Here is a 60,398-nt window from a genome sequence, read left to right as displayed (position 1 = left end):
GGATCTGCAAAGGAGAAACATTAGAAAAAGCCAGCTTGGGCACAACTAAGCCCAAAACCATCCTGTTGAATGCCTGCATGGCACAGAAGTTGCAGTAGTGATCAATACTGAAAAGGGTTAATACAGATTTTTCCCCATTTGTGATCAACGCCAAATGTATTTTCCTTTGGAAAATAATAACGGTGCTAAAGGCATTTTTATAAAACACTTTCCCCTCATGGGGGGTTGGGTTCTCACTTGCAACTTTGCTACTCCCAGGTAATCACAAACCTTGTTCTTAAAGGCTGGAATTTTTGGAGGAACCTAAGAGAATTAGGCACCCACATTCTACTAAAATTCAATAGAAATTTGGTGTGTAACTCCTTCAGACCCAGTAGGAAATCCCAACTGAATGTTTTAAATAAATGGTTTGACTGAAGACTATTAAATGTACACATGCAATTTCTATACAGAAGAGGAAGTGGACTATAGCAGCTGTTCTGGGGTTGAATGAGAAGGTTGCCATATCTAGAAATTAGTTTTCATTACTTTGTGAAAGCCTTTTGGATCGTACTTTTTAGCTGTGAAGTTTCCAACCATAATACCTTGATCCAGCTTGCTGGAGGATGGCTTAGGTGAGTATGAGATGACTTAATCCCTTTAATCATAGATGTGAAATAAATACACTTGTCTGTTGTCATGTTTACCTACAGGCTTCAGTCCTGCAACAAGAGCTGCAGACAGGCCTTGAAATCCACATGGAATTCTTCTGTTTAGAAGAGGGCTCTGCACAGACATTAGGATCTCTCCATCAGAAAAGTGCTGCAAGATAGGTTCACAAAGGAGTCACTTAATGACATGCACAGACACTGAGAGGCAACCTTTCCAGCAAGTTCAGGTCAGACTTGTTTGGTTTTGTTTTTTTTGCTTTCTCTGGCCATATATAATTTGCACTCCTCCATGTCAAATCTCAGCATTGGCACATGTTGGTACAAAGTGGGTTCTTATACCTGTACTGCTGGGATACTGCTGTCTTTTTAGAGATATGGTCTAGCTAATCATAGAATTATAGAATATCAGGGTTCGAAGGGACCTCAGGAGGTCATCTAGTCCAACCCCCTGCTCAAAGCAGGATCAATCCCCTGCTTTATCCCTGATAATAATCACTTTCCCTTTAGCATAGGGTCTCAGTAAGATACTAAGTGAAGGAAATTTTTCCTCAGGCATTGAAAAGCCCATTAGAAACACGACTCATGATCAGGTTCTGTGTCTCCTTTTGTGCAGCAGGGGTGAGAAGTGAGTCCTAGCGAAGGACATGTGACCAGTACCACTTCTGCTTTTTCTGTGTGCTTCTCACAAACATATCCAGTTGTACACAAATGGGTGTGAGTTCATAGAGCAGTGGTTATCAGAGATGAGTTCAACTGTTTCCAGCACTAGGGCTATGTCTGCACTGCAGAAAAAGAAAGTGTTTTTCACACAGGTAGCTGATGATGTAATATCCTAGTGAAGATAAGGCACAGAGAGGTTTTAGCTTGGTGCAGCTCGTCAAGAACAATACTTCATCCACCCCGGGGTTTACTTCTGCAACCTACATTGAAGAAAAAAATTCCTGCATCTTGTCTCCATGAAAGCTTTACATTGAGATAGTTACCTCTGTAGAAATGCACCTCTTTTGCAGTGAAAAGATAGTCTAAGGTCAGGTCTGTACTACCACTTACTTCTGTATAACTTGCATTGCTCAAGGATGTGAATAAGCCAACCCCCTGAGTGACATAAGTTACACCGACCTAAGTGCTAGTGTGGACAGCGCTGTGTCGGAGACGGAGTTTGTCCCTCTGACGTCGCTACCGCCTCTCGCGGAGGTGGATTTATTCTGCCAGTGGGAGAGCTCTCTCCTGCCAGCATATCACGTCTTCACCAGATTCATTACAGTGGCACAGCTGTATTGGTGCAGCTGCGCCAATGTAGCGTTTCCACTATAGACTAGCCCTAAAACATTCTACACTGGGGGGTCAAAACCCTTCAGCTTACAACGTTGCCCGAGTTCCTGATCCTGAAATCCTCAGGAAAGACTATTACCCCTGAATTCAAAGCTCCACTTGTTTGAGGGTATCCACTGGTCATTGCCTCCCACACCATCTCTTGCAACTCGAGTGGTGTTGGCAGTAGCTTTCATGCCGCCTGAGGCTTAGAATAGCAACAGCAACCGTTGAGCAGTTCCACAGTCTTCCACCCAAAATTATTTTCCCCAAGCTCAGCAGAGAACCAGTGAGAGCAGCTGATTTACAGGATTTTTGCCCTGAGTAAATATAATAGAATGTATGTACCTTCCTTCTGTGGTGTTATGTGATTATTATTCTGTCACACATACTGTCATAAATATAAAGGGAAGGGTAAACCACCTTTCTCTATACAGTGCTATAAAATCCCTCCTGGCCAGAGGAAAATCCTTTCACCTCGTAAAGGGTTAAGAAGCTAAGGTAACCTCGCTGGCACCTGACCCAAAATGACCAACGAGGGGACAAGATACTTTCAAATCTGGAGGGGGGACAGGGGAACAAATGGTCTGTCTGTGTGATGCTTTTGCCGGGAACAGATCAAGAACGCAGCCTTACAACTCCTGTAAAGTTAGTAAGTAATCTAGCTAGAACATGCGTTAGATTTCCTTTTGTTTAATGGCTGGTAAAATAAGCTGTGTCTTTTTGTAACTTAAGGTTTTGCCTAGAGGGATTCTCTGTTTTGAATCTGATTACCCTGTAAGGTATTTACCATCCTGATTTTACAGAGGTGACTCTTTTACCTTTTCTTTAATTAAAATTCTTCTTTTAAGAACCTGATTGATTTTTATTGTTCTTAAGAGCCAAGGGTTTGGGTCTGTGTTCACCTGTACCAATTGGTGAGGATTCTTATCAAGCCTTCCCCAGGAAAGGCGGTGTAGGGCGGGGGGGGAGGATATTTTGGGGGAAGACGCCTCCAAGTGGCGTTTAAAATGTTGGTGTTTAAAATGGTTTAAAATGTTGGTGGTGGCAGCATACGGTTCAAGGACAAGGCAAAGTTTGTACCGTGGGGAAGTTTTTAACCTAAGCTGGTAAGAATAAGCTTAGGGGGTCTTTCATGCAGGTTCCCACATCTCTACCCTAGAGTTTGGAGTGGGGAAGGAACCTTGACACATACATACTAAAAATCCCCTTGTAAGTGTGTGTTTGGGCGTTCATTTCAACAGCTGGCAGTGGTGTAATGTTGTAACTAGGCCCTTCGTGTGATTTCCCCACTATAAAGAGGGGAGAAAAGGCCCACAAGCTGTATCTCTAGTACTAAGTCCTCTAGTCCGTTCAGACTTTAAGCACCTTTAACTGATATTCTGCACCAACAGTCAGATTATCTCTCCCTACAGTCTCGGATTAATTTTTTTAATTTTCACATTGCTCCTTTCTCAGTTCTCCATGGTCCCAGTCCTGCTCCCATTGAAAGCAATGTCAAAACTCCCATTAACTTTCATGCGAGCAGGTCTGGGCCTCATCCCATGAATTTTAGGGACCCTCTTCTCTCCAAGAGCTTGATTCTGTTCTGCAGACATAATACAGCATCAGCATTCTTTCCAGCTCCAATTTCCTGCTAACTCCCTGAGCTGGGTCAACCACAGCCTTTTGTACAATGCTTTGTACTTCATTAGACACTTCTTGAGTCCTCTTTTGTAGCAGGGAAGGGGCTTTTCCTTCTCTGCTTTAGACAGAGGTGCCAGCTTGTCTCCAGGAAGCTGAGACCAATCCTACCACTAATGAGCTGGCCGGGGAAAGCTCATGGGAGTCCCTTGTTAACAGAGCCAGCCTTTGGACCCTGGAAAGGAGAATGTCAGCTTCTGTTTTTCAAAATGTTCCCAGTCCTTTTACTTGTGAAAATTAGTCTTGAAAGCTGAAACTGATGCAAACTGATTAATAAGTTGTAAGAGCGTGCAACTAGGTTCCACTTCAGCTGCCGGAAACTGGGAAAGATCTGCCCCCTTCCTTCCCATGTCCTTTTAAAGGTTTGGTTAAGGCTTGGAGCATCACTCCAAGAATCATCTCACTGACCCTCTCCAAAATCCTTAAGCTGGCCATGCACATCAGAATGTGGCAATTGTGGACGGTAGCCGGTTATATTGGAAAAAAGGCTGGGGAAAATATTCCCCAAAATTCGAAGGTCAGCCCTGGTTGTTCAAAATACCCTATCCTCCCTGAGCCACATCCACTGTTGCCATATCTGCAGCGAGTGCTGCAAAGTGAGCTCCCTTTTTGTTTCTATAAATGCACAGGGGAGACTCAGCCCTCCTCTCAGACATATTCTTTGTGTGTGTGCATACAACCATCCAGCACTCGAGGATGTCTGCAGTCCCTGGCAGGTGCCCCCTAGTTTCTCACTTCACCTCTTTGCATGGAGTATGTAGAGCCCTGGCCTTCAACCTGTGGTCCGAAGACCCCGGGTGTCTGCAAACTGTCTAAGATTTCCAAAGGGCTCTGCACCTCTATTCAGAAATTTTAAGGATCTGCAAATGAGGTTGAAAACCACTAATGTAGAGGATGCGATTTCCTTTGGCAGGAGTGTTTGTCAGGGAAAAAAACAAATCACTATTTCTGTGGGGTTTAGGCTTTCAGAGACTGTGGACTGAATAGGCATCTTGCTGGTTCGTGGGCAACAAGAGTAGTTCACTGCCTGTGAAATGCTTCTAGGTATGGTAAGAAAAAATCTGAAATCGTGTCAAGTTACATTTGATTCCCGCCCACAATACATTAATGTAAACCCACAGCAGATGGTAGGGGGCATGTTCCACCCCACCCCTCCAATTCAGCTCTCCCCACAGCAATAAGATGTGACTGGCAGCTTGTAATTACTTACTTCAATAACTCTCATATGCAGCTGCACATAATATTCTGTCTCTACAGAGCTGCCTCTGCACTGAGCAATGAAACTGTTGCAGGGTTGTCCATTACATGAAATGATTAGTTGCATCATTTGTCCTTTGTTCAGTGTCCTCCAACACACAGTGCCTCACAACCATAGATGTATCACAGCATTCTGAACCATCGGCTCTTACACTGCGTGGCCATTCTTGCTCAGAGTATGGCATTTGGGGAATTTACCAAAACACTGTTCCCCACCTAGTGAAGAGGATTGGTCCCACCTACTGATCCTTTATGGGAGTTTTCCACCCCATTCAGTATCACTGCCCTTACTAGCATGGATCTCTGCCAAATAGATTAGTACTACCAGGTTTTTACAGTGGCTTCCAGTTTTATATGAAAATGGATGCCAAGGGAGAAGAGAAAATAGCGATAGGAGGAATTTAGGAGGAGAGCATTAAATCGGGACATTATGATCTCATGGTCCACAGAATAACAGCCCAGGACAAGGATAAGAATGCCTGACCTTAATTGCCCACCTTATGGCCATCAACAGTGCTCAAAGGGAGTGCTGACTTTAGGCCAGCCCCAAGCCACTTAATGACTGTGTTTCAGAGTAGCAGCCATGTTAGTCTGTATCCACAAAAAGAAAAGGAGGACTTGTGGCACCTTAGAGACTAACAAATTTATTTGAGCAAAAGCTTTTGTGAGCTACAGCTCTGTAGCTCATGAAAGCTTATGCTCAAATAAATTTATTAAAGCTTTCATGAGCTACAGAGCTGTAGCTCACAAAAGCTTTTTTGCTCAAATAAATTTGTTAGTCTCTAAGGTGCCACAAGTACTCCTTTTCTTTTAAGGACTGTGGTACTTTAGGATGTGCCTGTGAGGGTTGACCTGTGGGTGGGGTGCTGCGGAAGTTCATGATGATGTTGTCCACAGTCAGTTGGAACTGGACACAGGATAAAGCTGATCACTTTAAAGTACCTTAAGGACTGAGTGATCACCGAACCCCCTAACAATCTCAGGACGCAGTTCTGGGAAAGTGGGATTGATGGTGAGTGGTTGAAGAACTTCCATTTGAAGAATGCCACCATAGACTCCTAGAAGAGTAGGATGGAAAAGGGACCTCAATAGGTCATCTAGTCCAGTCTCCTGCACTTAAGGCAGGACTAAATAATAACTAGACCATTCCTGGCAGGAATTATTATTGTTAGGCTCATATTACACACATTTGCTCCACCCCTAAATTGCTTTCTACAGATCCTGCATCCTCTCTGCAACTAGAGGCCATCACAGCTGCAGTAACATCCACAGAGTAACCATGGTAAGAGACAGGAAGGCCAGTATAGGGGTCCTTAATTGTTCCTGAAAGTAAAGAAAAAGTTACTTTTGGGACTGGTGATATGTCTTCCTTTCCTGCCTGCATAAAAAACGTTTCTTCACTCATATAGGCACCTCTCTTCCTCCCACTGAAAGCTCTGAAATGGGGCTGTCAGTCAGTGCCATTCTTTTGGGCATGAGGCACCTATTAATTTCTTCTTGTCTCAGCCTTAAAGGAATCCCTCCTGGCAACCTGTCTGCCAGCACTCATTTCTAGGAATCAGCTGCATGCTGTAGCCGCATGCTGAAAAGGTACCTTGTGTTATCACAGGCAGAAATTGCCCTATGCGATGCCTGACTAGAGCTATAAAAAGCAATGGGAATACTGGTACGTGGTGCTCACTGAGGGATGGGGGAGAAATTAAGAGACTCTGCTGGGGAATGAAGCTAGATGAACCAACTGAACTGCTGTGAGTGCCATATGCAAAGCTTGCTAGCCACAGTGGGAAGAAAGCATTGCAGATTGTACTGGTTCAGGGAGAGCTGACATAAGCCTCTTGTCCTACACACTACGACTCACTAGTACAGCCAACTAGTTATGGGCTTGGTTAACCCTCACTGAAGCTGGTGAGTATAATGGATGCCTTTCATTCAGAATAAGTGTAAAAAGCAATTGAGTTCCTTCATGGAACCAGATTGCAGAAACAATAGGAGCCACCACCCAAAACACAAGCACATAGCAAGGCTGAAATAGAAGCTGAACCATGTGGCCCAAGTGGTTCCCATGGGAATTGATCTAGCAAATGCAGGAGCAATGGAGCTGTGTGTGTCTATGTATGTGAGAGAAGCAGCAAGAAATGCCACAGGAGCTGAGATATAAGCAACAAAAGGGCCAAGACAGCCGCAAAGCACCCATAGTGCAAAGCTGAGAGAGAGTCTTTGGGCAAAATGCTGGCTGTAAAGGGGTTGGAACTGTTAGCAAAGAAATTGTCTCCTGTGGTTTGATTCCTGCTGTATTCAGGGAAATAGGATTTTTTACATTCTTTGTAAACAAACAGGTTTACAGCAAGAGAAATACTGTCTCTCTCACCAATTTCTCTACTTAACCAAAGCAACCTGCAGGAGCCCAAAAATTGGCTCATTGCTTGAGTAACGGTATATAGACTGGCTGCTGTGAATGTATGTAAGGAGTTTTATAGGTGTAACAGGCTTGATCTCTGATAATCAATGGTTGTATCCAGCATCTTTTAGCCAAATATAGACAGAACATGGATCTCTCTATCCTAACATCACTTTTGACACATAGTCTGTTTGATTCTTTTGTTTTGTTTTTTAGTTTCCTATCACTTCGTTTAATGAATTTATTTCATTCTGGATACATGAAAACTGAACAATATCTGTACTGAATGGAGGAAATTTTTCCCTTGATATGCTGTCAGATTTAATCATCTAAGTGATTATAGTACTCCCAAGATGACAGAAAGGGACAGAGTATTGATGTGAGTCAGTTTCTTTCTTTTATTTATTTTCACATATATGTAGAGCTGGTTGGAATTTGTTTCCATGGAAATTTTTTGGGGAAAAAATGGAGAATCAAATCACTGTCAATGGAATATTTCTGTTGAAATTTAACTCGCTGTTTAAAAAAAAACCCCAAAAAACAAAAACCCCAAACCTGAAAAATTCAACCAGTCTCCCCTAAAACATTGTTCTTGAGAAAAAAAATCAAAAGTTTTCAAGGAAAGCAGATACTATTTGTGAGAATTTTTTGTTCAGTTGAAAAGCCAGTTTCCTTTTTTCTTTTTAAATTTTGACAGAAAAATTTTAACTAGCCCTATATAAAACCACTGGTTGGAATATATTTTGCTTGTCATTGATAACTGTTGAGTCTTTTTAATACTTGTAAAATCTGTAATATATGATTAATTTGGATAAAAGTATTCCAGTAATTCCATTAGTGATAGTGGCAAAAATTTGGACACTGATTCCCAGAAACACAAGCAATTGAAATGATGATGTTTCTTTCACAGAATATAAGAACTGCAATTGTCTCAGTTATGCAGGATCTTCCAAAACTACAGAAACTCACAAGTCTGTGGAATTTTCAAGGATGTAAAAATGCTGTGTCAATCAATATTTCCCAGTCTTGGTTTCCTGAATTCTAGATCTGCATTATAGCTTTGTATTTCACCTAAGCATCTAATGTGTTATCAGATCTTTCTGATGGGCAATGTTTGCATGGAAGAAACATTGGGCCATCTACATCTACTAGTAAAATGTTCTGCAAATACAAGTAACTTGAATTTGAGGCTTGCCATGACTTTTATTTTTCTCACTTTGCTGTAGATAAATTAGATTTCTCAGAACTTCAGTCCATGGCAGATTAGATGTTTTTACCTGTCTCGGGAAAGTCACTGTCCTTTGTCTACAGTTTGGTCCATCCCCTGTTCGTCCCTCACCTGGTTTGTCAGTGGGCATTAGTGGTGGCGCAATATAGTTAAATGACTGAAGTTGAAGGGCGATCATTTGAACTCCATTTGATCTGTGAAATGAAGAAGGGATAAAATAAGAGACTGAAAGTATGACAGATTAAGGAAGACTTAAAGCTGGAGTCTCATTCTCTTCATATTTCTTTTCTCTGAGGCTTGAATGATCAGAGCACTAAACCTGCAAAGTGAAGTAGACGTAGGATTTCACAGAGTACTTAAAAAAAAAAAAAAGAAGCCTCCTTTAGCTGTGGTGTAAAAAAGAAGAGGGGGGGAGAAAATACTTCTTTTTTTTTTTTTATGAAATGTTTGAAAATGTTCACTTCTAAGAGTCAATGGCTGGAAGCTGAAGCTAGATAAGTTCACATGAGAAATAAGACATTTTTTTTTAACAGGGAGAGTAATTTAATTATTGGGAAAACTTAGCAAGGGATGTGCATTCTCCATCAAGACTGGATGTCTTTACAAAACAAGATGCTCTCGGACAGCCACAAGATATGGGCTTAATACAGTAATTATTGGATGGAGTTCTGTGGCCTGTGTTATGCTGAAGGTCAATGTACATGACTGTAATGACTCCACCTGACCTTAAAATCTATGAATCTGCTTCTCAGTGCTACAAATTGCATTGTGTATATTAAAATCGAGACCTGCCTCTCTTTGATTGTAATTATGTTCCTTTTTAATTGTTCCTGGTTGTGGGGAGGGGAGTAGTTTGTTTTTGCTCAATTTAGCCACTTTGAATTTAACTGCATTTAATTTAAAGTAGTGTGGCCCAGGGACACAGTAGGGCACAGGGCTGAGTGTCAAGAGATCTGAGCTTTCTTCCCAGATCTGGCATTGACCTCCTTGGGCAAGCGATCTGAGGGCATATTTTTAGAGAACAAAGACATTCTGCTTTGAAAATTTTCCTTGTCTTTTGAATTTCCGTAAAAGGCTATTCCCCTTCGCACCCTTTTCCTAATAGAACCCTGGGTATGTCTGTACTATCCGCCAGATCAGCGAGCGGGGGTCGATTTATCGCACCTAGACTAAAAGCGATAAATCAACCTCCGAGCACTCTCCCATCAACTCCTGTACTCCTCCGGAGCGAGGTGGAGTCAATGGGGGAGCGTCAGCAATCAACTCACGGCAGTGAAGACGCTGCGGTAAGTAGATCTAAGTATGTCGACTTCAGCTACATTATTCATGTAGCTGAAGTTGCATAACTTAGATCAGTTTTTCTCCCCCCACCCTCCAACCCTCCCCAGTGTAGACCAGGCTCCTGAAGATAATGCCTAACTCTTCTTCTTTTGCTCCATGTTACAGACTAAGGGCAGCTGTTTCTCTGTTGCAGGTGTCAATGTTGGTCCTTAAAAAATTCATTTGCACTTTTCAGCTTCTTTATTTCCCCCTTGCTTCTACCCCTCTGGTCTTCAGGAAAGCACTTAAGTACATTCTTAAGACTTTCCCTATTTAGGAAGGCAGTGTTTTCCTGAAGCATGGCCAGTGTGCACAGCTGTGGCTTAAAGACCAGTGAAAATATTTTGCCAATGAATCAGTCTTAAGGGCTGAGGCTCAGGTGCAGGAGGAGAGCAAATGATTCCTGGCTTAGGTTCAGGAACAGGCACCTGTACTGCCCTAATAGAGGCAAAGGGGGAGGGGGTTGGGTGCACTAACCTCTAGGCCACCCAGCCCTCTGAGCACCCTGTCACAGGCATGTAGTGGAAGCATACAGAGAAAGGATGCACGTTCTAGAAGGCACAACAACTCCAGAAGTGCACGCAGTGAGACTACAGCGAAGGAGAGCAGGTGGCAGGATTCCATACCTATAGTGAAATGCATTTCCTGTGGGAGACCGTATGAGTGGTTAAAGGAGAAATGGCTAAAGCTAGGACAGCACTGCAAGAAATGTGGCAAGTTGAAACATGTTAGCTGTGTGTGCAATGGCAGAAGAAGATTTGAAAGATTAAGTGAGTCTTGTACAAGAGAGGGGAAAGCACATCAGACAGCAGCAATGACATGATGACTCTCTCCTTGAGTCCAAGAGCAGCTTCAGGCTGTCAGGATAGGAAAGTAACAAGGGACAATGCCAACCTCTATGCATGTGACACTGTTATTAGGAAAACGTCCCATGCAATTTCAGGTGGATAGTGGACTTCCTGCAATGAGATTCTGTGAGTGAAATGGACTTGAACACACCCATTAGAAACCACTGGCACAAAGTGCAATGAGGGTATAATGCAGCCCGCAGGAAAATGTGACCTCACAGTAACTCACCCGAAAATAAGACTGTACCAACTGAAGTTTGTGGTGGTGTATGGTAGGCACCACAGACCATACGAGCATCTGAATCTGATCAAGGCACAGCATCAGAACTGTATAGCTGCAGTGCAAGAAGCAAAAGGTGGAGTCCCATGGGCAATAGATGGGGTAGCTGTGTTAGTCTGTATCCACAAAAACAAGGAGGAGTCCAGTGGCATCTTAAAGACTAACAGATTTATTTGGGCATAAGCTTTCGTGGGTAAAAACCTCACTTCTTCAGATGCATAGAGTGAAAGTTTCAGATGCAGCCATAAATATACTGACACATAAAGAGAAGGGAGTTACCTCACAAGTATATTTATGTCTGCATCTGTAACTTTCACTCCTTGCATCTGAAGAAGTGAGGTTTTTACCCACGAAAGCTTATGCTCAAATAAATCTGTTAGTCTTTAAGGTGCCACCGGACACCTTCTTGTTTTTATGGGCAATAGAGACCATTTTAAAAGCACATGGGAATATTTTCAAAGGCAATGAGTGCCTCAACAGAAAGCTGTGTCTGGAAGTAGACCCCACAGTGGAACCTCTGCGCTTACCATGAAGGAGAATTCCAATGGCAATACATAATCCAATATGAAGGAACTTAAAAGTCTGCAGAACAGGGGTATCAGAGCACCTGCAGAAGCCAGTACAGCCCGGGTAAGCAAAAGGATGATGGTAAAGAAGTGATCAGGCCAAGCCATATGTCAGCTCACAAGGTAGGATATGAAGTGGAACTGGGCAGGTTCCCAACAGCAAGCAATTGAAGTTCAGAAACAAAGTCATATTCAGAAACCCTTGTCCTGAAGCACTACCAGCCAGGAGAGAAGCTGACACACCAGCGTGATGCATTGGAGAAAGGAATGGATGTAGCAGCAGGCAGGTGTACGCCCAAATGAAAAAAGATCTTATGGTTGTGGTATTTGGAGTGGAGCAATTCCATCAGTACACCTATAGACACCCAGTCATGGTACAATCAGCCCACACACTCCTAGAGACAACCATGGCAAAACCCCCTCTTTGTGCTCAAAAGAGATTGCAGCTCACATTGACGAGCCTCCAGCGTTACCTGGTAGACATTAGATATTGTCTAGGACAACTACTGGTATGAGCTGGCACCCTGAGCAAGGCATATATACCCAGTATCAGGGAGTTGGTGGAGTGTAGCATGTTAATAGATTCAATCTCCCAGTTTCAACAGGGAGGCATCTAACTATAGGCTGTCAAGAGAGTGATACTAGTACATGGCTAGAAGACAAATACTGGTAGGAGCAAAACAATATTTTCAAATGTGTGCAGGATGAAATTATATTTCAAGGACAGAGAGTTGTTGTCCCCAGCTCATTATGTAAGGATGTCATGTAAAAAATACATTTTGCACCTGGGCATTGATAGCTGCCTTGGAGGAGTCCTAGTTTGTGTTTACTGACCAGTAACGAATACACAACCGTGCTCCTTGATAGAAGGATGTGACTCTTGCCAGTCTTGTGTTAGTCCCAGCAGAAAGAGACTGTGTGTTAGGATATAGATATTCAGGCCTGTCTGTAAAGGCCTGTACTTTAAGAATTTAGGTGTATTCTTATCACTTGGCTAGTTAGCGATATAAAAGAATCAAAATCACTGTCTGCCAGTGTAAGGTCCTTCTCTTACTGTGACAATCTGAGGCCCTGTTCTTAGGCTAAGGCCTTTGGCTAAGCAGCAGAGGCAGCCATAAGCTAGGAAGTGAATAGTCACATCCTCACATTCCAAACTAGTCACATTGAAATAAGGTGCTATTATCAGGCACTATCAGGACAGGATTGTATTCCTATCACCTCCAGAGAAAGGGAAGTGCCTAGAAAATGTAAAAGGAAACTTAGTTTGATAGCATCCTGTCTGGCAAGAACTCACTTATCAATAGCTGGGATGTGAAATCCTCACTTCTGTATTGTTTTGTCATTATAGTTCCCACTTTGCTATTGTTTGTCTGTATAATCTCTGTCTGGTTCAGTGATTGTTCCTGTCTGCTGTATAATTAATTTTGCTGGGTATAATCTAATTATTGTGGTGGGATATAATTGGTTAGCTAATCATGTTACAATATGTTAGGATTGGTGAGTTAAATTTCAGTAGAATGATTGGTTAAGGTATAGCTAAGAATATTACTATATAAATGAGGGGCAAACAGGAAGTAAGTTGGGATTCGAAAATAAGGAACAAGGAACTTGTATTTAAGTTTGCTGGAAGTTCACCCCAATAAACATTGAATTGTTTGCATCTTCGGACTTCGGGTATTGTTGCTTTCTGTTCATGCGAGAAGGACCAGGGAAGTGGGAGAGTGAAGGAATAAGCTTTCTAACACTGTGTAACCACCATGAGCTGCCCACCCAACCATAGGAATAGGTGGGAGTGGACTTATCTTCAATGGAAAACAATACTTGATTATAGTGGACTGCTGTTCAAATTTTGGGAGGTTGATGCCCTGCCTGATACAAGAAGCAAGACAGTGACTGGCAAACTAAAGGTCCACTTTCAGAGAGATGTCATTCCAGACATTTTATTCACTGACAATGGACCCCAGTTTTGCCTCAGAACAATTCAAGGAATTGTCATCTATGGAAAGAGGAGTTTAACCCAAACCTCCTCCCCATCATACCCACAGAGTGATGGTAAGGGGGAATCAGCTCTGATTCTAAGAGACTGTTACACAAGGTTGTTTCTTGTGGATCAAACCCCTTTTTACCATTTTTAGCACACAGCATAACCCCCTTATAGGGGTACCAAAACAGTCCAATATGGACATTGATGGGGCAAAGGACCAAAACCCTGCTACCAATGAGGGAACACTTGTTGCAGTGAGAAGGATGGAGATCCTGCCCAAATGAGATGACCAGCAATCAAAGAAACCATGCACTAGAATATGACAGGTCAGCCAAGGACCTTTCAGCCCTGGAGACAGACCCTTCTGTGAGGATCCAGCCAGTAGAAAGACAACAGAAGGTGTGAACGAAAGGAATCATGATGGGTGCGGTGGTACTCAGGTCATATGAGGTGACTGCACCAGAGGGACAAGTGATCTGATGGAACAGGAGGCCCTCATGGGCTAGCAGACACAACACCCAGGGACAGCCTACAGAGGTACAAAGATTATCACAGAATGGAGACACAGAGAACCATCCAGAGGCCAGCCCCATAGGGAGGGAGAAGACTCCATTGAAAGATAGTTTGCTAGACCTGGTGACAGGAAGTCAAACTGGTCTCCTAAACCAGTGACTACATTAGGAGTGACCTAATTATTTGAAAAACTATGTAACCAGATGAGTTGGGAGCAGTCTAACCAAGGGACTGAGGACCTTCCAATGATTTGGAAGAAACCAGAGACTTAACAAGCCAGCAGTTTATTCCATCACTGCTACAAGCCTGAACCAAGAAGCTTGCAATTACGGTATGTATTTGATTCCTTTAACCAATTTTAACTTTTTTCTTTTTTCTTTTCTTTTCTTTTCTTTAATAAACCTTTAGATATTAGATACTAAAGGATTGTCAACAGCATGATTATCGAATAAGATCTGAATTACACATTGGCCTGGTCCTTTGGGATGAGAAGAACCCTTTTGTTTGATGAAATTTGGTTTTAAATAACCACTCATCATTAAGTCTAGTGTCTGGGTGTTGAATCGAGGACTGGAGTACCTAAGGAGTCTGCATTTCTGACTTCTTGTTAGCCAGTGTTGTGAGACAAAGGTTTACTTTTGTTACTGTTTTGGTATTTCGCATGGGAGAATAACCACCAGTTTGAGGTCCTTTTTCCCAGCAGCTTGTCCTGAATTTGGTATTCTCAGTTGTGACCCATGGAGGCATGGTGACAGAGGGGTTTCCTTGGATGGTGGCATCAGGTGCCCTTGAACCCAAGACCTATAACCTTGAGGAGAAAAGGAAGAAGACTGCAGCCACAGTTCTGGGCTGGGTTACACCAATTATATTCTGAAGCTTTTGAATCCCACAATACAACATCTGAACCCTGCAAAATAATCCTTTAATAAAAACTTCCCTCCCCAAATGAATAAAGTAGGGACAGTGCTAATTTATGCTTCCCCCTCACCCCCTTCTCTTATTAGCTATGAATTGCCTTTCTGCTTAGTTGTAGGTACTGAGGATATCATGGAGAAAGCAGCATGTGTGTTCAAATTAATGAAAATATAACTGACTAGAGTATGACAAAATATGAGGTTGGCCTTCTCAGTGCCCAGGGGAGAATGTCACCCTTGTTAGCAGAAGACCTGATGATGGATAGAATAAATAAGATATTTTATGGTTCACTTTTCCTGTTATAGGATATGTCAAAACATTTCAATATTAGAGGCTGTCAGAAAGCCTTTCATGCTTAAAGGTGCCCTCACATTTCTGTTTGAACACACTTTATGATGGGAGGACATAGGATCGTAAGGATTTAAAGATGGAAAAAGACCCACTAAATTGTCAAGTACAATGCATGCTATAGTCCGTCCCCCCATATACACCACATAGTAAATTAAACTCCAACTGACCAGATGGGCATTAGAGTTCTTTTCTTTTCCTTCATTTAAAAAAATTCTGTTTAGTCTAAAAAGTATTATTGATTTAAGCTTTCTAATAATGAATGTACAAATTGAAAACTAAATTAGTCATTTATATAAAGATTGCACAGATGACTGACTTACATGATTGTACAATAAATTGTATTGCCATTAAATTGTATAGCTGATCAGATACTCTTAGTAGTCATCTACCAACTAAGAAGAGTGTTGGCAACTGTATAAAAAAACTCCAGTCACAGTTTCTGTTGTGGCTGTTGAAGCATTTGGAAGTCAAAAAGGGTGTGTCATTTCAACTGAAAGGCTACTTGAGTTGACGGTGTATCCATTTGGGCTATATGGCCTGAAAAATCTGACTCCTAGAACATAAAGCTCAGATTGATGAAAAGGGTTCCCACTACCTCGCAGCTTGTCAAACACCAGTTTTCTCAATAAATAGCTGGGGAAAGTTCTCACTGTCACTATTTTGGCTGGTCTTAATGCAAAAAGATGAAGAGATGGAGCAATGTTCCAGGAACACCTTGTTAGTCCACAGTACATTGTCCTATCTCTCAATCCCAGGTTTATGTAAAGGCCAGAGATAGTGGGACCGGAAGAGTCTCTCTCTTTTCCCTGCTTCTAGCCCACTCACCTGCCACAAAATGCTTGAAGGGTTTGGGGAGAAGGAGGAGACTGATCTTACAAATCCCCTCCCCCTGAACACGTAGGATGAGGGGACCAAGCCAACTAGCTATCAGGGTGAGGGTAAGAGGTATCAGGATGCTGTGGCTCCTCTGAGTAGATGGAACTAGATGAAGGGTGGGAGAGAAGAGGTCAGAGCCTCTTGAGAGGAGATCTCAGCCACACTGCATTTAGGACTACCCTGAAACTCTCCTAGGTTTGCCCAAAGAATCACTAAATTTCTCAGTAAACTCTGAGAAGTTTTTTTTTCTTAATAAAATCAGGAAACCATTTCCCTAGCTTTGGAGCATTATTGCAGAATTTAGGGAGCATTATGGGGTTTGCTTTTTGTAATTTCTGGATGAAAAACCAAATGACTGGGGAAGTTCATTAAAGGAATATTGTGATGCTGCACTCCATATTCTTAAAAATATAGTTATGACATATTAATATTATAACAAAGATGTTTTATGCAAGATGGGTCATGCGAAGTATCATTAGAAAGGTTATGATTTACTGAATGTGAATATCCAATTTGTATGCATGTGTCATTTCTGTATATGTAGTTAGGAATATTGACTATTGTAACAATTACAACTGTGTGTACACTTGGAGGAACGCCCACCAGACAGTAGGCAGTCAGCTTGGATGGGTCATTAAGAAGGCCAATATAATTTTGAAGATACTAATCTCGAAGCTTCCTGGGATGCTGCTTTGACACTACAAGGTCATGTGATCATGTCACCTGGTACAGGGTCCCATCTTGACCTGGTATTTTTCCACAGGAAGGGAGTGGGCTAGGAAACAAAAGATTCCTGCCATATGTATCGCCTATTTAAGGCTGGGAAGTAAATTAATCTTGACTCTTCTCCACTGCCTTCCTGCCCAAGAAGGAAGACTGCTGAAAACACCTGAAGGAACTAAGCTGGGGGAGACAGGGACTGAGTCCAGGCAAGAAAAGACAGCCTGTAAAAGGAATCCCTGAAGATTTAAGCTGCAAGCAGTTCAGTTTACCTTCAAGAAACTCTGCAACCTGCTTGAAACAACATTTAGAGTGAGAAATTATTATTTTTAGCCAATTTCTTCCAGCCTAGTTTGCGTGTTTTGTTTTATTTGCTCAGTAATCTGCTTTGTTCAGTTTGCTGTCTCTTATAGTCACTTAAAATTTACCTTTTGCAGTTAATAAACTTGTTTGTGTAATTCCTAAGTGGGGGCGGGGAGGAAGGTTTGCATATTTTCCTCCACATTGAAGGAGGGGGTTATTTTTATGACCTTACACTATATAGATCTCTATACAGCTCAAGACTATATAATTTTGGGTTTGCATCTCAAAGGAGGTGTGCACGTGAGTGCTAGGCAATCCCCAAACTGAGTCTTCCCACACACAGCTAATCTCTGTGTCCATTTGCAGCTGGGTGTGTCCCTGCGTGTGTGTGTGTGTGCTGGAGAAGGCTTGAGGGCCTGGCACAGCGGAACAGGGTGAGGGAGCCCAGGCTGGTGGAACGGTTGGGATCAGTAGGACCCCAGCACATCAGGTGGCACCCCAGCAGGGGGTTCAATCCATCACAAATATTAAAATTAAAACAAAAAAATTCTAATCTAAAGTACTAGAAAATACACTTCAAGGAACAATCTCTCAATGACAGGAGGTGGACTAGATGGCCTGCTGCATATTCCCATCTCTATTGACTATGGCCCAGAGTTTTAAAGATATTTAGATGACTGCCTGAGGTGGTATTTCCTTTCAGTAATTTTAAATTTGATCTGGAGTGACTCCTTGTTCTCATATTATAAAAGAACACAAAAAGCAGTTTCTCAGTCAATCATGGAAAGTGTTGGTTTATCCATCAAATATTATGCTGTTCTAACCAAGACTCACAATTTGTGGGGTTTTACCTATACATAATGTTCTACACTTAGATTATATTTACAGTGCAGCGTAGGCCACCCAAATATTTATAGTCAGTAAACTGGTATCAGTCAAGGATACACTATGAAATAAATAGGCAAGTGTTTTCTGGAGAACTTCACAATTCCTACCCAGTCAACAGTGAGGCTGGCTGGTGGTAATTCTGATTTCTTATGACAGTTTATTCAGTTCAATAATGATATGGCAAAAGGCGACAGAACATCAGTTTGCTAATTGTATCCTCGAGTTCTGTAACAAGATTGCTCCAGACCAGATGCAAACCAAAATAAGCTGTAAACATAACTGAAAAATAATGAAATGCAGCAAACTGTCCAAGTGGGTTTTTTTTTTTTTCAAATACATGTGTGACTTGGGGTTTAATTTTGCAGGATCTTGGAAATGTGTGTCGGGGCCCTGTAATCTTTAATGTGAGGGGAGATTCTTGCCACTCAGCTGAGAGTGAAGGAAGCTTGAAAGGCAGCATTCTCTCATTGGTAGGGCACTGTAGTGGGAGTCAAGAGATTACATTTCTCTTCTTCGCTTTCCTTAGTGATCTTGGACAAGCTGCATCTCTGTACCCCTGTTTTCCCTCCCACCCTTTGCCTGTTTTGCCTATTCATACAGACAGTTCTTCAGGGTATTGGCTGTCTGTGACTATGTTCATATTGCGCCTAACACAATGGAGCCTCAATCTGAACTAGGGCATCTAGGCACTACCGGAATATAAAAAACAACAAAGGGGTTGTAGCTAGAGAAAAGTGTAATTTTATTGCTAACAGCTCAATTCCAGAGATTAACTTGGGTTGGCAAGAAAGGAAGCCATGGAAAATGAGCAATTGGTGGTGATGGGACACACTCATCTCAACTATTCAACATCTCTTCTATATTATTAGTTCTATTATCCAGGCACCTATGAGCCCCAGTCATGAACCAGGACCCCTAGAGCTATACAATACAGGACAAAAGAACTGTCCCTGCCCCCAAATTGTTTACAATCTAGCATAGTCCTAGGACTTGGAAGGAGCTAGTCTGTGATGACCAGATTTACAAAGGTACTAAGGCACCTAAAGATGCAGATAGGCACTCAATGGGATTTACAAAAGTGCCTAAACCGGTTAAGCACCTAAAGTCTTGGGCATTAAGCACCTAGGGCTGCTATTGAAAATCCCACTAGGTATGTATGCATCTTTTGGTGCTTTTGTAAATCTGGCCCTGAGTAACTGCTAGAATGTGAAGGTTCTACTAGGGAGGACCTCGCTATTGTTTGTGGTGTCTGGAATGAAGGTTACTGCTGGTTCACTAGGAGCAATCCCTGTCTCTTTAGTGTGTTCAGAGTAGCCCTCACACCATCCCTCAGGAAATTGTGCTTTAAACAAACCAGACAGAGAGCTCCATCACAAAACTAATCAGTCTACCCTTCCCTTGGAAGTAGTCATGACGGAGAATTACCCACACCTCGTACTTCCTGCATTAGTCTTTGTGCCCACCGAAGGTCCGGTGGAAGCACTGCAAAGAGGACCGAATGCAGAGGCAGTTTAAATAATCTCAGTCCCGGAGCAGTCTGCCTGTTTGGTCTTTGGCTTCTTTGGGAGACCAACTTTCCTTCCAAGGCCTTCTGGAGAATATACAGGATTTGATATTCTGTGGTGGATTGACCCTTATGTATTATAGTTGTGTCTACTAATACAATTTATTATGGAACTTGTCACACATTAGTGGAATTTCATTAGCTTTCTACCTAAATCAATTGTTCTCAAATTGGGGGCCGAATTGTATTGAGGTATTATCAGGCATATCAAGGAGATCTGCAACACTTGGTATTAATTTGACTTAAGTAGGAATCAGGAACTGACATCTTCATGACAGAAGAAGAGTAGTAGCTATTCTGTCATGTGTGGACAGAAGTATTAGTTGCTATACAGTGGGATTTTTTTTGAGATGTGGAGGTTGATTAATGTTTTACTGCATAACTCTGTGTAAGGAAAAGAGCAGACTTTAACTTCCAGTAGTGCTGTCACAGTGTTTGTTTAATGGATGACAGTCTCTTTATGGGAAGAGGTATGGGGAAGGATGTGTCTTGCTAACTTTAATATTCAGTGCTTCTTTATCAAAATCCAGAGAAGAGTGCACACAGAAGGCTTTATTTTGCCACTGGTGAAATATAATCTGCTAAAAATATCTCACCAGAAAAAATGATGGACCAGATTCTCAGCTGGTGTAAACTGACATAATTGGTTATGCCAGTTTAGAGCAGCTGAGAACCTAACCAGATAGGTTTAAAGTGATCCTTTAAAGGAAAATATATATATATAAACAAACATGTGGCCATATTTTCTTCCTTGTTATGTTTGACCAGCTGTTTGAATAAACCATCCTATGTCTGCTTTTCCCTGGGTTTTGCTGGTAATACTAAAGATGGCCATGCCCCATCAACCTTCCCACAGACATGATAATGCATCAATACTGCAAGATAAAGTTCATTTATTTCTGTATACGCACACTGTTATGCAAATAAGCATTACTCAGCCTCCTACATTGTAGAAAAGTGTCTGTGTATATCCATGCGCATATGTGTGTTTCTGAACAACCACTTTAAAATAATTGCATATTCCCAAAGGTCTACATAGTATAAAGAGGAATTCCTAGCACAACACCAAAGCATAAGATGCATTTTTAAAGGTAATCACAGAGGTGCTGGCAGTCAGCCAGCTTGTCTGAAAGCTATAATACCACCAGCGGATCTTTGATTAAAATGTAACTACAACAAACAGAACCTCTGCACCTCTTGAAAAGGCTTTGAAAAACCTTTCATACCATGCTGAGGTTACATAAAACTGAAACTGACTGACTTTGCAGCCAACCATCTTGTGGTAAATTAGCCAAGTGGGCTTTTTTGCTCTTGATTTCAGTGTATGTGAAGCATCAGGGTAAGTCTACTTTTAAATGGATTAATTCACCTGTATAGTGTGCATAAACTGTATATAACTTTGGTAATTGTCAGTGTATTTATTATAGATACTCTAGCAGATCAGAACAAGTGAGCCTTTATCTGCACACAGGTAAGGCATGAACAAAGTAACATATAAATAATTTCAGTAGAGTTTGGCCATTTTTAGGTGGGAAGTACCATAAACTGAATTTAGTAGGGGACTGGGAAGCAGGGACTCCAGGAAAGCCAGAAGTTCTAATCTCTGCTCTGCTAGTTACGCACTAGCAAATCACGTAACGTCTGTGTTCAGTTGTTCCATCTGTTAAATGTGAATAATATTTTTGTCAAAAATCAACTTGCCTTCAAGGGATTAGTCATTGATGTACCACTTTGAAGAGCTTTGTATATTTTCTAAATATTATTTTCTAAGGACCTTTCTGTAATCTGATTACTCATCAAATACATATTAATTGATTTGTAGGAATTAGTAGTGGGCCAGCATTCACCCCTGGCTTCCTTCTCTGCTGAGCCTGGGATAGTGGGAGTTTGTAGCTTACCCCTACGTAAAAGGATAAATGAAACCAAATCAGATATTAGGAATGGCAATATACAAAAACCTGTAGGAGAACACTTCAACCTCCCTGGACACACAATAGCAGATTTAAAGGTAGCCATCCTGCAGCAAAAAAACTTCAGGACCAGACTTCAAAGAGAAACTGCTGAGCTTCAGTTCATTTGCAAATTTGACACCATCAGCTCAGGATTAAACAAAGCCTGTGAATGGCTCGCCAACTACAAAAGCAGTTTCTCCTCCCTTGGTGTTCACACCTCAGCTGCTAGAAGAGGGCCTCATCCTCCCTGATTGAACTGACCTCGTTATCCCCAGCCTGATTCTTGCTTGCATATTTATACCGGCCTCTGGGAATTTCCACTACATGCTTCCAACGAAGTGGGTATTCACCCACGAAAGCTTATGCTCCAATACGTCTGTTAGTCTATAAGGTGCCACAGGACTCTTTGCCGCTTTTACAGATCCAGACTAACACGGCTATCACTCTATAGCTTAGACAGGCCTCCCGGTGAAATAAAACAGGAATTGAAATGTATCTGATGGTACTCAAGGTAGCAAGGAAAAACTGTAGAAACAGTGGCCCCATACAGCAAAGCACTTAAGCACAATGGTTTATTTTAAGCCTGTGACTAGTCCCATTGAAGGATTAGGGTCAAAATGTATCTGATCTTGGTTCATTAGGGGATAGTGTTCTATTGTTTCAAGCTTAATTTGAAACAAATGTTGTTCCTAATCCTCTTTTTATTCAAGCAAAATACTTATTGGGAATACCCCTGAGTAAGGATAGCAGGATCAAATTATTATTGGTCACATACATCAAGATTTAGACAATGTCTTCATTCGAAATGGTGTTATAAATACTCATTTAGAGCTCAATCCTACTCCCATTCTAGTCAATAGCAAAACTCCTATTGACTTGTGTGACACAGGATTGTTCTTAAAATATGAACAGATAAATCCCTTGAACAATAATCGCTTTCCAGAAATCTCAGTCAGTTACATTGTATTTTGGATGAGATCTCTGCCTTACTGTACTTTCAAGGTGAAGATAATGAAAAACAAATTACTATTAAGAGATGGGCACAAAAATATGTATGTTCCAATTTATGTTGCTCTTGCACTGTATATTCATTTTTGTGTAGCTGGACACCTTCAGACTATGGACAAGAGTATATTAGTGTGCCTTATCATCCTGGGCACGGTGATTCAGAGCAGCCAGGGGTGCTACTGTGAACATTACCCCTGGGGATCATGGTCAAGCTGTTCAAAAACTTGCAATTATGGAACCCAGACCAGGCAAAGGTAGGTGTGAACTACCAGATTGATTTCACCTCTTCACTTTTCTGTTTCAGGTGGACTGTTAGGAAAATATCACTTTGGGGTTGGCAAATCTAAAAATACCCAAGGACTTGCAGAATGCTGTGTAATAATTCTTATTTTTCTTTTGGAAGTTGTTGCATCCATAACCTATAAGGAAAAAGGAACAGTTGGCCTGTCCCAGTATTTAGATGATGAATAGCTATGAAAAGTTTAAAATCTCATCACAAAGTACATTTAAAAAAAATTAAGATGTTTTCAAGTGAAACTTTCTTGCTCACGAACCTTATAGTAAGGACATAGAACAGCCCAACATTAATTTAATCTGGTAATGATGGATTCAATCCTGCATTTCTCCAGTAAGCAGTGTATATGTGAGTGTCCCACCATTATCCAAGCCAACTCGGGAATGATATTGATGAGCTTCATGGAGTGCTGCGCTCTTGGCTGGAAGGTCTGGCCATTGCAATGCACTGCCTTTGAGCAGGTATGAAGGAGTCAAACTGGTCAGTCTCAAAAAAGCTTGTCCCGTAAATATTGAATTCTGCATCAGTGTTTTAATTCTGCAACAGAAGGTAAATTGTGCCTAACTTCAGAGGTACAGGTTTCCTTGTTACATTGGTATATCATCCAACTGGATTCTTCTCTTTCTTTCATGCACAGAAGCTGCTCCTTATCTCTGGGTATTAAAATCTGATCTTTTTCTGTTCGCATCTGATGGCACCTTGCCATAGAGATGGACCTGAATCAAGACCCCTGTTCCATTAAACCCCTGAACATTGAGGAAGTTTGGATTGGCTGGATCCAAATTCACAACTGTCTCTTATCATTATAGTGATCAGAACCCAAAAACCTCAGATGTGAACATCTCCCACCCCAAAGCTGGAGGAAGCTCACCCCTGGAGCCAAACTTTGCAGTCAGTTCCCACTTTTTAACAGGGCTCTAACTAAACTAATCATTTTTAACTTTTTACATTTTAGGCAAATAACATTGGATGATTATTATACAAAAAATTTCTGTGACCAAGTGTGCACAAAGCAGGAATCCCGGGCATGTAACGAGCAGGCATGTCCTATCAACTGTCAGCTTGGAGACTTTGGTCCTTGGTCGGAATGTGACCCATGTGTTAAAAAACAAGTAGGTGGAAAATAAATTTGATGGGTGAGTATGAGGAAATGTGACTCTGTTATTTGCATTTCAGATACTGAACCACATGGCAAACTGATTTGCACAGTCCAAGGGAACAGGGGAAATCAATAATAAATTGGCATCGGCAGGAATATGGGGGAGTCAATTAAAAGAAACAGCTCAGAATAGAGAGAGAGGTAACACGTTTGGATACCACAAATCATTGTCACACATATGTTCATACAAAAAGGCAGCAAATCTGCCAAGTCTCCTTTCTCAAGGGGTAGTGTCAATATTAGGAACAAGTCTCCCGTAGATGAGGTAAATTCTGCCATCAAATTAACAGGTCTCTTTGGGTCACCCCAAAATGACAGAGCTGTTAGAATATTCCACAGTATTTGTCAATGCATTCTAAAGTGGGGGATAATTACATTGATGGGGTCAGATCATCCACTCTAATGGGATTTTAAAAAAAAAGATAAAAAGGGTGCAAATACTGTCCTAGTCTGGCAGTGGGAATTAAGACTGCTTCTTTCAACATTCATTCCAACTCTGCTTCTAAAGGCAAGATTTTCAAAAGTATTTAGGCGCCTAATTAAATCTTTAGGGTCAGATTTTCAAAGGTATTTCAGAATCTGATGAGACCAATCCAGGTAGTTAATTCTTAAGAGAGCCTGCTGCCGAAATGCAGTATGAGTCCAGAAAGAAGCATATGATGGCTTGCCCATTTCATGGATGCCCTGAGCCATGTAGGATTTCCCTCATGGAGGGCAGATTATCCCATTGTGGCATTTTACACCTTCCTCTGAAGTATCTGGTGCTGCCACTATCTGGGACAGGATATTGGGTTAGATGGGCCATGGGACTGATCCGGTTAGGCAATTGCTGTGTTCTATGGGACTTCAGACATCTATGTGCATAGATAGTCATGCTTCCTGCAGCTCCACAGGCTACCAAACTGCTCCACTCAAGTGGGGTGTGTAAGGAAGTATGGATGTTTTCCTTGGGAGATGATTTAGCTCATGTGACATTTGTTTGGAGAATGTGCTCACCATCTTCTCTCTAGAGTCAGGCTGAGCTGGTACAGAGAGGAACTGCAGGAACTGAGAAGCACAGCAGCAGCCCCACATACAAACATCAAGAGCTTCAGGGAGCAATAACTCATAACTGTATTGTGCATTTTTGAAACTGTACAGAAAAGGGGTGCTGGAATAATTTGTGTAGTGGGGGAGCTCAGAGCCACTTAACCAAACTGTAAAGCCTGTATACGTTGGAAACCACTTTAAGCCAGGGGGTGCGGCAGCACCCCTAATATCCCTAATTCTAGCACCAATGGTACAGAACCCTCGGCCTCTCTTGTTTACTCAGTTTTTGTTTAAAAACATGCATATGAAATACTGCTTTGTTTTTAATCACATAGATATTGATGTAGTGTATTTTTCTGTTTCAAGCTAAAAAATTGGCTTGCACTGATAATCTACTCCACCCCACCCTCACACACGTTCCCCTCCAGCCTTGTACAAATCTCTCTCTGGTCTCCGGATGATGCTTGGCAGCTTTATATAAATGGCCTTGAAGACAGAAGGGTGTGATTTCCAAAACAAATACAAAGATAAGACTAAATAAATTCCAAATGATTGGAAGGGATGACCTGGGCTGAGAGATGGTGCCTGGAACTCAGCATAGCTAATATAGTAATGTAGTTATGGATCACAAATAATCACAAACAATGAAGCCTATAAGGAAACATAATCTCGACTGCAGACAAAGATACATAGTGGGTCTGATTCTGGTCTGATTCTGCTCTGCCTAACTCTGGAGTTACACCCATGCAATTCATTCAACTCCAGTTCTAGTCAGCAGTAACCAGTTGTGTATAGCTCTACCCACTGCTCATTAATACTAATACGAATTAATATCTAGCTAGAGACTAGGTAAACACAAAAATAACCCAATTTTTCCTCTGTTTCCTTTCAGTTTCGTGTCAGGTCCTTGCGGCGCCCATCTCAGTTCAGGGGACAGGCCTGTACTGAACAATTGGTGGATTCCCGGAGATGCTTCCCAACTAAACTTTGCAACATAGAGGAAGTTGACTGCAGGAATAAGTTCCAGTGTGAAAACGGTAATGGTGCTATTCACTCCATAGCCACTAAATCAGATGTTCAAATCAAAATCAGAAAGGTAATAGGCCACTTATTTGAAGAATGGCATGCTGTATGTACTCTCCAAATCCTTTCTATGCATTTGTGGAGTTTTGGAAAGAAGAAGTTAGAGAACAGATCGCCAAGGCATTTGTGTGTAAAATAAGAGCTTTATATCTTTGTGCTGCTTCCTTCTGTCTTCATTATGTCTGCAAGAAACTTGAGCCCGGGCGGTTTGTCAGCATGAGCTCTGTTTACTGAAGAACAGCAATGCTCTTAACAAGAAGAGATTCTTTGCATGGGTTCCTCTGTATATGTACATGGCTCTTTAGAGTTTTAGGCCTTGATCTGCACCAGTTTAACTGAACTAGTGCAAAGTTCTGGGTGGATACTCTTAAGTAGATTTAAAGGTGGCTTATGTAGATTTAGCTTGGACCTGTTCCTCAATTAAAATAAGCCTGAGTTAAACCAAAGAAAGAATCTTCACATAGGCTTTTGGCAAATCTTAAGTTAAACCAGGGCAATTCTGCATGTGGACAACCATTAGAACAAGAGAAGCTGCTCCCTGCTAGAACAACGAAGGCATTTCTGTTATTTCCCTAGAGTTCTTTTCTTCCTGCAGACTCATACCCCCTAATTATTAAAGCATTAGAAACATCTCTTTGTCTTACCCTCATTCTAATGGTCAGAGCTATTGTATGAAAAACATTTTTGCTGCTGCGGTTTCTCTGGAACAGGTCGCTGCATTGCCAAAAGTTTGGAGTGCAATGGGGAGAACGACTGTGGGGACAACTCAGATGAAAGGGACTGTCGGCGGAAAAAGACCGTGTGCAACAGGAGATATGAGAGCATCCCCAGTGTACAGTTAATGGGCAATGGGTATGTTGCTTTTGCTTGCCTTTTTCATAGGTTATGGTGTTTTTATCTCATTAACACTTGGGTAAATGAGGTAGTTACTATCTGAAGGCTGCACTGGTACATTAGTGAATCCAACTGCACAAAATACCTGATTTTTTTTTATTAAGAGTATCAAAAAATTATAAGAATATACTTAAATGATGGCACTTGGCAATTGCATTTACTTAGCCACAGAGCTCCCTTGTTTCCTATACAGGATGCAATAGAGAGAGCCATACAAGCACTAGTCTCTGGGGGCTTGGGGCCCCCACATGCCCTCTTGGCAGCCTGGGCTCCACACATCAGAAATGTGCAGTTACATTGTGTCTGAGTCCTTCTGTTCATTGGAGAATGTTTTCCTAAACATGTCTTGCTCTGCACTACATGTGAATTTCTTTGATTAGATTTTTACCCAACATCATTTAAAGTTATGTTTTGTTTGCTACTGTCAGCTGAAAAGAACAATTTTACTGGGTGACTGTATGCAACTTGCTCTTCTGCCATAGAGTGCTTCTAATCCAGAATCAAATCCAAAGACCCAGAGCATAGCACAGAGAGGATATACGTGCAGCCTCTTCAAACATTACAGCCCTAGGTACTCCAGTTCCCCAGTGATGGGTGTGACGTAGCGTCCTGGATCAATAGAGACAGACAAGTGTGAAAGTATAGGTGCATTTTTGAGATGCATTCTTCATGAGTTCAGAACTCTTGTAGGAAGAATTTCTTTCAAAGCATCAACATAAAATCCATTGATTAGATCCTTAGTTGATGTAAACCTACATTCTTTTCAGCTATGTTGATTTACACCAGGTTTTAGCCCTATTATCTTTCCATGTCTTTTTAACTTCGGAAGATTACTTTCTTTCTAGTTTTCATCTTCTGGCTGGAGAGAGCCGAGGAGAAATCCTTGATAACTCATTCAACGGAGGAAAATGCACAACAGTAAAAGGCAATGACACAAGGAAATCATTTCGTGTTCCTGCAAATCTTGAGACTATCCACTTTCAGGTACTGTCTGAGGAGTAAAGCCACTAAACAACAGCTCTGCTCTGAGATGCCCATATGAGATATATGGGTGTGTTAAGCAGTGATGTATTCTAGATTATGACTCAAGAAAAGTACCTAAGAGCTATGACAAGGGTACATCACTTTGGAGACAGATCACTACAGATGTTTATTGATGTCAATGGCAGCTCTGTCGACCGAATAAGGGCAAAGTGTGCAACAAGGTCCACGCTATGGATGAGATCCACATTGCAGATTTTATACTAACTGCAGCCATATTTTTTACCAGTGATGCAAGAGGTGTGATTGCACAAAGACCACACTTCCAAAGGCGCTATGTAAGGAGTTTAACTTGGTTTGCAAGTACAAAGCTTGTAGATTTAGTAGCCATCCAGGTTCAAGTGTAGAGAAGTGCAGAAATCTTTAATTATGGGAGAAGCAAATTGTTTTGCTCCATGTCTCTGCAAAGCTGTCCTCGTGACATAGTGAGTTTTCATCCACCAATAGAAATTGGCAAATTATAGTAGGTTTAGAGGTTTGTGCTGTATGTACATCTGGATCTATATATTCACATATACAACATGCTTTGGGCTGGAAAGATCATTGGACCAGAATCTCCCTCTTAAGTTTCAGTGCTTTGTAATTTGAAATAGACTAGAGCAGAGTTTCCCAAACTGTGTTCTGCATGATGTGAATAGGTGTTCTGTGAAAGAATCTAGAATTTAATTTTGACTCTTGCACTTGATTTTTGTACTACTTTATACGCGTTTTCCAGTTAGAAATTGTTAGTTCAAGTTACTTTAAATTTGTATTTTTGCTTTCTTTTATAAAATAAAATATATTTGAGCATAAATAATGCAATTTTTTATCTGAAAACCAAACGACTACAAAATAATATTATAAGTGTTCTGTAATAGGCTAAAAAGTGTTCCGTGGCCAAAAAAGTTTGGGAAACGCTGGGCTAGAGATTCGATGAGAATGGCATTACTCATAGTATTTCAATTCTTTCCCTCCTGCTCCCAGCTTAAATCGGAGAGTGGAGCAGTGTGCAGAACTAGAAATGGACAAAAACCCAACCAAACTAACATGAACTGAACTTTTTCAAATTTCCCAGAATGTTTTATTTTGGATTTGCTTGAGTTGGGCTGAAAATGTGAATCATTTCTTATTTTATGCAAACCAGTTGTCTCATCCCTTGTATGTACGAAGGGACTTGCAACTGTGGAAGGTCTGAGCTCCTTTGAATATCAACAGCTTTGAAAAGCATGTTGAAAGTGGGAAATATTGTTAAGGCTTTTTAGACACATTTTCAAAGTCTGACATCAGTTGCACTTGAAACTGTCTACATTCAAATATGTATTTGATATATAAATGAATAACTGCATGCAAAAACACCCATTTGACCTATTTTCATGTCCAAATGCCTTTCCGTGCATATACCTTTTGCACATTTTAACCATCAACTTCTAAAAACAGTCCCTTGTGTAATCAATGGACTTTTTTCTTGTCATTTTGTCAATTGTTAAACATTCAAATGTGTTGCTCCCAGAAAATTTCAGAACTTCATTTTTTAATAATAATCTAATGAACAACCCTTTGGGTGAGCTTGTTTTGCATTTCTGCCTCTCTAGGTGGAAAATGAAGAGGATGATGTGGCATCAGATTTCTATCAGGATATAATTCCTCTGCACACTGAATCTGCTAGTGATAATTCATACACTGGCTCTGGAAGAAGCTCTTCTGGGATCCCAGGTCTCTTCTCAAAAAAGAGACGTGTAAAAGTCACATCATCTTCCTCCTTCAAGGAAGCCATTGAAGCCTCATATAAAAAGGTATAATAAACTAGATCTCATATTTTATTATTTCTTTCACTCTCCATCTGTTCAATCCCAGGAATGACAGATCTTCAGAAGAGTATGTTTTATAATCAAGCTAGAACAAGAAACTTTCCTATGCTAAATGAGAGAAAGGAAAATGGGTACTCAGGGCTGAAATGATTGTCAAACCCAGATAACCTCTTAGTTTAAGAATAGGCAATTTTGTTCACTTGGGTGAAATATAAACATTGTTTTTTCACACATGGGTTATCACCTTGCCCTTTAAATGACTTCTAGGAGATAGATCTACATTTTATACCTATAAAATTCCATTGGACTTACGTATAAATAAGATTTTTTTCTTCCTTATGCCACAAGAGATACCACTGTGTGGAAAAGTACCATGTCAAAACATCATAGGATACCTCTCTTCTAAGAATATGTCAGAGTTGAGACTAACAGGTCAGGTAACCCAACCCCTCACTCCAGGCCCAGGCAGTCGGTTGAGAAAATGGCCCAGAGGAAATAAAGTTCAACCAGGATTTGTGATTTTATAAATATGGGAATAAATCCACATTATTTTTCACCTCTGGTAACTCTCACCTTATAATACCAGAGGCTTGGAACTGCCAGGTTATTGGTAGTCTATCGAATAGTTATTGAACTAGAGCATACCTTGATTCAAAGATTTCCAGTGATACAGAATCCCTAATAAATTGTCCAATGGTTAATTACCCTCACTGTTTTAAAAAAAAATAGCACCTTATATCTAATCTGAATTTGTCGAGCTTCGGTTTCTAGCAATTGGATCTTGTTATATCTTTGTTGGCTAAACTGAAGAGCCTGCTACTATCAAATTTCTGTTTGCTGAGTATGCCCTTATAGACAGCAATAAAGTCACTCCTTGGCCTTCTTTTTGATAAATTAACTAGATTAAGTTCCTTGAGGGTCTTCTATAAAGCATTTTTCAAATCTTTGAATCATATTCATGACTCTTCTCTGACCCCTCTCAAATTACATAAAATTTATTGCTTGTCCTATTCTGTATATTAAATTTAGGGAGAGCCGTGACAAAGTTATCTAGCTCTCAAAGGCAAAAGCAGAATATCTTTAAGACCATTCCCTGTAAATTATTTGGTTAATAACTGCACAGCTCTCTGCATGTTCAAAATGCTATATAATGCTAGGTATTTCCCTTATTTTTTATCACTGAACTCCTACCCTGCCAATGAAAAGGAACATTGCTTTGAGACCAATAGATTGCCAGGATGTACCAGAAGTATTTGGCAGGTCAATAACTGCCTGTTCTAAAGTCCACTGAAGTCAACAGAGAGACTCGTTCTGATTTTAATGGATTTTGGATTAAGCCCATTTGCCTTGACAGGTGCTCCTGGTACACTGGGCAGCAGGTGACTGGTTAAGATTGAGTTTGAACTACTTAATTCAAGAAACCATTCTCCACAAATACAGGGTAGTTATCAATGTGCAGCACTTTTCTTTGCTACTTATATGTGCATTGGAATCCAAAATGAATGGACACAAAATCACAAAAATGCTGACATTAGCATATCAAATAAAACATGTGGCTTATGATGTTTTTAATAAAAAGATCATTTTCTCCAAAAAATAAAAAAAAAATGCAGTTGGTTTTTAATGTCTGCAGTGAAGCGATAGGCTTCTTCCAAAAACTATGTTTTTTTCATAACTTAACAGCTGCCAAGAATATTATTGAGTGGAGAGGGAAGAGTTTAATAAGACTGTATCTGTATAGTTTTTCATGCATAAAGGTAAACAGGCACTTCTTTTCAGCCAGAAATGTCTGTAATCTTAGATTAAGAACCACAGACCAAGAAAGAACAGAAGTAAAGTCCCTACCAGAGAGTATACAGTGTGTGTTTGCCATCTCTGAGAAGTCTGTATTGAACTGAATGCAAAATGACTGCTGGCCTCTGAAAATCAGAGACACCTTTAGAAATTTAAGAGGGCAGTACACAACAGAGAAAACAGAAAGCATAGTTAAATATGTCACAGTAGCTGCTGCTTCTAATCATGATTAGGGTGGTGCAAAATGCTAGCAATGGATCCAGAAACCTACCTGACTTTCTCATTTCCTTACAAGATTGTCTAAGATTCATGAGTGTTAACATAAGTTTTAAAATTGAACCTAGTTTGAGAAATCCTAGCCAGTTTGTTTCACAATGGAATCTTTTTTTTTTTTTAATTTAACACGTGTAGCATGGTAGTTCCTCAGAGTCAGTCAAGAGTGGGGCCTCATTGTACAGAGTAAAAAGAAAAGGAGTACTTGTGGCACCTTAGAGACTAACCAATTTATTTGAGCATGAGCTTTCGTGAGCTACAGCTCACTTCATCGGATGCATACGATGCAGTGAGCTGTAGCTCACGAAAGCTTATGCTCAAATAAATTGGTTAGTCTCTGAGGTGCCACAAGTACTCCTTTTCTTTTTACGAATACAGACTAACACGGGCTGTTACTCTGAACCCTGTCATTGTACAGAGTAGTAGACAGTCCCTGTCCCAAGGAGCTTACAGTCTAAGAGATAAGACAGACATAGGGTGAGGAAAGGGGTAAAACGTACAAGCAGAGTGAACAACGTGATGGTGGCACATGTCATGTTAATTCCATGATATTTGGAAGGGGGGTTACTTAAGAGGGGAGCAGCTAAATGGAAAGGGAAGGAAGTAGGGTGACGGGGAAGGGGAGAAGAGCATATGGGGGTCAGGAGTGGAGTGAAGCTCTGGTGAATAGACTGGGAGGGGAGCAGGAGGGTTGGAGCAAACAGCCAGTCAGGTACAGTCAGGACAGAGAAAGCTCAGTCAAAACTGTAGAAAGTTCTCTGGATGTCTGAAGGTCCCTGCTTTGGCTGCGTCTGCTCCTACCAGCTGGAATCTCTGGCCAGCTCCTCTCTGCAGTTTTCTCCAGTGCCCAGACTGGGAGTTGGGGGGAGGGAGAGGCACCACATGGGTCCTAGTGCCCCCAGAGTTCAGGGGGCCACTTCTGCACTATTGTTGATCCAAAGCAAGTAATGGGGGTAGCGGAGGCCCCAACTTGGACTCATTTCGCCCCCTCCCCACCAGGGCAGCAGTCCCTGATTTGGTTGCTTCTGTCCCTACTGGCTGGAGTGTGTGGCTGAAATCATGTGAATCTAATGAGTTCAATGTACAAACAAGTGAAACGCAGCGGTTTTGACTTCACTTTGAGTTTGTCCTTATTTAAAACTTACAGGAATGAAACAGTATTGCTTGAAATCAGAGAAAATATCCCCATGAATTAATTGTATATCCCCTTCTCAATCAAAACTGCCAAGTCTCACACTGGCCAGTTGTGCTGCCTTGGGTTACACCACAATGAACTAAGTAGATTGTGTAAATGTTAATTGAAGTCACTGAAGTTATGTTCATGTAACTGAGAGAATTTGGCACAATATCATACTAAATAGTCTACCCTGACCAAGATAAATATTTGTAATAATATTTAGTACTGATATTTAGTACTCTAAGGGATAAGTTTACCACTGGCATAAGTAGGTTTTACTGATGTTATGAGGATCTCTACAGTTTTATAGGGGAAGCATCTGCCCAAAGATAATTAGATTTAAGATTTCCAAGTTGCTAGAATGTTTAGATATCTTATAGTGCCAAAAATCCTGAGCATTTCTGTGTTTGAATGTAGTACTTACTGGGTAGATATTAAATTTCTGGGAAATTGTTCTGCAAAGAATTGCTTGTCACAAGCATTTAGCAATACATTTACCAGTAGAAATTGCAGATACATGATACACACGTACAATACAAAAGACAGCTGGGTTGGACACAATTAGAAAATATATGCTTTCTGAGCCAAGTGAGGGTAAAAACAAGGATGCACACATTCAGTGGAAATGTGTGAAAAGTACCTATGCTATTCATGAGTGGATAGATACAAAACCAGAGAGAAAGTCCAAGAAAAGCCCTGAGAAATACTAGGGAATGAAACTGTTGAATAAATCCTGATGTTCTAAATCATGCAAAATTCCCATTGAAATTAATGCACATTTGGCCTGACTAAGCATTTAGGCCAATATTTTCAGAAGTGGCCACTCATTTTGGGTGCCCTGCTTGAGACATCTTATTGTCAGAGTTGCTGGTATGAACTCCCATTGAATTCAGTGGGTACAGGATCAGTCCCAACTTCAATAGGAACTTGTGCTACCAAAGATCAATTTGAGTATCTCAGTATGTCCTAAGGAGAAATACAAGTGGCATCTCTTAGGGCATTTATTTCAAATCTCCCTGTAACTGCGATGTGAAATGTTAGATGGGCATCCTGGAATTCAATGCAAACTGTATAAAATGAGCTAAAATTGTGACTGGCCAACCGTGGGGAAGGGGAAGCTGAGATCCAGCTGGGATTACCCTTCGTTTCCCTAGCATCTCTTGGTCTGCGCAGAGAGAAGCAGCTGACACAGGAAGCTGCAGCTTCTGATTATGTCATCAGTGACCCTTTTCATGTTGTTGTTTTTGTTTTTTGTTTTACTCTGGACATTCTCTCCCATCTATTGACGTTGTTTGCTCCAACATCCTGTGCGCACCCTGAAAGTCTCTTCTTTTCAACCTCATCCACCTGCTTTCCTCTCCCTCCCTTTGTCTTTCTATTTAGCTAACAAAATCCCAAGCATTCAGAAACCGTGAGTCAGGTGCCCCAAAATCATGAGACTGGTTTCGGAATCATGAAACTTTCAAAGCACAGTTTTGTTTTCTTTTTCTTTGCCTTCTGGTTTCTGATCCCTGTGGGTGCACTTGCTTTGTGGTTTCAAGCTTTTCCCTGCCATCCTGCGGGCTAGAAACTTGAAAGCCGAGATTCTGACGCAATGTCTTGATTCCAGCTGTGGCTGTGAGAAAAACACCAAATACTGTGAGACTCATGATAAAATCATGGGAATTGGCAACACCGATCGAGTCCCCTACCTCCAAAAACCACCCTGAAAAAGTTAAGAAAACAAAATCATGGAACTAACGTGATAGTTGCAAACCATCACACCTATCACTCTGCTTGCATGTTACATTCCTTCCTCCCAGCTCTCTTTGCCTTGTCTATTTGGGCTGCACATTCTTCAGAACAGGGACTGTCACTTATTCTGTGTTTGTATAGAATGAATGAAAGGGTCCTGAGCTCAGTTTTGGTCCCTGCACTCTAACATCATACAAGTAATAATTAATAAGAATACGTTTTGTCTATGTGTCTATCATGCAATGAGACATATACTCTCAAATGTAAACAAGTGCTTGTAGCCTCAGGTGAATTGAGCTCTGCATTCATTGGTGCTAGTTTACCCATGATCAAAGAAACATAAAATATAATGTATTTGCCCCTTTTTACAATATACAAAGGGAAATGAACATATTCTCAGCCTTTTTGCTGCTTGTCTTGAACCACAGAATAAGGGTATCTAGTGTCTCATGTTTTTCTTTCTTTCTAGAATTCCAACTTTATTAGGGTCCATAAAGTGATTGCAGTTTCAAACTTCACGATGAAACAATCAGATCTGCAGCTCTCAAATATCTTTCTAAAGGCACTTAACCACCTGCCTTTGGAGTACAACTATGCTTTATATAGCAGAATTTTTGATGACTTTGGGACTCATTACTACGCTTCTGGATCAATGGGTGGCACATATGACCTTCTTTATCAATACAGTGCTGAAGAACTGAAGAATTCAGGTATGTAATCTTTGGTGAGAAAAAAACCATATGATCGATTTAATAGCATATATATATTTTCCTATCATTCTGCTAATATTGCCTGAGAGAAAAGCACTGCCCCATATTTTCATGTTTTAGCATATATAATTCAGTAATCCTATATTGCATTCAAACAAAATAATGTCTAACCTCACAAATTTATGTAGGTCTAGGCTTTACCAAGGAAAGTGATGGGTTCTCCTTCTCTTGATGTCTTCTAGAATGGATGCTTTAGTCAAACCCAACTTATTTTTCTCAATGCAGGGGTAAATGGGTGAAATCCTATGGCTTGTGTGATATAGGAGGTCAGACCAGGTGAACTAATGGTTCTTTCTAGCCCTAAAATGAAAATTATTAGCAATTACTGTTGGCAGTAAGTTCCTTAGAAAGATAATCAAATCATTAAAATGGAGAGAGCATTCTACAAAAGCTGAAAATCTAACTTCTCAGGTTAAAGGCTGTGCTCCTGAATTATGGTACCATTAACTTGTGTGGAGACTGCTCGTTAATAAAACAAAGTATAATCGGGTGCGTCAAGGAAATACGAGCAGCATCAGTGCATACTTAGACAGGTATGGTAAATATGGCTCTGTCCAACATTGTTGGTGCGTGAGATAATAGTGGGATGTCTGATGAAACAACACTGGGCTGAAGGAAGTAATCCACAACACCAAAGTCATCTTCAGGATGTAACTGGTGGGGATGAGAACCTCAGACATGGAGGAATCTAGTGGGGTGTTCTAGGTGAGGAATGCTATGAAATAGATGTAGGCAAAAGGGGAGCCATGTGGAAACTAGGGATGATGTTTAGTGTTTTGCGTTTAATATTTGGCACTTAATGCCATCATTGCTGTTTAATATTTCCCAGGTTTGACACAGCAAGAATCGACAGAATGTGTCCGGGTAGAAACAACTAGGCGTGTGTTTTTCAGAAAGAAAAAGAAAGTACATACGACGTGCACCACAAATAAACTGACTGAACGCCATGAAGGTCACTGTTATGAGAACTAAGCACTGTATACTGTTATTTACCATGAGGGATAGTATCTGACAGTTATTGGGGTGAAACTCTAACTTCATTGGAGTCAATGGCAAAACTCCCATCAATTTCAGTGGGGCCAGTTTTTCAGCTTTTATCTCCCAAGTCAAGCATTACAAGCACTGTGGCCCAGATCCTCTCCCCTGTTCCATCCTGGCACATTTTCCCAGCTGAGGAATCCTATCTCACAAAACTAGTATAGCCATCTCCTATGCCACCTCTCTCCATATTTTCAGGGTGAGGGCATGCTGGAGGTGGGAAGGTGACATGTCAGGAGTGCTCTGGCAGGCCCACCTGGTAGATGATCATTTGAGGACTATTACCAGCTGGCAGAGTCTAGAGCAGCCCCCAAGCTGCTCTCAACTTCTCCATGGTTGAAGGTGGCACAGAATCAGACAGAGAATCAGGAATCCATAACTAACTCCTCAACATCCCCCTCTTCTCTGCTGTACCAAGCAAAGCTCTGGTGCAACAGAGACTCTACCCTATTCTTTTTGTGTACTTCAAGTATATTAAGAGAACGGTTTATTTTCTTCAAAGTGTTAGGGAGTCATGCATCCAGCATAAATAGAAAGAACTATTTGATCATCTCAGGCCAAATATGCCTTCCCTTACTCATGTGAGTAGTGCCATCTGAAAGACAACCAAACTATTGAGATGTGTAAGGAAAGCAAGAGTTGACATTCTTGTCCCAGCCCATTCTCTAGCCAGCATGGATTGTTCCGTATGATATTTTTACTCATATGGTACTACATCCAATCTAGTTTTAAATGTCTCCAGGGATGAGGCTTTCAGCCCCTTCTTTTATGAGACTATTCCACAATCTACTAAATTTCACCACTGGGATATTTTCTTGGTATTCAGACTACATTTTTCTTTCTTAATTTCATAACATGACTCCTATTACGCTCTTTGGACCTGGATGAGTAGTTCCTCTGCACTGAGTTGTTTACACCTTCAAGTATTAGTAGAAATTTATCCCTTGGTCAGTCTTGCCAGAGTCACATAAATGCCAGTCGGACCCGTTGTCAGTGGCGAACTTTCCATTGACTTCAGTGGGAGTGGGATGGGGGAGAGAGAGAGAGGAATGACCATCTCCCTACCCTATAATTTGGTGCTCCTGTGTCACAAGCAAATCCTATTGGCTCTTCTTAAAAAAACCCAATCCTTGGAGTTTGCATTAAATGCAATTGAAAAGTTCTGGTTATGTTCTGGAAAACCTTGATTTTAATCTCATTTTAGGATCATTTTTGCAGTCGGCTGAACGGTCTATTTCACTGGTAAAAGGTGGAAGGGCAGAATACGCTGCAGCTTTGGCCTGGGAGAAAAAGGGGTCTTTCCCAGAGCATACAGTATTCATAGACTGGGTGGAATCAACAAAGGACAATCCTATTGTGATTGATTTTGAGGTAAGAAAAGAAAGAAAAATACTAGCAAGAAAATAAAGGCTATCATCCTTTAGGGGAGCAAAAGCTAGATCGGGGGTTCTCAAACTTCCCTGCACCGTGTCCCCCTTCTGACAACAAAAATTACTACAGACTCCAGGAGGGGGGACCCGATCCTGAGTCTGCCCTAGCCATGCCGCCCTGGAGGGGGGGCGGGGAGGGGCAAAGCCAAAGCCCAAGCTCCACCATCCCAGGGCGGGAGGCCAAAACCAAAGCCCAAGGGCTTCAGCCCCAGGCAGGAGGCCTGTAACCTGACTCCCGCCACCCAGGGCTGAAGCCCTTAGGCTTTGGTTTCGGACCTGGGTGGTGGGGCTTGGGCTGCGGCCCCAGGCCCCAGCAAGTGTAAGCCAGCCCTGCGACCCACAGTTTGCGAACTGCTGGACTAGATCCTTCGTTCTTTTTCACCTTTTTCCCTGGAATGAGACTGGGGATTATTTCACATATACAAAATATTTTAGAGAGTTTTATAAATATTTATTAGAGCTACTTTTTGTATCCCTCAGCCTGTAAAACTAACTCTCCTTAGTACTGGGCGTCCAAATTTAAGGGTGCTGGACAGCCACAGGGAGTGAGGGGAGTCATTGCTCCTATTTTCAGACATCACTGGGAAGGAGGAGTGCCCTGGAGCTTGGTAGTAGGAAGGGGTTCGTTATTTTGGGGAAGAAGAAAAGCAGTGCACTAGTTGTGTGCAGAAAGTTAGCTGACTTCCTCACTGTGCAAACTCCACAACCACTCCTAGTTTGGAAAACATAGAATGTAACTAAACAGTAAATGTAATATCAGTCCCATCACATTGCTCACCACTGTATATTACTGCATCTCCCATGAGTGTACATGACCTCCATGTCTTTGTTTACACCATCTTACCTGCTGTGATTTTTAAATGTATATTACTAATTCTTTGCCACTTGCCCATTAGGCCCTCACCCCTGTAAAGAGGAAAATATAGATATGAGTGATCTAGATGTATGGAGTTTTTCATGCCCTGTTAAATATAAAGAAATTGCACCATGCACCACACTCCCAATATCTTATACACATAGCCTTGTAGGCTCTGGTGTCTTTAAAAAAGGAAGGGGGGGGGGTAGCTGTTTGAGATATGTTGATGCCCTGCAGCTATCCATAGCAAGAAGTCAATACAGCCAACTCTGTACTGCAAGGAAATTTCCACTTTATTGTTCATTATATGATCCTCTGCTATGTGCTTGTCTTTCAGCTGGCCCCCATCCTGGATTTGGTGAAGAACTTCCCATGTGCAGTGACTAAACGGCGCAACCTCAGAAGAGCTCTTATTGAATACATGGACATATTTGACCCTTGCAAATGTGCCCCCTGTCCCAATAATGGCAGGCCTTTGTTGTCTGGAACGGAGTGTCTCTGTGTGTGTCAGGCTGGCACCTATGGGGATAACTGTGAGAAACGTGCACCAGATTACAAATCAGGTATTTACAGTAATACCGTAATGATGCAAATATGATCCTTCTTTCTAGCTGCACAATTTAATGTTAAAAGTTAAAGCTTGTTGGAATCTGGAGTTCCCATTCAATGAAATTCCAAACTTTCACATTTCCATTCCATCAGAACAAAAAATTGAAATTTCAAAGTTTCCCACAGAGCAAAATTCCACAATTTCATTTCAAACTAATCAAAATGATATTTAGTTTTGACTTTTATAAAATGTTTAATTTCGATATAGTGGAAATAGTTTCATTTTGATAAGATTGAAAAATTTCATTTGGACTTTGTTGGCTTGATTTTTATGTTATATTATAAATTATGAAAGTTGAGACATTTCATAATTTCATGTTACACATTTCATGCTTTGTCAGAATATTTGAAATATTTCAACTTTTATATTAAATTATATTTGTATTTTATTTTGTAAATTGGCAATTGAGTATAAATTGGCATTCTTTAATTAGTAAGTGATAATTTAATGATAAGTGTTGAAGTGGTTTGGTATTTCCTAATGTAATGTGTATAATAAAAAAATACACCGTTTATTTTTTATTCTGTATTTTTATTATACATATTACAATAGGAAGTTGCCAATTACTAGACCATTACAAATGACCAGTTACTCCACCAATTACCAAACTAATTAGAATACCAATTACCAATTTTAAAATAAAAATAAATCAGGCAAGACAGGCAGTCAGCCTGTGGCAAGCCAGCCAGGGAGCCAGGTGGGGAGCCCAGGGAGCCATGGCAGCTGGGTGAGCAGCTAGGGCGTTCAGGAGAGCCAGCCAGGTGGGAAGCTGGGCAGCCCAGGGAACCAGCCACCCAGGGAGGCTGCTTCCCATAAAGTTTGCTGCCCAGAAATTTGGCAGCCTGGCAGCTGGCTAGCCAAGGACCCTACTAGGTGGGCATGTGGACAGCCTTCCCCGCACCCATTGCAGGTGGGTGGCTGGACTAGTAGGAAATCAAGCAGACAGCCTGCTAGCCTGTCTTCTTGCCTGGTTTCCATCAGAAGTGAAATGTTTTGATTGTATCAAATCAGCATTTTCAAGTAGAAAAATATTCCAACAGGAAATTTTCTACTAGCGCTAGTGGAAAGTGCTTCTATCAATGTACTGATTTAGTCATATCCATACTGTGAAAATGCATTTTGAAAGTGAAAATCTATATTATGGCGTATATGTATATAAGTGTGCAAACTCCTGTTTATAATAGCATCCAATAATCTGGTGTCCAACATGAATCTGTAATTATAATATTTTTAAAATGTGGTCCTTGTACAAGTGAAAGCTTAAAATCCCTGACTAGCTCTAAGAATTACTGCTTATGAACCCCACCTGCAAATTCAGTTTAGCGCTGATTGCAACTCTGCTATTCCAGTACTCAGCCTTTCTGGGCAGGGCTACATTGGGTTTGGGGTTTGTGACAAGGACAAATGCGTACAAAGGTTTAGCAAGGTACTACTGTATTTATTTTTCATTCATGACCACATAAGCATTAGAAGCTAGGTACACAGAAGCTAAAAAACACTAACGCCATGTACTGCCTGCAGAGATGATATCATCTGTAGATTTAATAATTCATATAAAACATGTTTCAAGAAAAAGCAAACTATAAGAATTAAACAGAAGGTGGGCAAAGGTGATGACAATTTAATTCCAATTTGGATCTGGAGTAAATTTGGGATTAGGGATATCTTGGCTCTGGAATTCAGGTCAGGAGTTGGATTTCAAGGCACTAACATCTCATGAGCTGTCTGAAAAGATTTCTAGCCTCATGGAATCACCAAATGGCTGCATAAATGGTAGAACTAGAGAATAGGCATCATCTAGTTTGGGATATGATGTGGGACCAAAACTGTGTAAAGAAAGGAATATTTAGACTCCCCTGAAATTCAAAGTTCAAATTTGGGTTTGGCCCATCTCTGTTTAAAATGTAACCCCATAAATAACATGTTTCTCTGCTAGGAAAAAATGTAAATACTTTTAAATTGTGACTGTTAATCAACCAGACTTCCTGTTGTATACAGAGTAAGGGAAATAATGCAGGTAGAGTGGATTTGTCAAGTGACTGGAGTTTTCTTTCATCTGTTCTAGTTGCAGTAGATGGTTACTGGAGTTGCTGGTCTGCATGGAGCTCCTGCGATGCTGCTTTCAAGAGAAAAAGAACCCGTGAGTGTAATAACCCCACTCCGCTGAATGGAGGGAAGCCATGCCAGGGTGAACGTGAGCAGGAGGAGGACTGTTACATCTCAATGTTTGTGGACAAGTAAGAAGATGGTAGACTGGAATTTCCACTTCCTGATGGGTTGGGTTTGAAGATGCCTGTTTGGTGACTAATAAGGATAGGGAATAGTCGAGAGGAATCTCCTGCCTGCGTTTCTGTGGATGGGTCCGTTAGAGGAAAGTGTCTGAAAATTTATATGAATTTGGTTTGGTTTTCTTGTTTCCGCCCAGAGAATTCCAGTAGCATTACCAATATAATGTTATGAAATGTTTTGTATGACTCTGTCTGAAGTCATACAGAACTCAGCAGTTTCTTTTCATGGGTCTTTATGCAAACACTTTCCTGTCTTCTGAGCTACATGAATTTGGATGTTGCCACCTCCTCCTCTTCCCACAAGCTTCTTTTTGTTCATTTGTTTGTTTGTTTTTAGGTTTGAATGCAAACTCTCAAAGAGAAATTTGAGCAAAACTACTGAGGTCCACCTGGTTCTGCTTTGAAACTGCAAAACATGAATTTTGCAAGGTTTCAATGTAAAATCATAAATTCAACCCCAGCCTGGGTTTAGTTTCTCATTCAAAGTCTAAGTCTTGAAGAGCAAACTTCATAACCATAGTTCACCACTGGTGCATCTCCTCTGGTGGTCACAACATTGGTAGCAATCAGTGGAAGCTGCAGAGGTGGGACTGGGAGTTGTACTGTCTCTGTTGTAATGACTATATAGGAGATTCTTTACTGAGGCTGTTGGACACATACAGACCCTTTAGTTCTCCTTGGCTACCTAGCTCCATGACTAAGTAAGGTAACATAGCATGTGCTTCCTCATAGCTAAGTTTGGAAGGATTAGATTTGTATTGGTAAATGTCAGTAAAGGTCCATTTCACCGTATACACCCAAACCGACATAAAAATTCCCATCAGTGAAAACCAAAATTTACACTTAGGCAAAGTAAAGTTCTATGTGAGAACCTATGAGAGTTTGATTTAAAGATATTTACTTTGAAATGTGATGTTGACAGTTTGTGTTTTAACAGTTATAAAACTTTAAATTTTAAATCTCAAGGGCTGCCATTAAATAGTTGTCAGACACCCCCTGCTAGTTTTCCACAACTATGAAAATTTAGTCCATATAAATGAAAACGTGCTTAAAATAAACATTGATATTATTCACCCTAATTATAAAAATAAATTAAAATCTAGTTCCGCCAAGCCTACTCATATCCACGCACTGGGGGCTGCCTCAGTCCTTGCCTGAACTGGGTAGTCAGGGACTTTTGACTGCCTTCCATATGACCCAACCAATCCATGATGAACCCTAATAGTGACCAAACCACTTGAGCTCATAGTCACGTCTTAGAGGTTCAGCACTGTCCTCCTTGCCCTATTTCTCCTAATTCAAGAAAATTAAATGGGTAAAATTCTCTGCTAGTCCAGGGAAGTTATAATGTCAGCAGAGAATTTGGCCCAGTATCTGCTACTCTATTACCTGGGCTGCTTTCTGCCAATCTGGACCTAGTCAGCACATGGTACTCTTTCCCTTAGTTTCAATGGATTATAGTAAGGGAGTGAAGGAGGAAAGAAAGCCCAGCTCCCTCTTGCCTTTCCTGGTTTCATGGGGCAGTAGTCCCTGCCAGCTTCTATTCCCCCTTGGCTTATGTTATGAGAACTCTCCCTACTGTTTCAATCTACTTTAACCCCTCCTTAATTTTCATCCTTAACTACAAACTCTTATTTTTTCAGAGGGGCTCCATGTATAAATGACAATGAAGCAAGAAAGGAAGTTGACGTTTTCATTGGTGAACCAGAGACTGGATGTCTTAAGCCATCCCCACCAAAAAATGGATTTCTCAGGGTAAGAGGGTTGTAATGCCCGGGATAAGGGGTGATGTGCAAGGATGGAGAGCTTCAAGAAGTTCCAGATTTGACAAACCTCACAAACGCCTTGTTGGGTTCATGAAACTAGTTCACATTCTACAAAACTTTATTTCCTCTAATTGTATCCAAATATTAGTACATGACACCAGCTTGAACAACATGATTCCACTTTATTTAATAAATACATTTTCTAACTGATTAGAAGCTGATACTATGTACAGTGTTTGGGATATAAAACATCACAAAAGCTAGGCTGGCATTAGTGGGTGCACTTTCAAATAGTTTTTTAATTTAAATTTTCTTTCTTACCAACTTTACTCCTTTTTTTCCCAAAAATCTTCTTTATTTGGGGGCTTTTTCCTACTGGTTTTCTTTTCCGTGTTTTTTTCATTGACTGTTTTCTTGCTGCCCCTAAAAATCCCTTCCCCGTCTCTCAGTCACTAAATTCATATTTCATCTTCACTTTGGACTTTTGGGGTTTTGGCTACGTGGACGCGATAGGACAAGGAGCAGCATACAATCAGGTAGGTGTTGGAATGATTGATGAGAACTTACTGCTTCCTCCAGTAAGAGCTTAACAGATAAGATTGAATATACAAATCTACTGCAAAGAGAAAAACTGCGAGAGATTTAAAAGGCAAAGGAAGCCCTATTGCTGAGATACTGATGCGTGTCCATGTATGCGCCACAAATGGGTAGTAGAAAATCATGCATATGCAGCACTAAACAATTTTTTTACATTTCTGGGATCAATATTTTTATGTTGACTGACAGTTTCTTTAGTAGACCTTTTACCAGCACATGAATATAGAGATAGATCTTGCATACCCGATGTGTTAACAATCATACTGCTGAATAGAGGGCATGCTACAAGACTCCCCTTTCTGTGGGGGCTTTCTCCCAATCACAGATTTGTGAAAGATCTCAGCAACAACTAAAGCAAGGATGGGTGAAGGATATAGGACCCAATTCACACAGCATTCTTTGTGAACCCTAGTTTTGTAACCAGTATGTTGATACTAATGGGGTGAATGCAGCCTGGATGAACAGATAAATGGGATGCATGGCTTTCGCGTCAGAGAAAGAAAAGAAAATTGTTATGACAATTGCAGTACTATGGTCCTGAGAACCTGTTTCTTATGTCAGTGAGTATTCCACTTACCAAGGATTTGATTTAATTGTAGAATGAAAAGAATCATTATGTATTTGGGGAAGAAGCTGAAATCGCCTGCATGACTGGATATGATCTCATTGGCTATCAGTTCCTCAGGTGTCTACCAGATCATACCTGGGCACAGCAGCCTGTTGAGTGCCAATGTAAGAAAGAGGAGAACAGTTAGGCTCAACAACAAAACTCAAGAGGAGAATATATATATATAATATATATATAAAATAAGCAATAGAATGGTTCCATTTTTAATAAAATAATCTGTAATAGTGTCTTAAGAAGAAATTAATGATTGATAGAAGTTAGAGATGACAAAGACCTACTGGGTCACCATATTTGTTCCCTTTCCAATGCAGGATTGTTCCTATAGCATATTCTATACACAATAAGATACTATTCTGCTGGGTACTATAGAAAACCTGAAGACAGATACTTTCCAGTTCCTTTCTAGTCTGATTTTAAATGTCTTCAGCAACAGTACTTGCATTTCACTTCCAGACCTATCCAAGTGAGCTGTAAATTTATGACAATCAGATTGAACAAACTAACATTCTCAGCATTGGACAGACACACAAGTTACATAGGATGAGATTTCCAAAGCAGTCTCTAGGGAACTTACACATAGCTTTTCCATTAATTTCTATGGAAGATGTGTGTCTAAACCCCCTCGACTGTTTTGGAAATCTTAGCCGTAAAGTCCATATCCTGATGTGCTCACAGTCTAATCAATAAGTAAAGCTAAAAGTTATTCTGAATCTATCAATGAGAGAGATTCAAATAGCAAGAACCCAATGCATTTACATTGATTTGAATCTTCAGGTTGTACATTTCAACATGAATTTCTTATTGAATATATTTACAACCTTTCTACCACCATTCACTTTATTAAAAATTACATATTGTAAATAGTTTGATAAGATTCTCTAATTGCCTGTTTTTAATATTTGTAACATGCTGTACCAGCTTTCTACAAGTCTTATTAAACCATTAGGCATACTTTATAAACACTTTTATTATTCCTTTTTAGTAACTGATAGATAAATGTAATATATGGAATGTTACCATGAGAACAGGTCAAAATTTTTCAAAACTCAAAATTGTGTTTTTTTTTAAAAAAAAAAAAAAAGCCAAATTTTAGAATCTCAAATGAGAGAGGTCAGCATTATTCTGAAAATGATCACAACATTTTTTTAAATGGATTCATTTTACCCACTTTAATTACCGTGTTTATTACCACAAAATGATATACTTATTTGAATTGTCTCTTTACCATAGCATCAATGTGCCCTAAACCATCAGTATCTGAGGGCGTCACAATCTCCCCATTTAAAAACGAATACAAGGTCGGGGAAACCATCCAGCTACACTGCCCAGCTGGCTACATTGTCACTGGTGGAAAGCAGTATACTTGTAGGAAAGAGGTATCGTGGACACCTCCTATATTGAGATCACTTACCTGTGAAAAAGGTTAGTACCCCTGTTCTGCCTGTGACTAGTATATTTTCATTTCAGATAACAGGGTGGGATCAATCACTTTTATTAACAGTAAAAAGAAAAGGAGTACTTGTGGCATCTTAGAGACTAACCAATTTATTTGAGTATAAGCTTTCGTGAGCTACAGCTCACTTGATCGGATGCATACTGTGGAAAATACAGAAGATTTTTTATACACACAGACCATGAAAAAATGGGTGTTTATCACTACAAAAGGTTTTCTCTCCCCCCACCCTACTCTCTTGCTGGTAATAGCTTATCTAAAGTGATCACTCTCCTTACAATGTGTATGATAATCAAGGTGGGCCATTTCCAGCACAAATCCAGGTTTTCTCCCCATCAGATTTATCTAACTATGGAGCGTTTTATGATGTGTGGCAAATTTTAAAGCCAGAAAGGATCGTTATAATCATCTGGTCTGGCCTCCTGTGTAACACAGGCTATAGAATTTCATACAGTTATTCCTACATAGAGTTCATACTTATGATTGAGTTATAACCTATCACTTGTTAGCAGTGAAGTTGTTAGGCTGCAGATGGCCTTTTTTCTTCAACGGTACCTCCTAGGCATTGTGAAAGCTAAGAGATGGTGGTATTTATGTTTGACACAAAGGAAATGTAGAACAGGATGTCACCTGCATAGTGCTGAAACCTCAGCTTGTGTCATCTTACCAGCTTTCCCCGTAGCTTCATATAGATCAATTCACCCTTGTGAGACTGTGCACATGCGGGCTTTGGAGGTAAAGGAACAGTCGTCCATAATGGCCCTCTGCTTTTGATGAGAAGAAGCATCTGAGCCATTTTTGGCAGCTTTTTGGAGGCAGTTCAGGCATATGTGGCGATCGCCAGTATCAAATGCCACAAAGGTGTGCTCCCACAGCTCCTGGGGACAAGAGGAGACCATCCACCACAGCAATTCATTCTCTAAATACCATGCCTTGCCCTGAAGCCTGACTGAGAGGAGTACAGGTTACTGGCAGCTGTTTTAGCTTCCTTTTCCATTAGCTTGCTCACAAAGGGAGATTAGAGAGTGGGCTGTAGCTTACAAGGTCTCCAGCACCATGCAATAGTTTCATTAGTATTGTCTGACCTGTTTCATATATTAGGGTACTCCCCTAATCCCCACCTGTCCCTAGAAGTGTTCTTGTGGAGCTTGCCTAGTCTGGAAAGTAAATGTGCTATGAAGCTGATTGCTTACTGTCTGGTTCACCGTTCTTCTCTGCAGCACTTTGTGTTTTGTCTCTCTGGCTACACCAGACTGCTCATCATTTTCTTTACATACTCAGCAACTTTTCTTCTCAGCCAGGCAAATTCCTTTGCCAGGTGCTTAGCACTCTCCTCCCATCTCTTCAAGGGCACTTGTCTATTTTCTTAAACAGGGAATGTCATCACCACTGATCCTGTTATAAAGATATGTTCTTTTACATCCAACCCAGATCACTGCAGGCTGAGAAGCCTTGAGCTTCTTAATATTTAACGTGGGTGGTATTTCATGTGACATCTAATATTTAGAAGTGCATTTTTAAAGGATTAAAAATAAGGCCTGTAATTATAGACACATAGAAATGTAGGGCTGGAAGAAGTCATCAAATCCACCCCTTGCTCTGAGGCAGGATCAAGTAAACCTAGACCATTCCTGACAGATGTTTGTCTAACCTGTTCTGAAAAACGTCCAATGATGGCAATTCCACAGTCTCCCTTGGAAGCCAATTCCAGAATTTAACTACCCATATAGTTAGAAAGTTTTTCTTAATATCTAATCTAAATCTCTCTTGCCGCAGATTAAGCCCATTACTACTTGTCCTACCTCAAGAGGACAATTGATCCTCAATTGATCACAGTCCTCTTTATAATAGCCATCAACATATTTGATAACTGTTATGTCCCCCCTGAGTCTTCTTTTCTCAAGACTAAACATGCCCAATTCTTTAACCTTTCTTCACAGATCAGGTTTTCTAAACATTTTATCATTTCTGTTGTACCCCTATGGACTCTCTCCAGTTTGTTCACATTTTTCCTGAAGCGTGGCACCCAAAATTGGACACACAACTCCAGCTAAAGCCTCCAAGCATTAGAGTAGAGCGGGACCACCAAGTAGAGCAGGACAATTACCTCCTGTATCTTACATATGACATTCCTGTTAATACACCCCAGAATGATATTAACCTTTTTAACACCTGAATTTCCTTGTTGGCTCATATTCACTGTGTGATCCACTATAACTCCAGTATCCTTTTTCACTAGTATTACACCTAGCTATTTATTCTACATGTAGTAGTTGTGCATTTGTTTTTTCCAAACATGATTCCAATCAAATTAAAGCCCTGAAAGTTAAGCCGAACCCTGGCCCACATCCTGTTCTTGCAGAATGGTCTAAGAGTGAGCCACTCCAAATGGTAATTATGGAAGATGTCAAATGGCAAGTTATATATATAACTGGAAGCCCATCACGAATAATGGTTTCTTTCCATTCCCAAGGAACACCAGCACTTACTGGTGCTGTTGCCTGTGGCTTCAAAGAAGCTGTAGCAAAGGTCTGAACGTAAGTGGTTAAATGAACTGGATCTTTTCCTTTACTTCTCAGTTCATGCTTCCTTCTTGCATTTCTTGCTCTACAGTGTTTAGAAAAACAGGAGAGGACTATTGCACGTACCTAGTTGTGGTTCTCAGACAGCAGAGCTGGGCCAAAAATTTCAAACTTTCCTGTCTGTGAGCTTCACCAAAGTTAATTATCCCTTTGTCAAGACATGGCCTGAACATTTTGAGAAAAGCCCTTGAAACAAGCTTTCAAAACCTTCCCCAAGGTTAACCAACTTCCATCCATGGAGCTCACAGCACCACCAAGCCACACCATTATAATGTGCTCTTTACGTTGGGATCTACTTAAGAACCCACTTGGAAGCAGCTTGAACTAGGCAGAAATCTCCTGCCTCCATCTTCGGAAGTGCAGACTAGTGTAGATGCATGACACCTGCATTCTCTGAATTGAAATCGTTCCCAGAAAACTTCTAGGTACAACTCAAAGATTTTATCTTCTATAAAGACCTGAAAGCAAGGCCATCTTGGAGACTGCCTATAGCTTTTCATGCCAGCTGGGTTCCACTGGAATGCCCTTTCCTGTGCCTCTCCAGAGGGGAAGTCCAGCATATGGGCAGCAGAGTGTTTTCAGTGGACAGCCTTTCATTTCAGAATTTGCTCTATCCTACAGTCCATCAGAGTCTGAGGATTTTTGTGAGATGCGCTTGTTCACTGCAGCTTTTGTGTTCTTTATCTGTTCAGTGGTGAGAGGGTCGAGGCAGTTTGGTTTGTGCCAGTTGTTGGCAACAGTCATGCATGTTAATTTCTGTAATTCTCCAAAAATACCACAATGATGAGAACAATGTAAATAAATATATTCAGAAATAGCCGTAAGTCTTGTAAAATAAGCCAATAAATAATAACAGCAAGGGAAAATGGCACCATGATTTGGGTAATATTTCAGCTCAGGGGAAGACTCTTTTGACTGAACTGACTTTGTCCTTTACAGCTAGGTGTGGAAAAGCTCTTTTATGTTTTCTGTGTAGGAGCTGACTGCAGAGGCCTCCCCACCCCACTCCCTTCACCTTGATGTTCTGAGCTTTTTGAAATTCTGTACCTTTGTGTGGCCTGATTTCTACTCATACTTGCAATGTTTTTAAGATTGTGTTTAAATGTTGGAATTAGACCTAGGTGTCCCTGCTAACTGAAGAACAATACTCATCACCTCCTGTTATGGGAGGTTCGGCTAAATTAAAAGAAGCCCACTCTAGCTTTGAGGGCAGATTTCTAGTTTCTGTTAATCTTTTTATCAGTTATTTCAGGGAGTAGCTCTGACAATACTCTTCTGTCTTTTTCAGATGAGCAAACTAAAGTGAGAGGTAACTGCAGCCCAGGACAAAAACAGGTTGGATCTCAATGTGTTTGCATGTCTCCAGCACAGGATTGTGGGTAAGGTATATACAGAATTTGGATATAAAGCCACAGTCGCTCTATGGTGGAATGATTCATTGTGAACATGAAACAACAGGAAAGTTAAGGATGACAACAGCTGTGGCATTCTTGCAGCCTGTTCCAGACATTAGCAAAACAGCCACAACTCAGTGTCCAAAATACAGTCATTTTTTCACCTATGAAATCCATGAGCTAGCAGCTGTTTCTGCAGATCACCAATGGCATCTGGCGGTCAGCATGCCACAGTGCCATCCCCCGCCATCTAGACCTGCAGGCTTCCATTCTTCCCTCCCCCTCACCTAACTTCTTTCTAGCCACTGACTTCTAAGAGGTCAGCCACCTAGTTTTCCTATCAGCCTGCGTTACCCATGTGGAGTCTCACCAGGTCTGCTTTTGTTAGTTGCCATTGGGTCAGCTCTTGGGTTTTACGCCTCTTGTGTTTGGGACTTCCATCAGGTGAGTGTGCGGCAGAATAAACGGAAGGCCTCAGACTCCAGGGAAGTCCTGGATTGTGCCACGTTTGAAGTCAGCAGCCAGACTTGCTGAACTCCTGTGAATTTTTGCAGGGATAAGTGAAGGGTCTTCTGGTGATTGTTTGTTTGTTTTTTTTCCAGACCAGTTTGCCCCATCTTCCTAAGGCCAATTATATGAATACAACACCCGTATTCCTTCTGGATTTCCCCAAACATATTTGGTCAAATCCTCAGTTGGTGTGAATTGACATGGCTCCCCTGAAGTCAGGGGAGAGATGCTGATTTTCACCAGCTGAGAAACTGACCCAGTGACAATGGTTCACTTCTGCCAGACTGATTAATTTGAGTGTAACTAATTATCCAGTTTGGCTTATTCTAACTGGCTAAAAAAACCAACAACAACCTCGAACTTTGTTAAACAGATGTGTTCGGTCACAGGAGTTTTTTACTTACTGGCCCTTTTTTTAACCTACTCTGATGTCGCATTTGTTTGCATTTGGAGGAAATCACTTGTGCTGCTATCCCAGATATCAATAACTGTAGGAAGAGAGGACACACAGGAACAGGGAACCTCGACCAGTTCCAAAGAGGAATCACAAATCAGAGAATGATGGTGTGGAGAGCAAGCCACTTTAGAAAAGAAATGGGGGAAAAAATGGATTCTCCTGAACTCTAGACCTAAATTTTAATTTTTGGAACATCACCATACCACAAAAAGCACAGAAGAGCACCAGGCTTAAAGTAAGCCAAGAACACTGCTGATTTAGTTTTAGAAAGAAACACTGTCTGTTTACACAATAGCTGCTCAGGCCCCTGAGGAGCCAAGGGAAAAAATTGTTATCCTGAAGAATTTTTAGCATCTAATTATTTGCAAGATATAATAAGGATGTCAGTGTGGTGGACTGGCATGGAGACACTTAGGAGAGGAAGGATTGTGCAGTGTTAGAACATTAGGTAGGGCTATGGGAGACATGGGTTTAATTCCTGCTCTGCCACAGACATCTTGTGTGATCTTGGGCCAAGTCTGTCTGTGCCTCAGTTTCCCATCTGTAAAATGGGGAGACTAGCACTTCCCTACCTCACAGGAGTATTGTGGGAGTAACTACATCAAAGACTATGATGTACTCGGATACCATGGTATAGGGGGCTGTATAAGTACCTGAGATAGACATGCAGCTGTTTGTTATAATGATGGCCCTGATTTAACTGCACAGGAGCAATGTCAATGCTGCTGGAATGTCTAGGGTTTGACGTGTGCCTCCTTCATTTTCTCCAGTCTCCTGTAACATTTTTGTTTTTGTCTCTTGGCAGCCACTACTCTGAAGATGTCTGTGTACTACATGCCATTTCTGAAAGTCCCTCTACAAAGCCCAGCTGTCAGTATTTAGCTGAAAAATGCCTGAATGAGCAGCCGCTCCATTTCTTGCATTCTGGCCCCTGTCATGGTGACACCAACCTGAACTGGGCCATTGAAAGGGCAAAGCTTTCAACAAGTAGCTCAAAGAAAGAGCTCTGTGGATATGACACATGCTACGACTGGGAAAAGTGTTCAGGTATGACTGTGCTTTATTGAGATCTTAAACTCTGAATCCAAAGTTTGACCTCCACGTCACTGCTCTAGGAGTGAGATTCACAGTCATTCTGGTCCACATTCTAAGGTGTATCTGAGCTACTCCTAGATGAGAAGAGCAGGGAGGCACAGGTAGCTTTCTGTCCCTGGCATGAATTAGAGCAGCCGCAGGTCTGTTCCTCAGCACTTCCCACACTTGAAAGGGGTGTAGAGCTGCCACACCAGCTGTATGCCATTTGGGGACACCTGCCCCCACCCCCCGCACCCCATGCAAAGGGACTCCCCAGCTGAGTTAGGTTTCTATCCCCTTTGTGCTGCCACAACAAAGGAGACAGATGAGGAACAGGATCTGCTCCTGTGTGATTAAAGACTACAAGTCTCTGAATATTGCAGATGGGTCAAATGATTTGGAAACTGTAAGTATTTATTGTTTACACAGCACCTTGTACCCAAACATCACGAAGGACCAATGAGGTAAGTCCCTTAACACCAACAGGAGATGTAGCTGCTTACTCCAAAGCTAAATTTGGCCACGTTTATTTTCCTGGATCCCTAAACTAGGTATGAGTCCAGGTCTCCAGCAATAGAAGGTTAGCAAATTAACTCCTTTCCAGTGGTGGTCAGGTACGCAATGAAGGGTGCCATATAACCTAGACATTTAGGGCTTAATTCTCTGTTCACTGCAACTTGTGTGGTCATTTAAGCCAGTGCAAAGTGGGAGTAAAACATTACCCTTCTGATTATTTTACACTCATTCTGCATAGTTGTGAATGGCTACACAAGTTGCAGGGCAAAGGGAATCCAGCCCCTGGTTCTTATCAATGAAAACATTTTTAACTACTGTGTGTTTGCATTTAAAAACAGCGATACTTCAGTACATCATAAACACAGTGAGCCCCGTTCTGTCGGCCCAGTGTAATTCAGAGTAACTGTCTTGGCTTTGCTTGCCTTATTCCATACTTTTGAGGTTTGGTAATCAGTAGAGTTACTCTGGGTTTACTTATGTGGAACTAAGATCAGAATCTGGCTCAATGTAATTTATGTTGATTGGGGGGGGGTGTGGACCTCAAACTGAGATCACCAAATTCCTTTCCCATTGGTCACTAAACAGGGGTACAAGATGACCTACAGGAACTTGACCTTTTAAGGCACTTCATACCTGTAGCTTTAATAATGGAAATTAAGCCACCAGTATGATCCTCTGTTCTTATGACAGCATAACCTCTAGTGTTGTGTTTCATGCCGTATAAGCCATATTATATAATCTTTCAGAATAGCTACATTAAATCACTGTACTACTGAGTAGCATAGGGTTAGGCAGCAATGTATCTCTTAGTCATGACTGTATTGTTGTTTTACATAATGGTTTCTTAATGGTATAATTTAAAAATAATGTACGAGAAATCCACATTTATTAAGAGCTCTAACCAACAGAGACACAGTTTGTTGTGAAATCCCTTTGAGGATTAGTGTACAAACATTATTGTGCAACTCTGCTATTTACTGAGTAACAGGGCGAGAGCAGTAGTGATTTTCCAGTAAATTTGTGAAATGTTTGTTGGCTGACACAGCACACAGAGAAGCCTTGCCAGGAAAGGGATGGGCGACAGCCACATTCATTCCTCCACTCACTTTCAGAAACCGGGTGCTCCGGCCCCTTTATGCAGGGTCAAAGAGCCGGAGTGGCATAAAAGAGACTCCAAATCCCCATATCTGGCTACGGGAGGGGAAGGACAGCTGGGAAGCTGCCTCCTGCAGACCCTCTTGCAACCCCCTGCCGAGGGGACGTTCTAGAGGCCATGCTGTGTGTGTCAGCAGTGAGGCTGTAGCATGCAGCTCTGCAGGGGTTCTAGGCATCCCTGCAGCTCAGAGGGCAGCCCCAGGGAGGCTTCTATAATTTAGTCAGGCCCCCATGACTGTATAAGTTCCTAAAGGCCCCTCTCCACTCCTCAGAGTAGCCCAAGAACAGAAGGACACAAAGGTGTCTTAAAGTGCCCACAGTACCCCTTACCCCCTGACCTATAAACTGTGGGCTGCACCGCTTAGAGGCCCAGCCCAGAATGAGAGAGTGAAGAAGTGGGGAGAAGGTTGGAAGAGAAACAAGTTTAATCAAAAAGTGTTTGTTTCCACTGTAAGGCTCAATAAATCCAAGGCAATGCTTAATTGGGCTTTACTCGCTGCTACTAAAGTTCCAGATTTTCAAAATTAAAAATCACATACATTTGTATGTCTTCTCTGGAGAGTCACGTGTCTCCAGACGAAGGAATGCAACTGTTCAGAAATCAGATGGGAACTCTTCTCCCCACATGGCAGATTTGAGGCTGCCCTTTCCAATCTGAACACAAAATGGCAGCGTGTCAGTGAGAGTTTGGGGTTGGGTGAGGGAACAGAAGTATCAGGGGGAATGAGAATTGTTGAGCCAAAATCTGGTCTCAGTCCCACTGATGTAAATGAAGAGTAATTTCATTATTTGTGATGTAGTTACTTTGGATTTACAGTCTTGTAAAAGAAATTGGAGTCTGGTCCATAGGCTCCAACTCTGAGGGTGCTCGGGGGCTGGAGCACCCACTGGGAAAAAAATAGTGGGTGCTCAGCACCCACTGGCAGCCCTGTGGATCAGCTCCTCCTCCGTCCCCCCCAGACCTCCTGCCCACTGGCAAGCGCCACTGATCAGCCCCTCTCTCTCCCTCCCAGCACCTCCTGCCCGCTGCTGAACAGCTGATAGCAGCAGGCAGGAGGTGCTGGGGGGGATGGAGGAGGAGCAGGGGTAGGAGGAGGTGGAGCGGGGGCTGAGCAGGGGCGGGAAGAAGCAGGGTGGGGGCTTGGGGGAAGGGGTGGAGTGTGGGCAGGGCCTGAGGTGGAGCGGGGGTCGAGCACCTCCTAGGAATTGGCGAAGTTGGTGCCTCTGGACTGGTCCATTGTATCTTAGGGTATATCTGCTTTGTAGTCGGAGGTGTGAGTCCAGCTCGAGTAGCATACTTTAATCTAGCTAGTGTCTCTAAAAATAGTTGTGAGGACAGAGCACCATGGGTTGTACAAGCCTGCCCAGAACCCTGTTCCCGCTACGTGCATTCCTAGCCCACACCACACTCTGCCACCACATCTTCCCTGCTGCTTCGAGCCACACTAGCTAGATCGACGCTTGGGTATGCCTACACAAGCTGCAATCACACCTCCAGTTGCAGTGTAGATGTACCCATAGAGAAGCTGAACCTTAGAAATTCAGGGCCAGCCGAGAAGTGATGTGTGTATATAGTGAGGAAGATCGCCAAGCAAGGTTGAGGGTACTGAGAGATGAGGGAAGGGGAAGAGTTCTGGGTGGGGGCAGAGAGAAGGAAGAAATATGAAGAAGATGGAGTAAAGAGGAAAACCTCACATTCTGGATAGCATAAAGGGCAGAGAGGGCAGCTTGTTTGTAAAAGAATAACATTCAGTAAGATCACAGAAGCAAACTATGGAGAAGTCCAATGAGAACATGACAGCCCATCATTTCCTCACTATAAATTCATACAGAATAGGTTTGGCTGAACATCTCAAACTGATTTGGGGTAATAGGTTGGTTGTGGATAGGCACAAAAACCCTCTCGCTTTCCAGAGATAGGTAGATACTCTGATATTCAAACCTTTTGTACCTAAACATTTCCAAAACAGTTTAGTCCTGCATGTTTCCAAACCAGTTTGGCTTGTCTATGCAGTAGAGACATTAAAACAGATTATTTTGGTTAAAATCCTTAAGAATGTATTATGCCTTCATGATAGTGCAGCTCTCTCATTCCACTAGTTTTTGAATAGTAGCTGTAACTTAACCTTCATGATGGTTACCCACACATGTTCCAATGAGCATAAAATAGACATAGGATGGAGGCCAGCTTTGGTATTCTTGAGGGTGAGCGTTGGGAATCACTGCGGAGACAGAAGATATGTGAATAATATATGGAAACAAATAAAATGGGAATAAATAAAATTTTACATTTTTAAGTGAGGAAAGGGAGAACTATTTTCTTAGATGGAAAATTTCTGGGATAAAATGTCAGAAATTAGAAGACGTTCCTGTTAAAAATGAGTAATGAAATCACAGTCACCCACATGCTAGTAGCGGAGAGCCTAGGATACACAGAAGGAGGTTTAATGAAATATGAGCAGACACAACAGAAGTTTTAAGCATCCATTTCACAGCATTGCTGCATTTGAAAGTAATTGGAAGTATACAGTCACCATAATGTCTTTGTTCAAAACATCCATGGGCAGATAGAAACTGGCCTGACAAACAAATGGATCAGCTAGGTTAACATTTTACTTGCTCTTGAATGGATCAATGTTGTTAAAATACATGCTTAAAACTTCTGTTGTGTCTATTCTCACTACACTAATATCCAAGGCTGTCTGGAATTGTCATACTGCCAACCTGCAATTTCCTTATCTCTTTCTAGTTCTTTTAAATGTTGCCAGACTTTAAAATACATGCACGCACGTACACACCTGCTGGTATTTGCAACTAAAACTTAAACCTGTCTGTTCACAGAGTCACAGTCACAGTGCTTCTGCCTGATACCCTACCAATGTCCAAAGGTTGAGAGCCAGCTTTATTGCATCCAAATGGAATCTACAAGCAGAAAAAGGACAGTCAGTCTCTGTGCACTGGGAGCAATTAAATGTGCCGGCATGAAAATAGAAGTACTGCATCAGGGGAACTGTTTGAATTAATGTGTTCGGGCCTTATGCAGCCAAAAATATACTTGGCCTTATGCTTCAGGCCATGCAACATAGGACAGCCTCTCCGGAGGAAAGATTGGCTGACTACCCAAATAAATCAAAACAGCAAAAAGCCCCAGAGCTCTGTGGCTGGGATTTACAGACTTGCTCATAGGTTAGTAAGGATCTCATGTAAATGAGCCCTCTACCTCCTACACCCTATTACGCCTGATTTTACCTTTGTCTCTCTCTCCACCTTGCTTGTGAAGCACCCCTGTTGGGCTGCAAGAATTACTCCCGTTGGCTGCAGCAACACCCTTGTGTTGCTCCTGGAGGGAGGGATGGCAATTGTCTTATTATCTGTTCAAAATTACCTTGTGCTTTGGGACTGAGGGTCTTTCCTACTATCAACAGCTTTAGATTAGTGGTGGGGAGGGGGATTCTGCCCCTTAACCCCTATGATGTTTGGGTCCTCTGCCCTAGTTTTTGGGACTCTGCCCTCCCCAATCCTGATTTGTTGATGGTAGAGGGCTGTCTCCTCTGTCCCTGTCTTCTCACTGGCTGAGCTCCGTTCTGGAGTTCTCAGACATGAAGGGGACTCTGGGTGGCCCAGCACCTTTACATTTTCTTTAATGATGGTCCGTCAAACAGAGAGACACTACCCCCAGTACTGAAGACCTTAAACAATGCAATGAGCAGTATACAGCACTGCCAGGTGCAGTCATTCCAAAATCATGAATCAGGCCTCCCCAAAATCATGAGATTGACTGAACAGTCAGGTACTTTTTAAAATAAATGTGGGGTTCTCTTTATTTGCCTTCTGGGGTTTTTGCGGTTTTTTAGCCTCTAAGATTCACGGCCTCAAGCTTTCCTTTCCACCCAGGAGAGCTAGAAACTTGCTTTCAAAACAGAAAGAGCTGAGTGTCTAACATAATCACTTGATTCCGTGAGCTGAAGCTTTGAGAAAACCAACTAACATCATGAGACTTGCCAGTTCTCACCATTTTATTGCAACTCTGATGCATCATGCAGTATTGCTCCTATATCTGGCCATTCGGCTGGGCCAAGGTCCAGACTTCATCCAGGAACAGAGGCATGTTTTGGTGGCCACTAAGACTAAACATGGCATGGCAGTTTTGCACCCAAGGAGGTACTAGCTCCTAAGAGCAGGGGAGCTGTGGAACCTCAACAACCACTAAGCCAGTAGTGGCTACGTAGAACCCCAGGGGAAGGAAGTGAGGAATCCTATGCCAAAATAGACCAATATATTTTGTTGTGGTGTTAAAATTTATAATAAAATAAATACTATAAAAAATAAATACTAACATATCTTGACCTTGTCTGTTTCCAGTTTGTCCGAAGTGTCTCCATATTCTCAAGACTTTCCACGGATTACCTATTATTACTAAGGCTGGTTGGCTCTCAGCGTGATCACAGATCCAGTGATCTTTTTTTTAAAAGAGCTTTGTGCTTTCTTTCAGACTCTACCCCTATCTCCTGGACTCTCTATAGGGGGTAAGGATCTGCTGCTGATGTTCCTGGCTTTTTAATCTTAAAGCTGCCCTTTTAATATGTAAATCTCACCCCGGACATTTTTTAAGCAAAATCCCAACTTGCATTTTTGTTGTGATTATTTTTCACGCTTTATGTGATAACAACCCATCTGCCTCATTTATTTTCTTTCAGAGTAACAGCCGTGTTAGTCTGTATTCGCAAAAAGAAAAGGAGTACTTGTGGCACCTTAGAGACTAACCAATTTATTTGAGCATGAGCTTTTGTGAGCTACAGCTATTTTCTTGCATTTCTAAAATATTTAGGAGCTCAGACACTGCTAGACTTGCACTTGTCTAGCACCTGCCATCTCAGAATCTCAAAGTGCTTTACAAAGATTTGTTAATTAAGCCTCACCCTCTCTTTCTGATCTGTGTAATGGTAGTTGAGTCCATTTTACCGATAGGAACATTAAAGCACAGAGAGGTTAAGCGACTTGCCTGGAGATACAGAGGAAGTTAGGAGAAGAGCTACGTATAGAATCCAAAGGTGAAATCCTGGCCTTTTGAGGCCTTTGGGAGTTCTGCCACTGACTTCAATAGAGTCAGGATTTCACCCCAGTCATGCTAAGTTCCAGTGCTGTGCTTTAATCACAAGACCTTCCTTCCTTTCTCAACAATTGCCACACAATGCTCAGTTTTATTGTTTTCTGTGACCGGTCTCTCTCTTCTTTTTTGGAAGAAACACTTCCTTTGTAATAATTTTATATTAAATAACTAGAGAGGCAGTTACTTCCCAGTCAGTGGCAGAAGAAGCTTCATTTACTTTGTCATTGTAAGCTCCAGATAAATGTCTGATTTGATGGATCAGTGCCCAGGGGCCTACATTATAGTTGGGCACAAGGGAGAACACCTGGATAGGTGACACATAGGAAAAGATCCATCAAGATAACAATGGATTCTAAGACCTAGAAATTGGCAAAAGGGTAGCTGTCCTGGTACAGAAGTTTCACTGTTGCACAGAGAAAACCTACCTGAGCATCACTAATGTAGGAAAGAAGGGTAAAGTATTTTCCAAACGAAGTGTAAGAGCCTACAGTGAATGCAGTAGCTTCACCAGAACATCTTTTTGTTTGTTTCTAAATTTGTATTATGAAAATACAGGTATAACACATGGAATACAGTTAGTATCACAACTTGATTGCTTAAAACAAGAGGAATTCACTGGGAAATTTGTCACGGTCCGTCACATTTTTGAGTTCTACATAAATGATAGATTCCTCTAGTAGGACATAGGAAAGAACTGAATAATGTTTATTTTTTTCCAGGAAGCGGTCCCCCAAATAAGTTAGAATCTTGTAGTATGGAATGAGGATGCAATGGTCATGTTAGTGGTTAGTGATTTTTCCCTGTGCCTAGAATAGCAAACTAGAGTATCTCAGATTGTGTAGTAACCTTGTGAATGCTGACTTTTTAATCTCAACCACTGCATATGGGACAATGAAGGTGGGTGTTTTCAATGTAAGAATATCAGAGAGAACAGGAATTGTGACCAATGGTTGTATGGCTACAGTATATGTGCAGACGTGCAAGGTTATCTTTTGCAGCAGGTGCAGTAGACCCATTCTGTGGCTGTAATGGAGGGCTGCTTTTTACCGGCATGTGATAAATCTGTTGCTGTAGTAGACATTAGTCCTAACTTGATTCCCTTTGAGCCTACTCAGTTTCTAATGTAAAGCTACAAGCTGCACTCAAGAATCTCCGTCATTATTTTTTTCCATACGAGATCTATGGCATTTAAACTTGCGGCAGTGCCGGACAAGCTAAAGATTTACATATTCAGTTGACTTGAATGGTTCCTTAAATGCTCCAGTTCAGCAAGAATGGTTTTT

The 60,398-nt window shown here is 41.3% G+C and overlaps 1 protein-coding gene across 1 annotated transcript; it reads left to right on the top strand.

Moving 5' to 3' along the window:
- Positions 1-22,726: 22,726 nt before the first annotated feature.
- On the top strand, positions 22,727-57,028 carry C6 (complement C6). The gene is made up of 17 exons (XM_077816258.1): positions 22,727-22,869; positions 23,866-24,022; positions 25,991-26,135; positions 26,892-27,033; positions 27,921-28,059; positions 29,688-29,888; positions 35,351-35,591; positions 36,481-36,603; positions 37,894-38,060; positions 39,313-39,538; positions 41,651-41,822; positions 43,517-43,628; positions 44,836-44,968; positions 46,095-46,286; positions 50,188-50,278; positions 52,066-52,315; positions 56,855-57,028. Exons 1-17 carry the CDS (start codon positions 22,727-22,729, stop codon positions 57,026-57,028), a joined length of 2,808 nt encoding a protein of 935 aa, XP_077672384.1.
- The last annotated feature ends 3,370 nt before the right edge of the window (positions 57,029-60,398 follow it).

Source organism: Eretmochelys imbricata, chromosome 5 (genome assembly GCF_965152235.1).
Source record: "Eretmochelys imbricata isolate rEreImb1 chromosome 5, rEreImb1.hap1, whole genome shotgun sequence".
In the NCBI taxonomy this organism is placed as follows: Eukaryota; Metazoa; Chordata; order Testudines; family Cheloniidae; genus Eretmochelys; species Eretmochelys imbricata.
The sequence above is the reverse complement of the archived record's forward strand: the minus strand, read 5'-3'. Positions and strand labels throughout refer to the sequence as shown.

Coding starts and splice junctions, on each gene's coding strand:
- C6 (XM_077816258.1), top strand. CDS start 22,727: ATGGACAAGAGTATATTAGTGTGCCTTATCATCCTGGGCACGGTGATT. Junction 26,136..26,891: donor TAAGTTCCAGTGTGAAAACG/GTAATGGTGCTA, acceptor TCTCTGGAACAG/GTCGCTGCATTGCCAAAAGT. Junction 43,629..44,835: donor CAAAAAATGGATTTCTCAGG/GTAAGAGGGTTG, acceptor ATTTAATTGTAG/AATGAAAAGAATCATTATGT.